This window comes from Oryx dammah, unplaced genomic scaffold (assembly GCF_014754425.2).
Source record: "Oryx dammah isolate SB20612 unplaced genomic scaffold, SCBI_Odam_1.1 HiC_scaffold_5, whole genome shotgun sequence".
Taxonomy (NCBI): domain Eukaryota; kingdom Metazoa; phylum Chordata; class Mammalia; order Artiodactyla; family Bovidae; genus Oryx; species Oryx dammah.
The window spans coordinates 105,007,699-105,079,787 of record NW_024070189.1 but is presented as its reverse complement, the minus strand read 5'-3'; the positions used below and the strand labels follow the sequence as shown (position 1 = coordinate 105,079,787).

Here is a 72,089-nt window from a genome sequence, read left to right as displayed (position 1 = left end):
AGTCTTGAGGCAGAATCTCTTTTCCACCTGGAAACGTGAGTTGTTGCTTCCAGGGCTGTCAACACTGGATGACTGGATGAGGCCCACTAACGTTATTGAAGATATTCGCTTCTCTCCGCTTGAAGTACGCTGGTAGTATGGACCATATCCACACAATACCTTTATGACAACGCATTGATTAGTGTTTGACTGAATCAATGGGCTTCCCTGAGAGCTCAATTGGTAAAGAATCCGCCTGCAATGCAGGAAACCCTGGTTCAATTCCTGGGTTGGGAAGATCTCCTGGAGAAAGGATAGGCTACCCACTCCAGTATTCTGGCCTAGAGAATTCCATGAACTGTATAGTCCGTTGGGTCGCAAAGAATCGGACACGACTGAGCAAATTTCAGTTTCAGTTTGACTGAATAGCTGAGTATATAACCTAGCCAAGTGGATTTATAAAACTACCACATGAGATAATGAGGGTAATCATATGGAGCCCTGCAGGCCATTAATAATTACAGACTTGCCTCTAATCTAGGGGAGAGGAGGAGACATTGGAGGGTTCCATGGGAGGCTTTAAAAGAGGAGCGAGATGGTTAAGTTGAAAGGAACACTCTGGTTACTGTGTTAGGAATATCTCAGAGACATCCTTTGTGCATGAGTCTTTTCACAGTGTATTACATGCAGACTAGGGTGGTGGACACATTCATTCCTTGAAATAACACTGTTCTCAATCACGTATGCATTAGCATTCTTAGAAACACCTTTCGATGTCACCTTACACTAGGGGAAAATGATAAAAAGAAGAGAGAAAAGAGGTGAGCAGACGGCTCTGGCAGCCAGAATGACAAAGTCTCCAGCCCTTGACAGTACAGCTTAGCGGTTTGGTTTCTAGACTCAAAAACACTTCACATTTAAAACGCTTACTTTAACACTGTGATTTAGGACAACTCACAGGTTCCTAATCTATACAGTGAGTGGGATAATCATCAGCTGATAGATAACCGTTTGTCCCCACAAACCTGGGGGTTTGTATAAATTTCTTGACATGACGTACTGTCAGAGCCTGACTGAAAGTGTATGTTCAGTGACTATTACCCATGATGTGAACATACCTGTTACTCTATGACGGTATGAATAAAAATGACTAGAAAGGGTAAGAAAAGCTGATGGTTATGGAAAACCTGAAAGATGAAGAGGTGCACCATGACCAACTTCTCAAGGAATAGCCACAGACACCTTCTTTATTGATACTATCATTTAACTCAGATGAATTATTGTCACAGCTGCATAACTGGACTCTCAAGATCCAGTCTCCCCCTAACTTCAGGCATCCACAATATTTTCCTACCACAGGATCTGTTAGAGTAGGGCCAGGATACAAATAGCTGCTTTTTTTTAGCACCTCCACAGGTATTCCTGATAACCACCTTTGCTAACAAACCACTTTCCTAGTGAAGAAGTGTAATTATGATATTCTCTTCACTTATTTGAGTCTATCCCCATTGCCTACTTAATAAGTTTAAACATATAACATTGGTTAAAAAAAAAAAAAGCCCTTTAAGATCCATCCTCAGACTACATCCTCATTGACAATGAATGGCAGAAATAATATAACTGGATAGGATATTTAAAATTCTCTGGTCTGCTCTTTTTTTTTTAATCAGTAAAGAAACTAAAGACTAGAATATATAAGATTTGCCCAAAGTTACACAGCTAGGAAATTCCAGAAATGAAAGGCAAATCTATGTCTCCAAGAGCATCACCCCTACAAAAACACAAGACTCTCCCCAAAGTATCCACGCATAGCGTCCTCCACATTGCTTGCCACTTCATTCCAGTTTTAAAGATCTTACTGTACATAGCCAAGTTTCATGAAGACTTTGCTGGCAGTTCCATTATTTCTGTGAACTCCAACAAGGATTTGTTCTCATATCCTCGTGGTGCCTCATACACTGCGGCTGCTTATTATGGTTCATAATGAGCATATATGGTTCATTCACCTTTTTTAATCCCCAGTGACTCTGAACATTCATAATTCAAATCTCAGGAGAAAAATATTTGCAAATATATTAAATTTAAATCCTTCATTTTTAAAAACAATTCTCATCTCTAAAAAAATAAAGTGGGTAAAATGCAATATTAGAACCGATAGCAGAACTGTGTGAGAAATAACATGAAGACAGAGGACTTACTTCTACTGACACGAAGACTCAGTCATTTTCATTCAGTATGTATTCATCTCAGAATTGTTTTCACACATGTTTCATAACATACAGGCATACAGTAACATCAGAGGCAATATGATTAACTAATCAAGGCTGATCCCTTTAGAACTGGTCAAAATTTAACTTCACATTAGGTTCAAAAAATACTATACGATTTCTTCCAAATCATGTACCATAGTTTTCTGGAAACACATCTTTTCCAAAAACAGGTTACTGAATCTCCTTGTTTCCATGAAAGGCAGACACTTCTTATAACTATTCTACTCCAACTTAAAACATTTTTTGCCTAAAAGATAATTTCCATGTAACATATTGACCTGTGGAAAGATTCAGATTTGCTACACTGTTAGGTTTCAGTGTTGATGCCTGGATATTAATGCCAATTTTAACTTTTAATACATTGCTAAATTTCCACAAGAGTCTCTCATGAAGACTGAATGCTTACAAGTAGTAGGTAAAGAAAAGAGGTATAGTATGCCTGGGCAGAGGCAGAGAAAACAAAAAATTATTTAAGTCCATCTATGTTGACATTGCTTTGCCAACAAAGGTCCTTCTATTCAAGGCTATGGTTTTTCCAGTAGTCACATATGGATGTGAGATTTGGATTATAAAGAAAGCTGAGCACTGAAGAACTGATGCTTTTGAACTATATATTTATTTATAAATATATAAATTTATTTATTTAAATTGGAGGGTAATTACTTTATATTGAGTTGGTTTTACCATACATTGACATGAATCCACTATAGGTGTACATGTGTTCCCCATCCTGAACTCCTCTCCCACCTCCCTCCCCATCCCATCCCTCTCGGTCATCCCAGTGCACCAGCCCTGAGCACCCTGCCTCATGCTTGAAACCTGGACTGGTGATCTGTTTCACATTTGATAATATACATGTTTCAATGCCATTCTCCCAGATTACCCCACCCTCTCCCTCTCCCACAGAGTCCAAAAGACTGTTCTATGCATCTGTGTCTCTTTTGCTGTCTCACATACAGGGGTATTGTTACCATCTTTCTAAATTCCATATATATGCATTAGTATACTATATTGGTGTTTTTCTTTCTGGCTTACTTCACTCTGTATAATAGGCTCCGGTTTCATCCACCTCATTAGAACTGTTTCAAATGTATTCTTTTTAATGGCTGAGTAATTTTCCATTGTGTATATGTACCACAGCTTTCTTATCCATTCATCTGCTGATGGACATCTAGGTTGCTTCCATGTCTTGGCTATTATAAACAGTGCTGTGATGAACACTGGGGCCCACGTGTCTCTTTCATTTCTGGTTTCCTTGGTGTTTATGCCCAGCAGTGGGATTGCTGGGTCATATTGCAGTTCTATTATAGTTTTTTAAGGAATCTCCACACTGTTCCCCATAGTGGCTGTAGGATAAGACTCTTGAGAGTCCCTTGGACTGCAAGGAGATCAAACATGTCAATCCTAAAGGAAATCAGTCCTGAATATTCATTGGAAGGACTGATGCTGAAGCTGAAACACCAATACTTTGGCCACTTCAGGGGAAGAACTGACTCATTGGATAAGACCCTGATGCTGTGCAAGATTGAAGGCAGGAGAAGAAGGGAACGACAGAGGATGAAATGGTTGGATGGCATCACCAACTCGATGGACATGAGTTTGAGCAAGCTCCAGGAGTTGGTGATGGACAGGGAAGCCTGACGTGCTGCACTCTTTGCATGCCACACTGAGTCGGACATGGCGGAACTGAAGTGAACTGAAGACCTCTACACTCACACCAGATGCAGAAAGCCAGCAACAGACACCTATGCACCAGAAATGAGAAAAGAGGATAGTTTTTTTCTTAAAGACACTGACTGAGAAAGACTGAGGTCTTAGATACAGGAGTAGGTCATGGCAGGGTGCAGGAGTGAGGAATTGAACTAGAAACAAATGTATTATTTACAAATCTACTTGGAGAAAAAGCCATTGCTTCTTACCCGCTCTTGGAGTTCTATAATCAATCAACTACTAATCTGAAACAAAGGCAGAATGAAGACATATTCAGACTTGCAAGGATGTCAGGTTCATCTCTTATGTTTCCTTAGAATGCTTTTGGAGAATATCCTCCAACAAAAACTACAGAGTAAAGCAAGGAAGAATACATGGGATCCAAGAGGCGATGGATCCAATCCAAGCAATTAGTGAAGAGAAGATCTAGTTGGAAGTTCAGTTCAGTCACTCAGTTGTGTCCAACTCTTTGCGACCCCATGGACTGCAGCACACCAGGCTTCCCTGTCCATCACCAACTCTTGGAGCTTGCTCAAACTCATGTCCATCAAGGCAGTGATGCCATCCAACCATCTCATCCTCTGTCGTCCCCTGTAGGCAATTTAGAAAGTAAGTAATCTAAATCAGAGGAGGACCAAGGAGTCCAAATGGAGGACTACAGTGTAAAAGTGAAGTAAGTAGAAAAAATGGCTGATTCATATGACAATACATCTGAAAAAATTAAGGATCTGTGGAAATTAATGTAAGCAAAACATTCAGGTGATTAACTTAGGAAAAACACAATGCTGTATAAAGATAAAAATTTTATTCTAGGTCCCAGTTCTGGATAATATGGAGTAAGTAGACTCCATTCTCTCTCTCTTCCTCTGAATGCTGCTATAAAACCTGGACAAAAAACATGGAATAGCTATTTAAGGACTCTAGAAAATAAATGATAACAGGCATATTTGGGGATAAAGCTAAAACCTGAATATCCCTAGTTTGAAATCTGGCCTTGGACACTAGGGTTTGAACAGAGTTCCACAATAATCCCTCAAGTTCTGAATCAAGATAAGGATCTTAGATCCTTATAGGAAAATGCACCATAATCCTTCTTTTTTTCCTTTGTTCTCTCATGCCTCAGTCCCAGGCAGTTTGGGGGAGGAAAAATATGATTTTTGATATGTTAAGATTGAGATCTCAATTAGACATCCTAGTGGAAACCTTGAGTAAGCTGTTACATACATGAATCTGGATTACACTGTAGATGCCCATGCTGAACATGTAAGACTGGTTGGGAGTCCTCAATCTGTCCTCAGTCTACAGATGGTATTTTAAACCATTCATTTGCATGAATATAAAGAGAAAAGAGAAGAGGTCAGAGGGTAGAATGGTACTCAGCAGTCAGGGAGAGGAGAGAGAACTATCAGAAGATGTTATTACCATGGAACAGTAGGAAGAAAGTAGGAGGAAATAGCAGCCCAGTAATGCAGGAGGAAAACAAAGAAAATTGTGTAGATCTAAAGCCAAGCAAGAGGCTTCCCAGGTGGCTCTAGTGGTAAAGAACTTGCCTGCCAATGCAGGAGATTTAAGAGACACAGGTTCGATCCTTGGGTCAGGGAGATCTCCTGGAGGAGGGCATGGCAACCCCCTCCAGTGTTCTTGCCTGGAGAATTCCCTGGACAGAGGAGCCTGGTGGGTTACAGTCCATAGGGTCACACAGAGTCAGACACAACTGATATGAACTAGCATGCACGCAAAGCCAAGTAAATAGAGTAATCAGCTATGTCAAGGGCTGCTGGTAGGTGATATGAGCACTGTGAACTGATCATCAAGTTCAGCAAAGGGCACTGTCAGCAAAGGGCACCTTATCAAAGCAGTTTCAGTGGGAGAGGTGGGGGCACTTGACTGGAAGGGTTTGAGAGAACAGGGGGTTCTACCTATGGGATGAATGAGGACAAGTTTATTAAAACCCAAATCTTCTCATTAAAACAATTAAAAGGCACAATAAAATATTTTAAAAATCTTCTTAAAAGTATCAAAAAGCTGAAAAGATCATGAAGATTTACCAGGTCAAAACCTAAGTAAAAATGTGATCCTAGAAAGTGACTGATGAAGTAGCTTTCTGCCTGATGGCATTTGAAGATTTGAAAGCTGATTTTTGACAAACTGCTGGGGCAAGGTAAACAGAGCTCAAAAGCCACAGTCAGTTTCATGGGGAGCATCTAAAAGGAAACCCTCCCATTTTAAAGCTGGAAACTGAAAGGGCTACACACTTCAGGGTGAAGGAGAAAACAGAACTGAACATGTGCCCTTCTCTGTAGCATCCAGAGGATTGCAAGGATGTGTGTGCACTTCAGAGTAAGAGGAAAATGAGCCAACCCCTAAGATTTTATGACCACAGGACAGCCTTCATGTGGGTGGGAAGCCAGATTCACCTTCCCTGAGTGTTCTAAAATATCCCAGACCATTAAGTGCTTCGCACAAACAAAAGCGAATCTTCCCTGGAAGAACACGCCTGCAGCTAGGCTTTAGAATTCCTTCAATATAATTGTTTGAAGACAAGGAACAGCATAGCACCAAAAAATAATCAATCAAATAGGGAACTAAGGTGCCATGTTAAACAACCAGCAGAAACAATCTGGAGCAAAGACTCCGGATATTGAAATTATCAGACAAGAATTCTAAAATAACCTGCTTATTTTGAGCCTGGGAAATAAGCCCTTCAACCCCTCCACTAGCATTTCTTCTTCAAAGACCTCTACCTAGAGAAATGTGAACTCTATTTCCGTTATAAAAATATAAATTCTTCAACCAGGCTCCTAGTGACAGACTTAGGTTTCCTAAGTCCAGGGTTATTTTTTGTAGCTTTCTTTTTTCCTTTTTTTTTTAATATTAAACAATAGCTATTGATGACTTCCCTTGAACTATCCACATTTTCAAGGAAAAATAATAAAATAACCTACTTACTATGAAGACAAGTTTGAAACTATCATCTGTGAAAGGGATCACACACAATCTAGCATTTAGAGTAGAATAAAAGATTTACTTTAATTTTGCTATGTAACATTTCATTTTGCTATATAACATTTCTGCAGAGGACAATGCTGCAGTCTGTATATAGTTCCATAAGGTCAAGTTTGCTAACCATGCTTTTTTATATCATATTGACTTTTTGCCCAGTGATTCAAGTTTTTTAAAAAAGCAAGAAAAGATAAAGGGCTAAAACCACATAGAGATGAAGGCCCAAGTGCCAAAAATGTGCCCAAAGTAGTAACTCTTGAACTCCATTCAGAGACGCTCCTTAGACTAAGCTGTTTATCAGGGAATTCAACTGTGATGGAAAACGATGTGTACAAAGTGAAGTGAAGTTGCTCAGTTGTGTCCGACTCTTTGTGACCCAGTGGACTGTAGCCCACCATGCTCCTCTGTCCATGGGATTTTCCAGGCAAGAGTACTGGAGTGGGTTGCCATTTCCTTCTCCAGAGGATCAGTCACCATGCTCCTCTGTCCATGGGATTTTCCAGGCAAGAGTACTAGAGTGGGTTGCCATTTCCTTCTCCAGAGGATCTTCCCGACCCAGGGATCGAACCCAGGTCTCCCACATTGTAAGCAAGGCGCTTTACCATCTGAGCCACCAGGGAAGTCAAAGACTCTTTAAATCTTCACTGAAGTGAAAGATTTTTAAAATCTTCATTGACATTCTCACAAGCATTAAAATCAAGTTATAATTATCTTCTTAAGTAAAGTGAAAGAAGATTTTCAGATAAATTCCTTCAGAAATACACACATCTTATTATCTACATTTTAAGGTCAATCTATGTTTTTAAGTCATACATATATATATATACACACACATATACACATAGATAAGATAGATATACATATATATCAACCCTGATAGTTCAGTTGGTAAAGAATCTGCCTGTAATGCAAGAGACCCTGGTTCAATTCCTGGGTCGGTAAGATCTGCTGGAGAAGGAATAGGCTACCCACTCCAGTATTCTTGGGCTTCCCTTGTGGCTCAGCTGGTAAAGAATCCACCTGCAATGCAGGAGACCTGGCTTCGCTCCCTGGGTTGGGAAGATCCCCTGCAGAAGGGAAAGGCTACCGACTCCAGTATTCTGGCCTGGAGAATTCAGTCCATGTGGTTGCAAAGAGTTGGACGCCGAGCAACTTTCACACACTTCACTCACTCATTTATATATAGACCAATGAGACAGAATCCAGAAAGAACAAAATATGTGTGAAATCTGGTAAAAGGTAAAGATGACACCTTAAATCAGCGGGAGGAAAAGATGGCTTAATTAATAAATAATGTTCTGACATCTGGATAGCTATCCCCCCAAAATTCAAATTGGCCCTATAATCTCACATCTTACGCCAGAATTATTTCAAGGGATCAAATATTTTAAAGTAAAATATAAAGCTGGAAAATAGTGGGTAATTTAAAAAGTAATCTTGGTGTGGATAAGTACTTTTTACTTGTGATTTAGAACTCAGAACCAATAAAAGAAAAGATTAATCAACTTTGTTTAAGAATCAAAAGCTTTGTAAGAAACAAAAACACCACTATCCACAAAGGCAAAGACCAAAACCAAAACTAATAAAGTACATTTGCAACTCATGACAATAGCCTAATTGTCTTGTTATAAGAGTGCCTTTAAATTGATTTCTAGAAACCAACAAGCCTAGAATGAGAAAAACAATGGCTCTTAAGCACACGAAATGATGGCCAATCTAATAAACACATGAAATGATGCCCAACCTAATTCACAGTAAGATAAGGGCACTCTCAGTTATGATTAAGTACCAGGATCTAATGTTTAGCATGGTGACTGAATTAATAAAACTGTATTGTACACTTGAAAGTTGCTATGAGAGTACAACTTCCACGTTCTCGCCATTAACAAGAGCAAAATGCTAACTGTGTGAGGTGAAGGCTGTGCTAACTAACCTTATCGTGGTAAACATTTTGCATATATATGTACATTGAATCATTACATTGTACCCCTTAAACCTACACAATGCTGTAAATTGATTATATCTCAGATTATATTTCAATCAAACTGGAACGAAAACCCATCTTGAAACACCCTTTTGCTCAGACTGGCAAAGATCAAGGAGTTAGCTAATGTTCTGTGCTGCCAAGCTGCGGGGCCCCCACCTCCCATGCCTGTGGACACACGGTACAGCCTCTAAGGAGGGCTAGATGCCACTGGTTGGCTAAGTTAAAAACTGCAGGCACCCTTCGGACCTAACAATCCACTTCAGGGAGTTTTTCCACCAAAAATACTTGCCAGTGCACATAACCAAGGACATTAATTGCAGCATTTCTCTTTCTTTAATAATTAAAGCAGAACATGCTGTTTTTCTTTTTAACAGGAGAAAATACAAGGTTTATTTGCATGTGCCTGAGGAGCTCTCAGTAATAAGTAACTTGCTGAATACTCAGAGGTAAAGGCTTATATATCAACTTAACAAAAGGAGGAGCTTCACTGGGAAAGTATACCAGGTTCTGTTGGGTGCTTTTTTGTAACAGACCATTTTATACCCTGCCTTTTTTCTTAATATATATATTTTATTGAAGTATAGTTGCCTTACAATGTTTCAGGTGCACAGCAAGGTGATTCAGTTATACATAGACACATATATTATTTTTCAAATTATTTTCCATTATAGGTTATTACAAGATATTGACTATAGTTCCCTGCATTACAGTAAACCTTTGTTGCATATCTATTTTTTTAAATTAGAAATCTAGCATTCTATTTATACTAAGTCAAACAAGTGGAATCAAAATGTCATCAAAATATTTGTTAGGCAAAAGTTCATGTTTTCTAAAATACATATATTACACATACTATTTCTATGTTCTTTTTTTATGTTCTTTCTCAAGCCTTAAAGAACATTTAAAAAAAAAAGAAGAGATGGAGAAACTGGAAAACATAAACTAAATGAAATGGGAGTACTGAATATGAATAGAAAAAGTGAAACAAATTAGATAAAAGAAAAAGATCATCATTTTAGTTAGCATCAAATTCAAGTTAATTCCTGACTTCTCCATACTTCAATGTGCTCTTATCACATGCAATGGAATATTTTGCAGCTATTGGAAAGAATCATAATGGAAAGATCTTTGAGATATGTTGCTAAATAAAAGCAAAATGCAGGACAACATATCTAGCACCTGTGTTATAGAAAGTTGACGGTTGTATATGTACAGACTATCTCTGGAAGGACACATCAGTTTAGTTCAGTTCAGTCGCTCAGTTGTGTCCAACTCTTAATGACCCCATGGACTGCGGCATGCCAGGCCTTCCTGTCCATCACCAATAACCAGAGTTTACTCAAACTCATGTCCACTGAGTCAGTGATGCTGTCCAACCTTCTCATCCTCTGTCATCCCCTTCTCCTCTCGCCTTCAGTCTTTTCCAGCATCAGGGTCTTTTCCAACGAATCAGCTCTTCGCATCAGGTGGCCAAAGTACTGGAGCTTCAGCTTCAACATCAGTCCTTCCAATGAATATTTAGGACTGATTTCCTTTAGGATGGACTGGTTGGATCTCCTTGCAGTCCAAGGGACCCTCAAGAGTCTTCTCCAACACCCCAGTTCAAACACATAGAAGCTGGTAACTGCTGTTACTGCTGGGAAGGGAAACTGGAAAGGTGGAAGAATGGGAGACAGGAAGTTACCTTTCACTGTGCAAGTTTCGAATTTGTACCATGTGCTATCAAAAAAGAAAAAAATGAAACTACATTAAACCACTTTAAAAACAGTGATGTTAAAGGAAAACAAAACAAAACAGTGATGTTATCTACTGAAGAACACTCAGAGGATAACACAGTCACAGTCAACACCCGCTCCCTCTCCCACCTCCCCCCACTTCACCGCTTTCTTTCTCCTCCCCAACACTGATTCACCGTGTAACTGGTTGAGTATAGTGAAGTCACTCTGTCGTGTCCGACTCTTTGCGACCCCGTGGACTGTAGCCTACCAGGCTCCCCTGTCCATGGGATTTTCCAGGCAATAGTCCTGGAGTGGATTGCCATTTCCTTCTCCAGGGGATCTTCCCAACCCAGGGATCGAACTCGGGTCTCCCGCATTGTAGACAGATGCTTTACCATCTGCGCCACCAGGGAAGTCTATACCACCAGGTTGAGTACAGGTTTCCCTTAAAATGTAGCCCTGGGGATAGAAGTGCATTTTATAACCCATCAACTAATTGAAGTCATTTTATTTTAAAGAGATGTGTCATATCCCCTACAGGCCTCAGCAAATTATTCCTTGGAAATTGTTAGAACACCTGTTTCCTAATTTAACACACATCTGCTCATCCTACTATGTGCTCAACTTGAGTTGGGTGCTGGGCCAAGTTCTTAACATAAGCTCACAGACTTGTTGGGGAGCTAGATAAAGAGACAATGATAAGTCAATCTGGAGTGCCAAGAGCTACTAGCAGTTCCCTTTTGGCAGGGTAAGGTGATAGATGAGGCTGGACAGGCTACATCGATCTGGTTGTGAAGGGCCTTGAAGGCCTTGCTTTTAAGCAGATGTGACCGTGGTTGGATCTGCAGGATGGACACGTCACATCACTGGTGGCTGGAATGGGAGATGGACTGGAGCCCACCACAAAGGCTGGCGGGAGCCTGGGGAAACTTACCAGGAGGAATCTGGTATAGGACTGCCTGAAAATATTTATAACTCCTTTTTGTATCAGGATGGCTAAAAATGGTAAAATAACATCAGGTAATAATCAGAGTTGTGTCAGAGAGTGACCCTGTACTTTGGTTAAGTAAGGTATGTTGCTGAAATAAATTAACAATTGAACTTTAGGTGGTTAAACAGTTTTTCTAACTTTAGAATTTCCTATTCACTACAGGGAAAAAAGTTGGGAAAAAAAGAAAAGCACAATCTTTTATGCTCTGGTAAAATGTATATATCAGTGGCAACTACCTGTAACTTAGACATTTGAAATGTAAAAACTAAAAACTGGCAGTGGCTTCCTTTGTGTTAAAGTGCCAAAGGTCATCGCACAGGCTGGTCAGGCTATTGAGGTCTTGCCTCTTCCCATACAACCTCATCTTGTTCACATGATTCCCAACTCTGGCTTCATCCACACCTTTTTAAAGGTTCCTAGCCAGTCCGTGATGGGCTTCCCAGGTGGCCCTAGTGGTAGAGAATCTGCCTGCCAATGCAGAAGATGCAAGAGATGCAGGTTTGATCACTTGCTCAGAAGATCCCCGGGAGAAGGGCAGAGCAACCCACCCCAATCTTCTTGCCTGGAGAAGCCCATGGACAGAGGAGCCTGGCGGGCTACAGTTCATACGGTTGCAAACAGCTGGACACTGCTGAAGTGACTTAGCATGCACACAACCAGACCATGATCATTCCTACCTCTGAGCTTTCTTTCCCACTTTTCTCATATGTTCACTCTATCTAGAACACTCAACTTCATTCCATCTGTGGCTCTTGTCATAAAGTAATTCCTCACTGAGGTCTGCTGCAACCATGCAGTCTAAAGCTGGGCCCCTGACTCTTTTTCATACTATCTTTATTTACTCATTCCACATACTATAATTACTTGCTAAATATTAATATTTATATTTCCTTTTATAACACCCATCTTCACTATTTAAGGTTCATGAAAGTGGAAACTATGCATGTATAACCACTGTATACTATGCTTGGCAGAAATTATTAAATGAATGACTATCTCCCCCTTTCTGGTTTTCTGGCCACTAGCATTCCCCTTTCAGAACACCTCTAGAACGGGCATCCCTAGTAATAACTCCCTCATTTGGGCTGGGTGGGAGGACCTGCTGTCGTTATCACAGGCTCCCCTCATGAGATGTCCCAAGGCCATGCTGTCACACCACACTGCCTCTCATCTACACCCACATCAGCCTCTCCCTGACATTTAAAGCTAAGTGGCTCTCTAGGGTGGCCTAGAAGGTACCATAAAGGAAGTGACCCACTGCAGTACACAGCCTGGGTCAATTCTTTGATTCACCCTTTACCAGTTGTGTGACTTCTGACAAGTCTCTAATCCTCTCTTCAACCTTCAAATGGGGATGGTAGAAATGGTCTCACATAACTGTGAGGATTAAGTGGGAATGCTTACAACAGTACCTGGCACCAGGTATGCCCTCAAGCATTAACTGTTACCCCCAGGGACTGATGACACAGCTCTTGATATTCCACAGCCTGAGCACTATGCTTTCTGGGGTCAGGTAGGTTTAGACAGTCAGCACGGGGAGTTAGGACCACATTGCCATAAACAGGTAAACACACTTGGAAGCACCATTTCTAGCCACTCTTCAGTTCAGTTCAGCTCAGTCCTCAGTCATTTCTGTTTGTGACCCCATGAATCGCAGCATGCCAGGCCTCCCTGTCCATCACCAACTCCTGGAGTTCACCCAAACTCTTGTGCATTGAGTTGGTGATGCCATCCAGCCATCTCATCCTCTGTTGTCCCCTTCTCCTCCTGCCCCCAATCCCTCCCAGCATCAGTCTTTTCCAGAGTCAACTCTTTGCATGAGGTGGCCAAAGTATTGGAGTTTCAGCCTCAGCATCAGTCCTTCCAATGAACACCCACTCTTAGTGATATCTAATTAGATCACCAGGCAGCTTGCACATCTTAAACACTGCATAATTTTCTCACTTATTTTCAGAAAGACACATTGATTAGTAATTCTTATGGAAACATTTTTTTCTTTCTGAGGATAGTGATGTGTGGTGTACAGGGTAAGACAAAGAATGAGGAGGGACATGTCCATACAACCAAACCCCGACATGGGCAGAGAACCATCATGAGCACAGTGGAGATGTCCTTGGGTGATGGAAATAGTAGAGCCTTGTATTTTTATTCCCTTCACAAATTGATATAAAAATATCGAAAGTAAAAATAGGATCCAAAATATATTTAGCAGGAGTTGAGGTGGGCACCTTCCCACTGCAGGATAAAGCAGGTAGGAGTGGTTATTTCCAGATTGTCCTGGTGGCTAATCCAGCATGGGCGGGTAGAGCAAAGTACAAAGAGGGTAAGGAAGGGGAAAGAATTAAGACAGCTACAGGCTGTGCACTCTTAGATTACATTCACATGTAGGGAACTAAACATGGTTATTTTCTCAACCAAAGGCATGCATGTAGTTTAGAGCTCTTTGTTCCAAGACTCTGCGGCTGGAAGCCCTGGTCTGCTGCAAGGTCAAGGTGCCATTTTAAGCGCAGTCACTGAATATGGAGAAAGGCAACATCTTGATGAGGTGCTGCTCTCTAGCTAGGCAAACTTACCAGGGAGAACTCAGGTGCAAAATGAATCAGCTGGCGATGAGGAAGTCCTGATGAGAGAATTTGAGTGGGGAAACTTGGAGAAATTATTTTTCCCTCAGGAGCTGGCACTTTCAGTAGCTATTCATGGGAGCCTGGAGACATTGAAGAATATAACAAAAAGTCTACAAGCTAATTCTCTACTCAAACACTTCCCCAGCCAGAGTAGAATTGGTACTTCCAAGGGCAATTCCAAAAATCACTGGGCAATTCCAAAGTGCCCTAGGAAAGCACTGGTATGGGAGATGGGTTCTAGGTCTGCTTCTGTGTCCTTTCCCTAGAGTCCAGGTGAATGGGATGGGTACACTGGCTCAGCACTTCTTCTGCCACATGTCCAGACTCATTATTTTGAGATGGTATAGATGTTGGTGTGCTGGGAAGTGTTTGCACCACCAGGGAGTAGTGAGGGGTGGGCTGGATGTGCTGAGGATGGAGGGTCCCAGTCATCTTCATCTTCCGTCTCAGTGTCTATCAGCAAAACTAGAAAAGCGAGTTGCAGAATGAACTGCTCCATCTAGGAGGCTTGGGTCAAGAAGAGTCCTTGTCACTAATTGCTCAACTCTTTTCGAACGCCATGCAGACTGCCTGGCAGAAGCAAAGGTGGCTGAGGGACTCTAAGTCAGAGTTCTCAAAAATGCACTTTTGGGGTTAAGCCAAAGGTCAGACTGCTGACGAGCAGAGTCAGACTACTTCAGATTTAAAAAGTACAAAATAGCACCCAGCCAACTTTGGCTCCCTTAGTTGAGAAGGTCATACATCACGTGTTAATAATGTGGCAGAATAAAGTCACTGCTAATAGTCAGGTCAGATGAATCATAAATACATCCAAGTCGGCTCAGGCATTTCTAACAGGCCATTTATTTTTGCCTTCACAGACAAGGGAGTGACTAGTCATCTCAGAGGTCTAATTTCATGAAGACCCAAGCCTAACAGGAGCAGTCTCAGGGAAAATGGACTGTCATTGGATGGAGGGCCATCAGACTGCACTAATGCTGGTAGAAGGACAGCTGCTGCAGCTGTCACTGGGATGAGTGGCAGCAGGAACTGCCGGGAGCCAGCGTGAGGAATCCCACCCGTGACAAGGTCATGCGGCAGAGATCTGATGGGCAAGGCGAGTCAGATCTCAGGGTGTCCCCCTGGTATTTCCTGAGCATGTAGCCCCCAAACCAAAAATCTGTCGGCCTTTGTACTCTGCTTTTCCACTCTTCTGACACACTCTGGAAAAAGTCAACTCAGGGCTTTAGTCTTCTGCATTTGAAAGGGATGTTTCAGTTAAACACCCTCTGATAACTCTCTAGCTTGCCTAACAGGTTCCCCCAGACCTCTTAAAGCTTGTGAATTGCTTGCAGCCCCCCAACCGCAGGAGGCACAAAGCTTAAAAACATCTTAAAGATACAGAGCCTTTTCTAAAGAGCTAAAAATCATATTGGTGACGGATTTCACTGTTGACTCAATGATTGCTGCCAGGCCTCCATATTCTTTATCTTTTAGGCACCTGGGAGGATGTTAATCAATGTAAATGGGATATGGAAAAAGATATGTAATAGTTTTGGTGTTAGCAACACTAGATTTTTTTTTTTTTTTTTTTTAGCAACACTAGATTTTTGAGTTACTTTTCTTTTGTTATAAATCACTGTACTCCTTTTACTTGTTATAAATTGCTGTATCTTTGATATGTAAGAATGTAACTTTATTTAGTGCTTTCTGAGTGGCACCAGACTTTGAGAAGAACAACACAAATAAGTCTTCTGGTTGACAAACCCTTATCAGAAAAAAGGCTGTAAAATGTTAATTGGCCCTTTTGGCCGGAAGATGATGTAAATCACCTAAGACTTGTGTATACAACTAGGTATGCAGAGAGAAAAGCCTGGTTTTGATAAGAGTCTGGGCTGCTAACGCTGCATAATTTTGTATTACCCATTGATCTGTATGTACAATCAAAAAGGTATAAAAGGCCTTTCTAGACAATAGAGGCCGGGCCAGTCATTGGAAGGACTAGTTTCCCCCGTGTCTCCTCTTTACTCTATTTTCTGGCTGAATTCCCATCTGGGGCATGGAGGCTCACCATGTCTTACTTGCCCCGGCTTCTAAGATCCACGAGAGGGGGAGCCCAAGGTGGGGCACCCCCCTACTATTCAAGAGGACGCCGGTGGCCTAATGTAGATGGTGCAAGCTCCTTGTCTGGAACTTTATTGGCTTTCCACATAAACCAAGTTATTCAGCCTCTTTTCTCCACTAAATTTTCCTACTACACTATTTCTTCCTAATCTTATATTAATAAATAAGTTTTTTCCTCGCCAACACCGTCCACGCTTCAAATTACTCTGGATCCACTGGGGCTGGACCCCGGCAAGGAACCTTAGCCCAAAGGCAAGCAAACGCCAAGGGGCAACAGCTCTTATTAAAAACAAAAGGAAGAACTCAGCTGAGAATGAATTTCTTGTGAGGGATTCAAGGTAAGGAGGTAACAGAACCAGCGGGACAGAGGGATAGTACTGAAACCAGATCTCTGCAGCAGTGAGCAGTTTTCCAAGTTTATTGTTGAATCTGGGGTTGCCAGCCATGAGAAGCTACGGATGAACATGTATGGGCCCAGGGCACGGTGGATTCCAAGCAACCTCTTGAAATTCTGCTCCACCTGCAGCTCATCCGGGGAGAAAGGATGAGTTGTTGATCACCTAACAGGAGATAGCAACTCAAGTAGGCGGCTTTATTAGGTGGTAGCTGAATTTAAGAGAATTTGGGGCTTTAAAGCTTCCAAGTATGTTCAACCTGAAGTCTTGATTCCACCATCACAAAGAATATCCTCTCCTGTAACTTGGAGCTGAGGTACAGCTTTCATAGGGGCTGGCAGGTCACCCAACTTGATGGAGAGCACTTTCACAGACCAGGAACCTGCCACACAGCTTCCCAAATGACAGCTGACTTGCTCTTCCACCTTCATGCCTTAGCATGCTCCAGCCTGCAGTAGTGTGGGCTTCCCAGTCTTTGTGATGGGGAAGGGGAGATGCCATGAGGGGCTGTGTTTGAAGGCAAATGGATGTTATTTTATCTGTGATTTCTACTGACAGCACTAAAGAATTAAAGATAGTGAGGGAACTGTACCTGCAGGACTAGAGTATCACTCCGACTTCTGGGAGTGGCCCCTGCCAGAGAATGTCACGGTGCTGCTGATCACTCCATGTAATTACTCCACGCTGCTCAGTACTGTCAGAATGGGGTAATCTTTAAATGGTAGAATACCCAGGTGGTGGAGAGGAAATAGCAACTTTTAAGTGCAAAATCAGAAATTCAATGCTCTCTCCATCTTCTATGAACACAGAGTTGATACCTTCAGAAAAGTGGACAACAGGAAGGCAAGGACCAGGATCCAGCAGTTCAATATTCTGGGAGCAACAAATATACTCTAATGCAGTGGATACAGAGGACTGCCCAGCCAAGGGAAAGGGTGGTTAAGAGCACTCTGACAACCTGCCCGAAACTCTAACCTCAACAGTTGCACATCATGAAATGGCAAGTCACAGAAGCAGAGGTGGCCCAGAACACCTCTAGGTTTTAGAATCATCACACCCAAAGTTGAGCATTCCCCTGACTGCCATGTGTAGAGTACTACAATGCAGAACAATTGGAAGAAAATGTCTGCACAGACTGTGTCCCTAATTTAGGGATTATCCAAGGGTGAGAGTCAAGCTGAAGCCCAGAGGAACTGGGTAACTCAGGAATTTAGATCAACCTCTGCCTTCCAGACAGGGGTCCTGTGTTCTGGAAGCTGGGTTTAGTGCAATATCCAGGATCATGGGCTGTGTATGAGGTCAAGTCACCAGTCCTCAAGAGCAAACTGGGTGGTAGTAATTGATGTGATGCTACCAATTAGGAGTTGCTAAATCAAAAAAGGACACACTGTTCAAATGAATTATCCCAGGAGGCAAATACAAGTAAGAAGCCAGTGGACATATGAACCAGGGAAGTCTGACAAAAGGTGGTTTGAAGCAGAAGGCAGGAAGCATAATTTAACTCCTGGGCCACTGCACTTTCTTTACACTGGTGTCAGCAGCAGGGGTTGAGGAAAACAAAGGGTCCCATTAAAGGTAGAAAGCCTCCTACAAGTAAAGTAAAATGCTTTTAGACCATTTTCTTTTTTGTTCCTTTGCTTCTTAACCTTAATTTTTACAATTTTATAACTTCTCTTAATGGTGAACATTAGTTCACCATAGAAATTATTCTATGTTGTTAATGAAAGTCCATTCTGGTTCTGATACTTGGTAATTCAGACTAATTAAATATCACTGCTATTCAACCAAGATACTTCCTGAAGTATGAAGAGTGTTTGCCATTCTTAAGGTTTCAAAACCCATACTAGTGTGAACCTTGATTCTCAGTAAAAACAAAATGACTATCTTCAAGTAAGCTTTCATGGTTATTCTCCTGCATTCAATAATTAATACACTCAGTCTCAAAGCTCTTCCATGTCACTTTTCTCCTATATGATGTCTCTGATGCTGAATGAGGTTTGCAGTCTGGTTAAAAGCTTTCCCACATTTATTACATTTATAGGGTTTCTCTCCTGTGTGAATCCTCTGATGTTGAGTCAGGTGTGTACTTCGGATAAAGGCTTTCCCACAGATTTTACATTTGTAAGGTTTTTCTCTAGTATGAATTCTCTTATGCTGAGTGAGGGCTGAATGGTCACTGAAGGCTTTCTCACATATATTACATGTATAAGGCTTCTCCCCAGTATGAATTCTCTGATGTTGGGCTAGGGCTGATTGGTCCCTGAAGGCTTTCTCACACAAACCACATCTGTAAGGTTTCTCCCCAGTATGAATTTTCCGATGTCGAGCAAAGGATGAATTATCCCTGAACGCTTTCCCACATTCAATACATTTATAAGGTTTCTCTCCGGTATGAATCCTTTGATGTTCAGTAAGGGAAGAGTTCACCCTGAAGGCCTTTCCACATTCATTACATTCAAAAGGCTTCTCTCCAGTGTGAATTCTCTGATGCTGAAGAAAACTTGTACTCTGATTGAAGGCTTTCCCACATTCATTACATTTATAGGGTTTCTCTCCACTATGAATATTCTGGTGTTTGGTAAGATGTGCCCTACACACAAACGCTTTGTCACATATATTACATTTAAAAGGTTTCTCTCCAGTATGTATTCTGTGATGGTGGGCAAGGTGTATGTTTCGGATAAAAGCTTTTCCACATAAGTTGCATTCAAAAGGTTTCTCTCCAGTATGAATTTTCTGATGATAAGTAAGTGAGGAGCTCACTGAGAAGGCCTTGCCACATTCCTTACATTCATATGGCTTCTCACCAGTGTGAATTCTTTGGTGATGGATGAGGTGTGTGCTCTGGTGAAAGGCCTTCCCACATTCTCTACATTCATATCGCTTCTCTTTAATAACAATTTTCTGATTTGCATTAAGTTTTTCACTATGAATCTTCTGATGTTTACTGAGGGTTGAACTCTTAGTGAAGACTTTTCCACACTCACTACATTCAAAGGCTTTTTTGCTAGACTGAAATCCCTGACTTTGAACAAAAGATGAGTTCATGGTGCCATGTTTTCCAGATTCATCACATTTCTGGTCACCAACCACAGACGAAGTTTTCTCATGAGCAAGCATCACTTGCTTCAAGTTTATCTCCTGGCCTCCATGCTGCCATTCCAACAGGTTATCATATTTCCAGCAACTATCTCTAGTGAATCTTTCCTTTATCATCCACTGACCCAATTCTCCTTCAGGAATATCTGTCTTGAGAACAGATTTCTTATTCATAGGTGTAATCACCCAGTCTGAAAGACATTAAAAATAAACATGTCTGTTTTATCATAGTAAAACATCTAGTTGGGATAAGTACATGACCTTGTTTATAATGCTAACAAAGAAGTTGCAATTTTGAAGACTTCTTGAAATGAATATAGAAAAAGGGGAGAAGAGGTGGATAGAAGACATGGCAGGACTGGGTTGATCAAATATACTATGTATGAAGCAGGAAAATTTGGAGATGCCATTCACAAATCATAGGCCTGAGTAAAATATTTATTTTCTTTGTGATTACAGAGAAGTTACCTGAATTTTAAAGTCTCAAAAAACCTATACAGACAGCAATATGCTAACAGATAAGAAAAAAAAATGCATCTTATCTATTTTAGTGATATGGGCTTTAAAATAACCTAGATGTGGCCTTAAGAAACCACTGCAACTAGAGGTCAACATCTGGTAGAAAAAAAGTTCAGCTTTCAGAATAACTACTAAAATCAGCATTTATGTTCTGTAAACTCATTTCAGCATTCAGATGGAAAACAAAAAGTTAGGCTGTGAAACACCGATATCTACTCATAAAGTTAGGACTTTCTGCTGTGGTAAGGGCTTCCCAGGTGGCACTAGTGGTAAAGAACCTGCCTGCCAATGCAGGAGATAGAAGTGACCCCGGTTTGATCCCTGGGTTGGGAAGACACCCTGGAGGAGAAAATGGCAACCCACTCCAGTATTCTTGCCTGGGGAATCCCATGGACAGAGGAGCCTGGTGAGCTGCAGCCCATAGGGTTGCAAAGAGTCAGACACGAACTGAAGTGACTTCACACACATGCATGCTACTGGTGAGGAAGCAACGTCTTCAAACCTATATGAATGTGACACTGATATGAGGAAAATGTACCATGATGATATATATGTCAGCCCAGAAAATTTGGAACAAAGCAGAAAATCTGCCAGGATACATCCGGTATTTCTTGGAGGCAAGGCCCTGAATTTGGGGAAAGGACTATACTAGTCATTAGAAATGCGACTCTGCTAACGGCCATGGTCTCATGAGTTGTCTGATAAGATGATTCCTCTCCCCACAAACAAACTCCGCACTTACTCAACAACATTCTCACTTGGTCTCATGGTAGCCTGATATTAACAAGCAGAATTTGAATGAACATTAGTTTCTGGTACATATTTGTGAACGTCTGTCTTTTAGTTTGTCTATTTAAGACTCTGTACCAAGAAATGCAATGATAAGCACTTGATATTAACATAGATGATGCAAAGATTCCTGGGAAAGCCTATCAAGAACAAGCCTCCCTCAACACTTTTTTCTCCTACTCCCTCCAGAAAATCTATACAGAGCTATAATCATTATCATCATCATCATCTCCTTGTACTTATCTGGATAATAAAGTTAAACAGGTGTACTTCAAGGTAAAATCCTTGTGAGCTTAGAATAACATATCTTCACTCAAAAGAAAGAATGTTTAAACACCTGTTTTGCCAAATCTCAAAATCTTAAGAACTGAATTTTGCTTCTGGACCTGACAGAGTGGCCCTGTGGCAGACCAACATTACTGTAAAAAATAACTGAAAAAAATCTGCACTGAAAAAAGAATCTGTCTAAAGTCATCAGATATCACTTGAGGCCAACATGATAGTCTAACATTTGAGAGAGAAGGAAAATACAGAGAGGCGATCCAGTTTTTTTCCTCACAGAATTTGATGAATTCTTAAGTTTCTCAAGGCAAGAAACTAAGCTAAGTAGAAATTCAGAATTCTCTATAGTCTTATAGTACCGTTGAGCCAAAAATTGGAGTTCAGGACCTTCTCGGGGTGGGATGAGTGGTGGTCACAGTAAACATATAAAGCTCTCAGCTGGGACTCCTGGAGGGTTACAACTCAGTAGCAAAGGCTTCATGAACATTCAACCCAATCTCCAGCTAAAGAGTCCCTGGATGGATTAGGAAGGTTTGCTTTCACTCCAGCTGTCTACCAGAGGGAAGGCAAGCTTTCTCTGGAGGGAAAATAACGTCATCCAGAGCTTATTCACTCCTTCAAACATAACATCAAGGCTATGGTTTTTCTAGTAGTCATGTATGGATGTGAGAGTTGGACTGTGAAGAAAGCTGAGCAACAAAGAATTGATGCTTTTGAACTGTGGTGTTGGAGAAGACTCTTGAGAGTCCCTTGGACTGCGAGGAGATCCAACCAGTCCATTCTGAAGGAGATCAGCCCTGGGATTTCTTTGGAAGGAATGATGCTAAAGCTGAAACTCCAGTACTTTGGCCACCTGATGCGAAGAGTTGACTCACTGGAAAAGACTCTGATGCTGGGAGGGATTGGGGGCAGGAGAAGAAGAGGACGACCGAGGATGAGGTGGCTGGATGGCATCACGGACTCGATGGACGTGAGTCTGAATGAACTCTGGGAGTTGGTGATGGACAGGGAGGCCTGGTGTGCTGCGATTCATGGGGTCGCAAAGAGTTGGACACGACTGAGCGACTGAACTGAACTGAACTGAACTACATAATGTCTAGGATTCAGTCCTAAAGTACCAGGAGTACTAAGAAATTATTGAATCAAGATAAAAAGCAAATAATAGACCGAGATCCTCAGAACTCAGATACCAAAGTTATCAGACATGGGGTTTAAAAATAAGTGTGAATACTATGTTCAATAAAACAGATAAGAATGAGAATTTTAACAGAGAACTGGAACCAAAGAATCAAGTGAAAATTCTAGAACTGAAGAATATAATAATGAAACAAAGAACTCTAGGATGGATTTAACAGTATGTTATCGGACACAGAAGAGAGGAATGTGTGTTGTGCTTAGTTGCTCAGTCATGTCCAACTCTTTGTGACCCCATGGACTGCAGCCCGCCAGGCTCCTCTGTCCATGGGGATTCTCCAGGCAAGAATACTGGAGTGAGTTGCCATGCCCTCCTCCAGGGCATCTTCCCAACCGAGGGATCGAACCCAGGTCTCCCTCATTGCAGGCGGATTCTCTACCATCTGAGCCACCAGGGAAGCCCAGAAGAGCCTATGCACCACAACTAAAGAAGAGCCCACACTCCCTGCAACTAGAGAAAAGCCTGTGCAACAAGGAAGAGCCAGCACAGTCAAAATAAAAATAAATAAATTTAAAAAATCATTTTAAAAATACTATTGCACAAAATAATACTAGCAATGTCTTGAGAGGTTGAACATATATACATAATTAAAATACATAAGAAAAGTTAACACAAAAGATGAAAGAAAATAGAATTATTTCAAGTTATTAGCATTGCCTGGGAATTACTTATTTTGGATAGTAATAAGCTGGTTTTATTTAGTAGACTTAGCAATAAAAGACAGTTAAAGAAGATACAAGCTCTTATGGGGGAATATAGAACAATAAAGATAGTTGATTCAAGAGAAGGCAAAATAGAAGACAAAAAAGAGATTTAAAGCAAGTGAGTAAAATTGAAAATAAGTAATAAAATAGCAGACAGCCAATACTATATATATATTAGCAACTGGTCTAAATTATCCTATTAAAAACTAAGGTTGTGAGACTGTATTTAAAAAAATAAAATCCAACTATAAGCCACTCATGAGAGTATTACCAGAGATATAGACCCAGAAATAAAAAGAAAGAATAGAAAAGGATGTATCAAGCAAGCACTAACCACAAGAAAGCTGGTGTACCTATATACTATCAGACAAGTCTCATTTAATTAGAGAAAACAGACTTTTAAATTGTTCATATTGACTAAAGGTTTGTTCAATTATCTAGGAATATATAACAAATTTATATTTTCATGTAACGCAACTTCAAAATGTATAAAGTAAAAATTGGGACAATAAAAGGAAAAAATAAATCTTAACAATGATAGATATCTTTGCACACCATTCTCAAAAACTCAGAAATCAAACCATTATGAATAGGGGTGATCTGAGCTATGAGATAAACTTGACATAAATGATATACTGAATATTTGGAACCATACCCAGCAATGACAGAATATATATATTTAAGTCCATACATAACATTAACCAAAATGGAGAAGGAAATGGCAACCCACTCCAGTATTCTTGCCTGGGAAATCCCATGGACAGAGGAGCCTAGTGGGCTATAGTCCATGGGCTCGCAGGAGTCAGACACACCTTAAATGATTAAACCACCACCACCAAAGTAGAATAAACACATGTTACAGGACACAGATCATTCAGAATATGTACTCTGAATTCAGTGGAATTACACCAGAAATAAATAGCAAAATACCAAAAAGGTAGTTAGAAAATCCCCAGATATTTTAAACTAGTCCATACATTTTAAAATAACTGAAAAAAAAAGAGGAAATCACAACAAAACTTGAAAACATTGTAAACTAAATGGCAACAGAAACATGAAACCTAACAAAATGCAGCTACAGCATGGTTAGAAAGAAATGTATATCTGTCTATCTATATCAATTATCAATCTCAAGAAATCAGAAAAATATTAAATACAAAAGAGAAAGGAGTAACAAAAATAACAAAAATAAAAACTTAATTAAAAATCGACAGACCTCTAGCAAGACTAACAGAGAAAGAAAGAAGGCACATATTACCACTATCAAGAATGATATAGCAATAGAGACACAGACATAGAGAACAAACTTGTAGACACAATGTGGGAAGGAGAGGGTAGGACAAACTGAGAGAACAGCGTTAAAACATAAACATCCCCATATGTGAAACAGACAGCTGGTGGGAATTTGCTGTATGAAGAAGGGGGCTCAACCAGGTGTTCTGTGACAACCTAGAAGGGTGGGATGGGGTGGGAGGTGGGAGGGAAGCTCAAGAGGAAGGGCACATATGTATACCTATGGCTGATTCATGCTGATATATGGCAAAAACCAACACATCAATGTAAAGCTCCAATTAAAATAAATAAATTTTATTTACTATCCTCCAATTAAAAACAAATAAATTTAACAAAGTAATGATGAAAGTAACATCAAAACAGATTCTAAAGAGATTTATAAGATAATAACATAATGAGGAAACTTTATGCCAATAAATTAACAGACTAAGTTCTAGGAATGTATAGTATACCAAAACAGACACACACACACACACACACACACACAAAAAAAAAAAACAAACAAACACAGAAAATCTGAATGGTCCTATATCTAATAAATAAATTGAATCTTCAATTTAAAACCTCACAGGGGCTTTCCTGGTACTCCAGTGGTTAACAATCCTCCAGCCAATGGAGGGTACACAGGTTTGATCTTGGTCCCAGAAAATCCCATATGCCTTCAAGCAACTAAGCCCATGTACCACAACTGCTGAGCCTATGCTCTAGAGCCTAAGAGCCTCAAGAGAGGCCACCACAATGAGAAGCCCATGCACAATGAAGAACAGTCCCCACTGGCCACAACTAGAAGAAAGCCCACGTACAGCAGTGAAAACCCAGCGCAGCCAAAAACAAAACAAATAGAAATGAAAAAAAAAAAAAAAAACACTCTCATAAAGAAATTTCCAAGCAGATGGCTTACTAGTGAATTCTTCTAATCATTTAACGAAGTCCAGTCTGTATACAAATAGGCCAATGGGACAGATTATATGTATAACAAAGGTAGGTACATTGCATACAATGGGGAAAAAGATAGCCTTTTCAGTAAATGATCCTGGGTCAACTGAAAACCTATATGGAAAATAAGGAAAATAAATCTTCCATAGAGGAAAACACAGATCTCCAAGACTTTAAATGTCTTTAGTAGAACACAAAACACATTAACTAGAAGAGGAGAATACCCTGATTAATTGGATTATCCTAAAAATTTAGAACTTCAGTTTATCAAGTAACACCATTATTTCAGATGTGAAATAATATTTACAATATACCTATATGACAAAGGAGCAAACCTCAAATATGCAACCCTACAATATATCAATGAGGAAAGATCAGACAACTAAATAGAAAATAGGGGAAAGACTTATACAAATTTTACAAAAGAGAATATTAAATGATTAATAAAAAAGTTAAAAGACGATCAACTTCAGTCATAAGTTGAGATACAATGAGATATTCCATACATCTTCTAGAAGGGTGAAAATATTTAATGACAATACTAAGTATATAAGAGGGTATGGAACACTCATATCCTGCTGGCTAGAGTATAAACTGGTATAACCACTTAAAACTATTTGGTTTAAGTATTTTAAACTTGCATACCCATGAACTTAGTACCCCTAGCTATATGCTCAAGAGAAATGTATAATGTATGTTCACTAAAAGATGCACAAGAATGTTCATAATAGTTTCAGTACTACTGATAGCGCCAAGCTAGAAATAAAACAAAGGTGTAGCAATAGTAGAATGTACAAATGGTGGTAGGTTTGCACAGTGAAATGTCATACTTCAATGAGAATGAACCAACTACTGCTGCATATAACAACATGGGTGAATCTCAAACATACACCATGGAAGGTAAGAAGCCAGACACAAAAGAGTAGGCATGTTTGATTCCATTTATTAAACATTTTAAAACAGGCAAAGCAAAGCTATGGTCAGGGTAGTAATTATCTTTAGGACAAAAGAAACAGAGAAGATGGGAGGGGGTTTCTGGTATTCAAGTAACATTCTATTTCTTGATATAGGTGCTGGTTATACTTATACTTTTTATAGTATTTATATTGTAAAAATTATAATTTATGTATTTTCCTATGTTAGAACTACTTCAACAAAAGCCTACTTTAAAAAATCTGGGAGCAGCTTTCAAAAATAATAATAATTCTAAATATAATATTTATAAATATAATAATAATCTGGTTCAATAAAAACAACTGTTAACTTTCCTTTGTAGCAGCTATTAGACAGCTATGCCTATTGAAGCCTTTTCTTGATCGTGATCATAAAAACTTATCACCTATATATAAGAGAAAATTGGCTTTTTCATGTTTTGTGTTACAGGAAAACACTCATCTAATTGTATATCAACAAGGGGTTAAACACACTCTGGTTCTACCACACTGATGAACTGAGATGGGGAAAGACTGGATCCTCAAGTCAGTTCTCACATGGGGGCTGAATTAGGAGCAATACCCATAGCTGCACTGACCCAAATTTAAAAAACAAAGTATGGTTTTAAACAATTAATATATAACTGGAGGGTATCAAGCAAGGCATGCAAGTAGTATGATCCAAACCCTATACAACATAGTCAAGAGGTCACACCCAGAGAGGGACGAGAAACTGACCCAATCTCCTCCAAATAATCAAAAGTTTTAAGACCTTTCACCATCAGGTATATCTGAGAGTGGCAGTGGGTAAAATAAGGAGTATTGGTCAGTTTGTGTGTGTTAGTTGCTTCAGTTGTGTCCAACTCTTTCCAACCCTTGTGGACTATAGCCCAACAGGCTTCTCTGTCCATGGAATTCTCCAGGCAAGAATACTGGAGTAGGTTGCCACTCCCTTCTCCAGGAGATCTTCCCGACATGGGGATCGAACCCAGGTCTCCTGCATTGGAGGCAGATTCTTTACTGTCTGAGCCAAGAGGTAAGCCCAAGGTCAGTTTAGGAAGACTTTATTGCCCCCAGGTCTTTCCCAACTCAGAGGAGCGAGAGAGCTTCTCTCTCCCAACTGAGGAAAACCTCTTAAAAAGAGGTTTTTAAGCAATCAAAGAGAAAATCTGAGAACACAGTGCCTATAAAGGGAGATGAAAGTGTTTTTATATTTAGAGGTAAAATATTTTAATTGTAAAATGTGAATAAGAGCTTACAAATAACACAAGAGTTCTTGGAAATTAAAAAGGATGGCAGAATTTGAAACCTCAACAGAGAATTCCCACCATAAACGATTGGAAAACCAGGGGAAAAAATGAAACAACTATTTTTAGGCAATGGACAAATGACAGGGAAAGACTGATTAAAATATTTTAAAAATCACGATAGATGAAATGGAAGACACCTGTCAAAACTGAAGAAACCTGTCAAAAAGTAGAACAAAAAAATCCATAAAGATGGAAATTTTAATAAAAAGTTAAAATTACAAGACCAGTCCAGGAAGTATCAGGCATACCATCAAGAGCAAATAGAGAAAGCTGAAGGTGGAAATTAAAAAACACTAGAATAAAATGTCTTAGATCCACAAGGCTGAAATTCAGACGGAAGGCTCACCAGTGCTTAATGGATCCAAGCATAGGACCATAACAGAGTCCGTCAAAGAGAAACACTGGAGTAAATGAGGAGATCCTGCAAGCTTTCAGAGAGGAGAAATGGATCACAAACGATGAAGAACCTGAATGATTTTGGATTTCTCAATATCAGACTGAGGACTAGAAAATACTAGAGCAATGTCTTCAGAATCGGAAGGAAAAAAGACATCCAATGCTGAATTCTACCAGTGTTATGGGAGAAAAAAAGACATTGACAGACGCTAGGTTACCAAAAACTTATCCCCATGCATCCTTTCTTTGGAAGCTACTGGAAGATATGTGCCAGAAAAGGAAGAAAGAAGCCAAGGAAAAGGATGACGCGGGACACGTGGGCCAGGAAAGACGGGATTTGCAGCAGGATGACAGCTAAGGCCCTGCGAGAACAGAGCAGGTCAGACTGCTCCAAAAGAGAATTTTCCAGGAAGATGAAATTGTTAGGATGAAAGCTGATCTAAACTTCTTCAGAAGAGACGCAGACAGTGAGGCAAGGTCTGAGATGAAACTAAACTAAATGAACCCTATGAAAGTGCTTAGGAAAGCAAAGGCAAAAGTCAGAGTTCCTACATGGGTCAGCTGCGAATAGCGCTTCAGAACGTAAACACTGACTATTTCTCTGACCAAAAATATACTATACTGGGAGGACAGGGAATGGAAAAGGTAGTAAGATGGATAGTTGGGGAAGCGAGTCTAGTCCTCACTTTTTAGAGAAGCAATTCAGTAAACAATACCTGAAACTGAGGTCAGTAGGTAGCAACATAAACACATTCCTTGAAGACACGGAAGCAAACATACCAAATAATCTGCTGAAAGGAGAGAAAATGGTTATTTCTAAAGAGGGGAGAACGGGGATAAACAGAGACAAGAGGCCATCAGCTTTCATAATGAACACTGTAATTTCATTAAACTAAATGTATTATTGTGATGAAATTTAATACTGAAAATAAAGAAAAAGAACAAACTCCAAAAAAGTCAAAGGAAAGAACTAATGAAGAGCACAATTTAATGAAATAAAGATAAGATAGAAAGTATCAATAAAGTTTAAAATTTATTTATTAAATTTATTTAAAAAGGGAAACTTTGATAAGACTTATACAGGAAAAAATGGAGAAGGAAATGGCACCCCACTCCAGTACTCTTGCCTGGAAAATCCCATGGACAGAGAAGCCTGGTAGGCTATAGTCCATGGGGTCGCTAAGAGTCGGACACGACTGAGCAACTTCCCTTTCACTTTCACCTTCATACATTGGAGAAGGAAATGGCAACCCACTCCAGTGTTCTTGCCTGGAGAATCCCAGGGACAGAGGAGCCTGGTGGGCTGCCATCTATGGGGTCGCACAGAGTCAGACACGACTGAAGTGACTTAGCAGCAGCAGCAGTATACAGGAAAAAAAAAAGACAAAAGTAAATATTATTAGAAAACAGTTACACTTTGATTCAACAAATACATAATGGGACCTGGTGAGCTGAAATACAAGAGCAAACATGATCAAGTCTTTCTCTCATGGATATAAGGGTAGAAAGGATCATTTTAAAAGGACACAGAAAACAGTAAAATAAAGATCATTAAGACTAAGACTGATTAAGAACTTCAGCCAGTAAAGAAAGAGAAAAGATAAGCTATAGACTGGCACACATATTAACTGATAAAGTATTAGATTCCTGAATATCTCCTACAAACAAATAAGATAAACTGTAACAGAAAAGTGGAGGAAGAATATTAATATTTCACAGAACACAAATAATCAATATATGAAAAGATATTCAATTCCACTAGGAAACAAGGAAGCGCCAATTAAAACCACAATGAGATAACATTTCTCAGGAAGTTTGGCAAGTTCATGTTACTCTGGCAAGTAACAGGAACTTGTATCAACTATTAGTATAATCAGGACCAATTAATTTAATCAGCAATCTGGAACTATCTAGTAGAGCTGAAAAAGTATATACTCTTAAACCCAGTATTTCTACACCTATGAATACACCTAAAGAAACTCCCAAACAAGGCCCAAATATTTAAGGAAGCATGTACAAAAATATCTAGGTCAGCAGTATTCAAAAGGCAGCAAAAAGTCTGGAAACAACCTACAGTCTGTCAATAAAACTGATTAAGGTATAGCCATTGAAGAAGTATCAAGTGCAGCTAAAAATAACTAAAGCTACACATCTCAACAAGGATTTTTAAAATGCAAGCTGTGAGACTTCCCTGGAGGTCCAGTGGTTAAGACTTTGAGCTTCCAATGCAGGTGGCTCGGGTTTGAGCCCTGGTGGGAGAACTAAGATCCCCATACCATATGGCTTGGCCAAAAAGTTGTGTTGTTTTTTTTTTTTTAAAAAGCAAGCTGTGGAAAGATAACTGTAGTACAATACATACATATCAAGCTTTAAACCATGCAAAGCTAAACAACATTGCTCAGAGCTATGGATAAATGTGGGCTTCCCAGGTGGCGCCAGTGGTAAAGAATCCTCCTGCCAATGCAGGAAACACAAGAAATGCAGGTTTGATCCCTGGGTTGGGTTTGATCCCCTGGAGTATGAAGTGGCAACCCGCTCCAGTATTCTTGCCTGGAGAATCCATGGACAGAGGAGCCTGGTGGGCTACAGTCCATGGTTTTGCAAAGAGTTGGACACGACTGAAGTGACTTGGCATGCATGCATGGATGGATAAATGTGGTGAAGCGAATAGAGAGCCAGCGCTGGAGCTAGTGTAAAATTCAAGCTAGGGGCTCTCTGGTATGAAAGGAGGAAGATTTGATGAGGAAGGACATAACAAACTTCACAGGTGTAGCTGTGTTCTGTTTCTTAAGCTGGACCATGGAGTGTGGGGGCTGTTTGCCTATTCTTCAGACTGTTCAAAATACACCTGTATTTTTGGGCTTTCCTTGTGGCTCAGCTGGTAAAGAATCTGCCCACAGTGTGGAAGACCTGGGCTTGATCCCCTGCAGAAGGGTAAGGCTACCCACTCCAGTGTTCTGGCCTGGAGAATTCCGTGGACTATGGGGTCGCAAGGAGTTGGACACGACTGAGCAACTTTCACTTTCATGGAGTGTGGGGGCTGTTTACCTATTCTTCAGACTGTTCCAAATAGTACATATTCTGTTCTGTAGACAGGATTACAGTATCAAAATACATCTGTCTGAAGTTAAAAAAAAAAGGAAATGACAATGCTAAGTGTTAAAATAATAGTATGAAAGAGAAATAAGAGCTAATTCTCTACAAAATGTCTCAACAAATTTTAGAGAAAAAAATGCAGATAAAAATGAGAAAGAGGACATAATATAAAATGTTAAAATTATAGACGAAACCATGCACAATTGTAAATGAATACATTTTATAGCTCAAGAAAAGGTAATTTAAAGCTAAGGGCAAAATGTGCAATTGATATAACAAAAAGAAACAAAAGATATAAACAGATTAATAAATAAGGAAAAAATGTTACAAGTTACTAGCAAACTACTTAAATTAAGGGATGGGGCAGTTTTCTTCAGGTTTACTGAGCGAACAATTTCTGTTTAAGCAAAGCTATCTTGGAGAAGGGTGGAAAATGACACAGTTTGAGCGTCATGCTGGTTTAACCCTCATCTTGCCTTGCATATGTTGAAATTAGTTAACCACACAGAAGCTTGTTTTTTTGTAAGTAGAGTTAATCATCTTTGCTTTACAGGTTGTAAGGTTGAAATGGGGCAGCTAACACATCTCCAGAGATCACCCAGCAAGGTGCTGATCCACAAGGGCTCAAAAGTCAGCTCCCTGTGTGGACTAGCTCACAGCCCAGGGAAGAGAAAAGTTTTAAAGGAAACCTACCAGAAGGACTCTTCCTTACTATGAAGAAAATTAAGTGTCTGTCTAAACCAAGAGTGACTGATGCAACAACAGAAAAGTTCTAGATCCTCTCCCTTGAAAAGTCATAGATAAACCTATTATCATTGATCTATATGGTCTTTTAAGTCCTAGCCAGTAATTAAGAGGTGAAACAGAAAGAAGAAAACCTAAAACTAAAAATGACTCACTAAATAAGAAGAATAAGAATTGGAGAGTGACATGAGGGGAATAAATATTTGGAAATGACTACCACTTTCTTACAGCAGCAATTTGCAGTTGAAAAACAAAAGGAAAGAGGTTATATTAAAAAACAAGAAATATCACTTTAACAGGAAATGGAAGGAACTTTATTAGGGTAATTCTTTGGTGGTCCAGGGGTTGGGTCTCTGCCCTTCCACTGCCAGGAGCCTGGGTTTGATCCCTGGTCAGGGAACTAAGATCCCACAAGCCTCATGGTGCAAAAAACAAACAAGCAAACCCCAAAACTATATTGGGAGATATAAAACAAGATTTCTTTCCATGTCTGACTGGCTGACCACTAATCATCCTTCATGAATCAGTTCATGGTTTGGGGTGTCGAGGAAATTCAGAAACAAGAGGTGCTGGGGCAGAGGTTTGTGAAATGCATCTGGGAAGGGCTGGATCATGGTCCCCTGGATTTTCCCGTCATGACTCACGTCTGACTCTAAAATCCCTTCCAGGCATAAAAGTCCTCTTCAATTTCACAACTGCCCCACAGAAGTACAATAAAGAATTTGTGTCAATGATGAATAATGGAAGAATAAAAAGAATAAATGATGTTATTATGCCAGAGTACTGGGATAGTGGATTCATTTCTTTTAATTCCCACCCCATCTTTTTTTGTTATAACACTGCTTGTATAATACAGAGTAAAAGACTGAAAATGCCTTAGTTTGGCTGTAATAAACATACAAACTCAGAATACTACTGAAGCAAGTTAAAAGATTTTGATAACTGAGTTTTGGAGTTAAGACATTTAAATTCTGTAACAGATCAGATCCTAGACATTCTAGGTAGAGTTATTTACTGTAGGATACAAAGTCCTCCCTACTTCACTGGGTTTCTGTGAAAAATCAATAACAAAAGGTTTTTAAAAATATTTTGCAGTTGGCAAAATGCTGGCAGAAAGTGAAAATGTTGTAATGTCTTGGATAACGCAATAGCTCTCTAGAGTATTCACGGATTTGGGGAGAGGCACCCCTGTTCCTGCTCTTGAGCTGCCAGATCAAATGGGTTCCTCAAAACAAGTAACAGTCACTAAACTAGCGTGTTCTCTGTATCCCTAAGCAACAAGTCTTTGCCCCTTACTAGGTGCCAAGCACTTTGCTGGGTATGAGCAAAACAAAACATGCAATAAATCTGGCTATGCTTGTATGGTACTTACAGCCCAGCGCAGCACCAGCAGAAGGTGAAGAATAATAAAATGCTGGGTGTAGGTACATGTGGATGAACAAACATGGAGGTGGTGGAAGAAATCTAGGCTATTTGTCTGGAAGAGCTGCCTCAGTGGGCACACGGTGACTGGCCCTGAGGACCAGAAGCTGCTCAGCTGTGTGTAACCCAGTGCTCTCCCTCCTCCCTGGAGGAGTCTGAGCAGAGACTGCACGCTCGGGTGCTTAGGACACACAAGCAGAGTGCATGGCATCGAGCTGCCCATCTATGCCAAACAAAAAAAGAAGAAAACTCACAGAAAGGATGGTCCAGGGAGGCACAAACTGCCACAAGAAAGGAGTGCCAACGCACACGGGGACAAATGTGGCCACAAAGCATTTAGGTGAATGTGAAGGGAAGATACTGGCTTCTCAGCCCACAGGCCCCAGTGCACACGCCGAGTCGCTCCCAGTGCCTCCCACATGCAGGACGCTTACCAAGACAGAAGCTTCCCAAGGAGTCCTCTGGCATCCACTCTTCCCCTTTTCCCAACTGGGAGAACATATCTGGTTTGGGTCCTAAGAGTCCTGTTTTTGAGGGGGGAAAAAAAAAGGGCCGTATCTGTTCATACCAGAGATAAAATCACTGCAAGGATGAGACCCGGAACTTCCTGGAAAAGGTGACATGATATAGGGGCCCAGGGTAGAGGAGAGTTTCCAGGAGGAGGAAAAGAAGGTTCAGGGGTGACAGAGCCAATCTGTTCCTGTCCTCCTCTCTGCTAGAAGGGAGGGAGGATTTGACTTCTAGTCGCCTTTGAGACATCTGCACTTAAGACTCCAAAGAGCCCTGTACCCAGGACAGAAAGGAGAGGCACAGACATAACATCCTTAGAACAGCTCACTCTCAATCCAAACTGCTGTATGGAACCAATCCAAGGATTCCAAAGAAACCTCCCATTTGAAGATGAGCCTCCAGAGGCTCCCACTTACCCAGGGACACCAGGTTGCTGTAGTTCTCGAGCATGACATCCCTGTACAGGGCCCTCTGGGCAGGACTCAGCTGCACCCACTCATCCTGGGTGAAAAGCACGGCCACATCCTTGAAGGTCACTGATTCCTGTAAGGGCAAACCCATCCCCGTTGACTGGGGGCTTCTCCCTATGTGGCTCTCTGGGAAAGGCTTCGACCAGGAGCTGGCTGAGACCTGCGGGACTGTTAGCACAGAGGGAGCTGGTTTTCTGTGAGAAGGGAAGCATTTCCTCAGGGTCTCTAAGGGTCGAGCTTTTATTAGACTTTGTTTCCCACTCTGAAGAAAAAGACCTTGCGGAAAAGACACTCTTCCTCAGCACTGGGATTTCACAGTAGCTGTTCATTTTGTCCAAAACATTTTCTCCCATCTCCATCAAACTGCCACAGCCCTGCAGTGACGCCTGCAGTATCCCCACCCCCACGACCAAGCATACCCAGGTCTTGGCTTCAGTATTACATCTTCAGCACCCCTCCTCAACTGTTCCCGTATCATCTGTGCAGGGTCATTCAAGCACTGCCTCACTTTACTGAGTTCTGGTGTACTTTCTATTTCCCCCACTGGACTGTTAACTCCAAGAAGCTATGGACTATTTCTACTTCTCCCTTGTCTTGCCGTCACGTCTTCTAGAACATGGCCCATGTACCCAGCACCCACTATACATGTGTTATTCAGCAATTCCTGTTTTTCTTCAGCTGTTCGCCTGCTCACCCTCAATACACACATACCATTCCCATCAAACAGTCTTTCTGAACAATGTGACCTTATTCCCTCTGATCACAACTCATCCCTTCTGTGGAAACTCTGGACAAGAGGCCAAGGGAGCTAGTGTGCACTGAGAAGGAAGAGTTGAGTAGAGGCCCAGAGAAGAAAGTGAAGGGTCCAAGAGAAACGACTTTCAGATTATTCTAGACCTTCCCTGCATGGCTGAAGTACAGCTGCATTTTTGCCTTGATTTGGGTGATACCCAGTATCCTTCCAATACACGCCTGCTTTTGCTTAGTTTGAGTTGGGTTTCTGTTACCTGCACCCAGAGCCTTGCACAAAGTAGGCTGAACCAAGGAACACTTGTTTGACTGAATCCATGAACCAATCTGTCAGGACTGTTGTTCACCTTTGTATCCCAGGCATGGAACATAATATTTGGCACATTTTACACCCCTAACATAGGTCTTTTGAAAGGCAACCAAAAGTATAGCAGCCTGTAAACCCAAGACAATTGTGTGACACCAACAATGAATTTGAGGAAAAGTCTAGGGAAGGGAAATACCACAGTGGACTGGCACCGTGAAGAAAGGTTTCAAAGGAAAACCAGTGCTTGAGATGGGCTCTAAAGGACAAGCTAGAAATTAAGGAGAAGGGTGAACAACCAATAAGCTAGGACTGGGTTGACAGAGGACTTTTAATCAGCGGCTCAACTCTTCCAGTGATTTCTGCCACAGATTCCTTCCCTGGACAGGTTTACATGTGAATGAATTAGAACAAATTCACCAAATTCATCAGAATTTATACACTCAAATGAATACTGTTTCCTTCAAAGTGGAGTCCATATCTTTATTCTAAAAAAGCTAGCACTGCTGAACATTTTTTAATAATTTATTGAAATTGAAAACATGCCATTTGAAAGATTTCACTGGTAACCAACATTCCTCTGAAGTAAAAAGCCAAATACCACTGGGAAAAAAAGTGTTCAGTAAATCCTACCTTCCTAAGAAAGCATTCCAATTTCACTCTTCTATCACTGTGTTAGGCATTGCCTTTACCACTTTAGACCCTTAATTTTAGTTGCTGGTGGAAAGAGGGCAGGTTTCCGCTCTGGACTTCATGTCCAGCTGGGTCATTTATATGACCTTTAGCAAGTTCCTGAGCTCTGACAACCACCAGAATGAACCCAGCAAGGAGGGCAGAAAGCATGGGAAAGGAAGCAAGCGGGTCAGGCTCCTGAGTGAGAGTGGACTGGGAGAAAAGCTTCTGGTCAGGGGAAAGAAACATGCCCACCCTCCTCAACCACTACATCCAAATCTAAGGCCATTTAGAGGGGGAAGCCCACAGTGAACCCTCACTTACCTGGACCATGGCGGGCAGGCACCTGACTGCCATTCCTTCTTCTCTGATGAGCCTTTTTAGAGACAAGCAGAGTAGAAATCCTCAGGCTGGAAACACCTCCTACTGTTCATGAGGAGAGGACTGGGTCAAAAGATATCACACCGCAGTCCAGAGGGGGGCTTTGAGTATTCACACCCTGGGAGTCCTCCAATACCCCAGTGAATTCTCAGTCCCTATTTGCTCCCAATCCTCTCTCCTCTTCAGGGATGTTTCTGCTGGCCTCCACTGTACAGGGAATAGCTCTTCTTGCTGCTACTCCCACTATCCCCCATCAATTTCCACCTAGCAATCTGAGTCAAATTCTCAGTATCTTTCCTTCTGTATCTTAAATACTTTGACTTTTCCTTGAAAAAAGCATCCTCCAGCCCGATTTCACTCCTTTTACACACCCTTTGGCCTTTTGCCCTTAAATTATGCTGAGAGATCTCAAGAAAAGTGTGACTCCTGCCTGGACACCTGCCTAATCCTGGGAGGGGAGTAGAGGAAGTAGGGAAGGAGGGTCGTCTTCTTTCTCCTCAAAAAGAAGCTAAGAAGGCTGCATCTTCACTGTCGAGACGTCTCTGGGGCTATGCTGTTCTCTAGCCTCAGGCCTCTCCTTCTCTGGGACCCGGTTTGGGTGACCTGGAGAGAAAAGGTGGGCGAGAAGCAGTGTATACTTGGGGGTCGGGTGGGGGTGTTGGGCGCAACGAATTTTAATCGTACAACCCACCCACCGACCCTCTGCCTCTCAGCTAGGTCCCTTGGGGAGCTGCTGCAGTGGTTGCGCAGCTGCAGACCCGGCCTCAGCGAGTTCCAGATCCAGGGAGCCGAACCATACGGGAGCATCTACCACCGAGCGTACACGGGATCCCCGGAGTTGGTTCCAAATCACAAGCCAGTGACCCTGACCGTATCTTTCTCCACATGCACCCGCGGATTCGGACCCTAAACCCGAGAGCCCACATTTGGCCTTTTTGTCTTTGGAATCTAACCTTGGCCATACATCCAGGGAAGTTTGGGGCGTCAGTCAGATCAGCGCCCTTCAGAACGGACCACGACCCAGACCGACTTGGTTTTCAACCGCCCTTCCCACCAGGCTCCACCACCCGAAGGCTGCTCCCGCTCTCCCGATACGGCTTTGGCCACCGTGCCTAGTCACCGCTGGGCTGCCCTTCGAGGAGCCTCTGCCAGCGGTGAGATCCGCACCGCCACACCGCAGGCAGAACACAATGAGCTGGTCTGCAGTCGGGGTCGGAACTGCGCTTGCGCGTTGCCGAGGGACCTGCTCCGCCGGATTCTCACAGGTCCAAGAGCTGCCGCGCTTCTGCTTCGCAGACTCCACTTCCCAGAAGGCGTATCGGCAGCAAGCGCCGGCCTCCGCGCTGGGCGGAGAAAGGGACGTTGCGCGCCTGCGCAGGTAGGCACCGCCCCCCCCGCCCCGCCCCGCCTTCGCCCGAGCCAGAGAGGGTTCGGGGCAGAAACTACATTTCCCAGGGCCTCGCCTGGTGGTCACGGTTCCCCAGGCAGGTAGCCCCTCAACGCGCTGATCCTCACGTGCGGATTGGGTTCCGTTCTGGTCAGCATAAGGAAGATGGAGACCAGCGAAAAGTTGACAAAGGGATACGGAAGGTCCTGCCGGGGGAGCGGCGCCTGATCCGACGAGGAGAGCGGAACCGGGACGCGCCTCAAGTTCTCAGTAGGAGACAAGTCGAAAAGGAGCGTTCCCGAGTGGACGACCGCGCGATTACTAGAGAAGGCCGTGTGGCCGTGCTTCGGCCACGGGACGCTAAAGATGCTAACAGTGGGTCCTGGTGTTTGGGCCGGGGCGTGGTTCGGGCGATGAGTGGGACGCGGGAACCAGGTCGACGGAGGTGGGCAGATGACTGAGGCGGCTGCTGTGGTAGTTCAGGACTCAGCGGGTGCTGGCTGGGACCAGAGTGGTTGCCACAGGACAGAGGGCATGGCGCGAGAAACGTCCACGAGGTAGAATAAATTTGGTTCTCCACGTCTTAGCAAGGAGCCTGGATGCCAAGGAGTTTGTATTGTACAATTGGGTGCTGTTTAGAGAGGTGGTATGTATTTTTGTGGACAGTATCTTGCGGAGGTGGGCAAGGATGAGATAAAGTATAGAAAACTTCAACTGGAGATATTTAGTTGCCTTTGAATATGTATTTTCTGGGAGCTCGGGAAGTAAACATGAAAGGGTTTTAAGTTTATGCCTGCCCCCCACCCCGCAAAAAAAAAAAAAAAAAAGTCAATAATTGGACCTGAAATTTGTCAATTAGGGAACTGTGGCCACATCTTAGAAAGAAGTGTTTACTTATGGCATTCTGTTTTAGTTTTTATCGACGATTTCATTCTGTAGACACTTTTGGAGTGTCTACTTGTGTCAGGCACTGTTCTAAGGACCAAAGAAATAGTGACACCGTGGCATGCTGCAGTACATGGGGTAGCAAAGAGACACGACTGAGCGACTGAACAACAGCACTGTTGCAGGTTGAATTCTACTAGAGGTAGGACTCAATAAACACAAAATATTTTATTAGTTAGTGATGACACACTGAAGGACTGATGCTGAAGCCGAAGCTCCAATACTTTGGCCACCTGATGTGGAGAACTAACTCATTGGAATGATGCTGGGAAAGACTGAAAGCAGGAGCAGGGGACCACGGAGGATGAGATGGTTGGATGGCATCACCGACTCAATGGACATGAGTTTGAGTAAGCTCCAGGAATTGGTGATGGACAGGGAAGGCTGGCGTGCTGCACTCCCTGGGGTTGCAAACAGTTGGTCACTACTGAGTGACTGAACTGAACTGATGACACACTTAGACTATTAGGTGTGAAAGTGGGGATTATTTTAAGTAGCATTTTGAGTTCTCTTTGAGGAGGTAACATTTGAGTAGAGATCTGAATGCAGTAGGAAGGAAAACATGTGAATATTGGGAAGGGAACAGAAATGCTGACCAGAGATAGAAGCGTGCTTGGTGAGTCTGTGGTTTAAGAAGGCCAGTATGACAGGAGAGGGCACACTCAACAAAGGAGAGTGGGAGAGGAGATTAGAAGGGACTAGAGGGCTTGAAGGCCATGGTAAAAAGTTTGGGTTTATTCTATACATTATAGGAAACCATCAAAGGGGTTTGAGCAAAAGAGTGGTGTGGCTGAATACATTTTGACAGAATCAATGGTCTGCTTTGGGGAGAAAAGGCTGTGGTGGGGCTAGAGCTAATACAGGGAAAGCAGTTAGAAGGCTATTATAGCAGTGGGGTAATAGAAGGAGGAGAGAGCCTCCTACAATTATATAACCTTCCTACAAGGCATTTGCTTTGAGAGCCCAAGATAATTGAGATAATTAAAGGCTCTGGATGCCATGCTAACAAGTTTGGATATTGTTCATATATATGAAAACGATAATATTTATTTAGCACTAAATATGTGTTGGGCACTAAGCATTTTACATTAGTACTGAATGTAATCCAAAGCTATAAGGTCTGCACTGTTAACAAATAAGAAAATTGAGATAGCAATACATTAAGTGCCTTGCCCAAGGTCTCATGTCTAGGGACCAGAAATCCTGCCCCTGCTGGGAAGAAAGGTGCAGAAGTTTCCTCTTTCCTTGTTGCCCAGGATAGCTGAGCACTGACATATGAGGACCCGAAGCTTCCCAAACTGAAAAAGTGAAACGTTCATTTATCTGACCCATTTCTCCTGCTGTTCCCTCTAAGGGTTAATATTTTACCAATTTGGGGTTATCACATCCATCTTATAGGCGTCAGTACATTTTATTCTTCCCTCTCCTCCTCTGCCTCCCTTTGAGCCTTTAATTTTGCTACTTTGTCATTTTTCATCTATTTTCTGCCTCTCTGCTTCCTTCTTCCCTTCATTTCTATCTTTTGAGATCAGGTGGGGAACAAGAAAAACAAATATATGAAGGGAAAGGAAGAAGCTGGTGTAAGGGAGAGACATTGTTTAAAATCCAAGTTTCTGAGGTTATAATTAATTCAGTGTTTCATTCCCCCTTAGTCCTTGCCTTTTCTTTTTTTTTTTTTTTTTAACTCCGTAGAGGTCCTGTAGCCCACAGAGATCAAAATGATGTAGTTCCAAACACTCAAAAGAGTTCATGGGAAACCTCCACTGCTATCCAGAAATATCTTCTGTACCCATTGTTTCTTGTTTGTCCCTCTCCCAGTGGAAAGTTTCCTTCCTCCTGTTGAAAAAGACCCCTGTGGCCTCTGCCTCTGTCCTAGATCTGATTTCCCCACTTTCAACTGCACATTCCCTCCTCTCTGCACTTTCAGACTCTCCCATGCAGTGATAAACATGCTCAGTTCTTCTGCCTTAAATCATACAAACGCTCCTGGCAGATTGTTTGTTGGCTAAATCAACACCTTTCTCAATCCCCCCTTTGCTTGCCTAAACTCCACTATAGAGGCTGGAAGAGCTAAATATTTTTTTCAGACTCCTTTGCTCCTAGCCTCCAAGCAACACAGCAGCTATGGTCAATGAGATGTAATCAGAAGTCTGCTGAGGGCTTCTGGGAAAACTTTTTCTGATAAAAGGCACAGATGTTGCTGGTGCTACCCACCCCTTCTTCTTGCTTTGAATGCAGATATTTTACCTGAAGTATGGGACCCCTCCTGTGACTTGATGAAAAAGTCACGACACTCAAGGGACTGAATTATTTTGCCTTTGAAACAATGCCAAGCACCTCCAGATTAGTTATGGGAGAAAAAGAAATCCGTTTGCTTGCAAGTCATTGTTATTTGGGCTTTCTGTTATTTGTAGCCAAAAGCTTTCCCTCTCTCAACCACAGTCTCCTAGTTACCTTCCTAAATCTCTCCTTTGTCAATCAAGCTATTAAGTCCTTTTCAACCTTTAACTAACTCTTCAACCCATGAAAAGTTAGAGATTATCAAAAACCAAAGGCCATTTTCTATTTTTACCTTATGGTAGCATTTGAAAATCTATCTCTGTGCTAAAATTGTTTTACTTCTATGCCACCACCTTCTCCTGATTCGTCTGTTTTTTTTTTTTTTGCCTGTTTTTCCTCCTCAGCTTCTACTAATTTGATATCTCTCACTTGTGTGTGCTAAGTCATGTCTGACTCTTTATGACCCCATGGACTGTAGCCCACTAGGTTCCTCAGTCCATGGGGATTCTCCAGGCAAGAATACTGAAGTGGGTTGCCGTGCCCTCCTCCAGGGAATCTTTCCAACCCAGGGATCAAACTCAGGTCTCCCTCATTGCAGGCGGATTCTTTAACAGCAGAGCTACCAGCGAAGCTTCTTGGTTTAGCCTTCCACTTACTGCATTTAAAGACAGTACTCCCAGAATACCCTTTTATTACCACTCTTCTACTTATTCAACTGCCTATCAGTAATCTTCATTTGGATACACTCACTCATAAAATGCCCCCAGACCAAACTCATCATTGCCCCACAAAGTCAGGCAACTTTTTGTGTTAATTATGGCAGCCATCCACCTAAATAAATCTGAGTGCTCACACTTAATTGATTACCACTATACCTAGATTCTGCCTTATCATTGTTGGAATTCTTCCTTTTCTCTCCCATCCCACTGCTAGTTTCTTAGTTTAGCCCTAGGAAAACAAAGACTATCTTTTTCAGTTTGATTTCCTAATCATATTTATCACCTATAAATGAAATTGCTTTAACTACTCTCATAACTATAGATCTATAAAATCTCTCCCTATGACTGTTTTGAAAATTTTATGAGTTGTGAAGATTTTGTTAATAACATCAGATTTTCATGTCTGTTAGTGTTTAGCTTCCTCTCCTTTCCACTTTGATAGTTAAGAGTACAATCCAAAGATGTGTTCGAATCCTATGTACTCTAAGACTATATTTGTTATATTGTTTTCTAAATAATTAGCTTATTAACAATAGTTTAATGACTGTTATTGGAGAATTAAAATAGCATGCTATTGTATTAAGATCTGTACAATTATTCTGTCACCTGGTAGCAACCAGCCAATATTTCAGAGGAGAAAATAAAAGGGTATAGAGAAGGACATGAAACAATCATAGAAGTTGGTAGAGGTACAAAATTTTGACTGAACAGATTCAGGGAAACCAGATTGTGGAATAGGAGCATCTAGATAACATATATAAGATGGTGAAAAATCAAGGATTTTCAAGCATTCATTATATTTATGGGATTGTAGCATTTTAGAGCTTATAGCAATCTTGGAGCCTTCTAATCTAAAAATCCCTCATTTACCAAATAAGGACACTGGGACCTGGTGAAAGTAAGTGACTTGTCCAAGTTAGTAGCAGATCAGGACTACATACCAGGTCTTTGGGCTGTCCAGTTAAGCACTCTCACATTTTCTCTCCAGTGTGAAGTCTCTGATGTCCAAAAGAGAATCTGCAGTATAATACAATATAACTTATCTTCAGCATGAATCCTCACTGCTTAGAACATTAGTTATTTAAACGTTCTGGTATTAAGTTTTACTTTCTGAATCAAGATTTCTCTCCACTTTTATGTGGTTTCTCTGCAGTGGTCTGTATTTTCTGACATGGTATATTATACTTCAACTAAAAAATTACTGGAATCATTACATTTATTAGGTTTCTATATTACATGACTTATCTGATTACCACTGAAGAGTTAATCATGATGAAGGGATTTTCCTCACGTATGAGTTCTCTGATGCCGTGTAAGATTTGTACTCCGACTGAAGGCTTTTCCACATTCATTACACTGATAGGGTTTCTCTCCTGTATGAGTTCTCTGGTGCACTATAAGGGATGAATTCTTAATGAAGGCTTTTCCACACTGATCACATTCATAGGGCTTCTCACCAGTATGAATTCTTTGATGCTCAATAAGGTATGCACTCTGGCTGAAGGCCTTTCCACATTCACTGCATTCATAAGGCTTCTCTCCAGTATGAATAACCTGATGTACAGTAAGGGACGATCGCCCAGTGAAATGTTTTCCACATACCATACACTCATAAGGTTTCTCTCCAGTATGAATTCTTCGATGTTGAGTAAGAGATGAATTCTTACTGAAGGCTTTCCCACACTGATTACATTCAAAAGGTTTTACTCCAGAATGAAGTCTCTGATGCTCTATAAGGTACGTACTTTGGCTAAAGGATTTCCCACATTTGTTACATTTGTAGGGTTTTTCTCCAGTATGATTTCGCTGATGCAGGGTAAGAGCTGAGCTCTTACTAAAGGCTTTTCCACATTCACTACACTCATAGGGTTTTTCTCCAGTATGACTTCTCTGATGTACAGTAAGATGCATACTTTGACTGAAGGCTTTTCCACATTCATTACATTCATAGGGTTTTTCTCCTGTGTGAGTTCTTTGATGCACTGTGAGATTCATACTTTGGGTAAAAGCTTTACCACATTCATTACATTTGTAGGGTTTCTCTCCAGTATGAATCCTTTCATGTTGAATAAGGGATGAATTCTTGCGGAAAGCTTTTCCACACTCTTTACATTGATATGGTTTCTCTCCAGTATGAGTTCTTTGATGAACAGTAAGGTTCATGCTCTGACTGAAGGTTTTCCCACATTCATTACATTTGTAAGGTTTCTCTCCAGTATGAATTCTTTGATGTACAGTAAGTGAGGAACGTTCAATGAAGTGCTTCTCACATACATTACACTTATAGGGTTTCTCCCCCGTATGAATTCTCTGGTGCTTAAGAAGAGACGAACTCTGGCTGAAGGGTTTCCCACACTCGTTACATTCATAGACTTTCTCTCCTGCAAGTATTCTTTGAGTTTTAATTAATTCAGCATTTTGTTGAGTGTCTTTTCCATGTGAATTCCAGTTGTAAGGACTCTTCCCCGCAGGAATAGTTTGTTCTGTATCAATGACTGAACCCTGACTGGAACATCTTTCAAGTTCATTACCTCCACATGTCCTTCGCTCAGTGAGGGTTTCCTTATGGGTACTGTGCACTTGGCCCAAATGTCTATCCTGGTTTTCCTGTTGCCCCTCTAACCAATTATCAGGTCCCCAGGTTTCCCCTAAAGAAGAATGCCAGAGACCTTCCCTTTCCATTATTACCCCATAAGATAAATCTTCAGTAACTTGGGCTTCGTAGTTGACTCTTTTGTTTCAAGTCTTGGTCTTCCAGTCTGAAAAAAAATAAAAATTCAAAATTGTTTCTATACTAGATTGAAAACTGTAGAAGATGGGAATGAGAGAATGCAACTGAGAATAACTATATGGCACATTTGAGAGCTTCCAAAGATGTCCCTATAATTAGGAAGAGAATTGGAAGGGAGGGAAAGAACAGTGAGCCACCGATAACAGGGGAACTAGAAGCAGGGTAAGCAGAGGAAAGAGTGAGCCTATGCAGGACGGACAGATACTGAAATCACCGACTGTTGGACAAAGGAAGATGGAATTAAGGGAAGATATACCGACAAGTTGGGATTAGGAGAGGCAGATCAATAAGCCATAGCACATTTACCAGCAGTTTCTTCTCTTCTGCAGGCTGCCTATAATTCTGGTATTAAATCTTCATAAAACATAGTAGTGTGACATAGTGAAAAGATTGTTTACCCTGGAGGCAGACAAACTTGGGTTTAAACACTGGCTGTTAACACTTAGCATCTTAAGTACTTACTTGTTTCTCTGAATCTGAGTTTCACAGATATAAAATGAGGATGCAAATAATCTCATAAGGACTAAATAAATTAATGTATATAAACTACCCTTAGGGTACATACTTGTCTGGAAGATCAAGTATCAGAACATACTTGAAACTTAAACTCTCAAGGGAGGATGGCACAATCTCAAAGCTCCTCCCTTCTGCCCAAGGAGCCTGTGATTTTCTCACTCTGTTTAGGGAAGAGAATCCTAAAGGGCCCTACCCTTTCCTAAACACCCATTCCTTGAAGATAAGAACTAGTGGTAGAGGCAGGTAGGGAAGAGTCTGTTGAACTGCTTGAAATGGGGCAGGAGGAAAGGCCTTGTAACCACTCAGCCTTTATTTTCACTGCTCCCATTTCTTTCCCCAGATAAAATGGCCTGGAAGCAATGAGAGGCAGAGGACAGAAAACCACAGTCTGAGAATCCACTTGTCAGGTTGATCAAAATTACCAGAGCAGAGGTAACAGTGAACCAAGAGATCAAAGGCCTATGGGCAGGAGGCTTTACTGTGAAAGCAAAAGATATGCATGAACCGGACTTTATCGTTCTAATCTGACCCAGTTACACAGAAGAAGAGAAAAAGTGGAAAGCCAAGCAGGGTCCACCTGTAAAACACACATACCACCAAGTAACCTCAAAGAAGGCCAATCCAGTCAAGTGTGAAATACCAACAAGTGCTACCCAGTAAACAACACAGAGGACATGAGGTATATATTCACACTGTTAGACAAATACAAAGTCCAGAGAGAGAAAACTATTGAAAAGAAACTGACACACAGAAAATAAAAAATTTGGAAACTAGGTAGAAGTTCAAGAAATGTTTAATAAAAGTAGGAGAACAAGGGGGGAGCATAAAAATCAAATGGGAGAGTAAACATTCGAAGACTAAACGGTCTCAAGCATCAGAAGACCAAAAAAAACCCAAAAAACTTACATACTAGAGAAGGTATTTGTAACACATGACTCAGTGACAACACACAGCAAATGGTACAGGTCTCAAGAGACTCAGGGACCTCTGAAGTGGTTTCGCCCCAAGGTGACACTCATAAAACAAGTCTTTGCAGCCTGATCCTTACCTGGGGAGATGCACCCAGAATGTTCTTTTGTCATCAGCTTCAGTTCTCAACCCAGCTGAGAAATCACATTTGGTTTGTAAAGCTGATGTCCTGCTTAGGAAGAAAAACACTACATTTGAGTTCTGAACTGAGCATAAAAATCACTGCCAGCATGTCTTATCGCTTCCTCTTCAGGGCTTCTGAGAGTATGTGGCTTCTGAGATTTCCCATTTTTCCATTCTCTACAGAAAAGACCTTTCACCTTGAGAGGACACCAAGGAACTACCCTAAAATAATGTCCTGTAGTATCAGGATGTCAAGTACAAATTCAAAAATTCCAGAGGCTGTACAAGCTGTCAGTGGTAGGAAAGATGGTAACAGGTAGGGTTTGAGTTACAAGAAGTCCTTACCCAGTGAAACCAGGTTCCTATAGTTTCTCAGCATCACTTTCCCATACAGGTTCCTCTGAGGAGACTCTAGATGGACCTGCTCCTCCCAGGTGAAGTCCACAGACACATCCTTGAATCCTGAAACTATAAATTCCTGCTTAAAAAACAATTATGCCAATAACACCTCTGAGGGAAGTAAAACAAAAATAACAGAAAACAAGCAGCATTAGACAGGATAGGATAAAGAAGAGATCTGTGAGAGAAAATGTTACCTTCCAAAAGAAACTGAACATCTGCAACAAAAACAGACAATATTATGAAACAATCAGGGACAGACATAAGGAGTAACAGGGAAAGACATTGACGGCTGCTCCAGATTAGCAGTGGAGAAGAGTAGATGGTATTCTGATTGTATCCTATTTACCCCACTGATGAAAGGACGGATTCCCCACCCTAAACAGCACAAGATGACCAAATACATGACACACAGCACTGGACAGAAGAGATGGACAGCAGTTTTTAGTCACATATTCTCACAACCTGGGGGAGGACACTCCACACCATGCAAGACCATTTGGTGGTCATACTCAGAAACAGTGAACCAGCATGGGCTGTGGGAGGCAGGCTGTGTACTGACAGGAGGGCGATGTGACCCTTGGCTACCATGGGAAGATATGATTGGCTTGTTTAAACATTTTCGAGCTGGTAGGAAGATAAAAAACCATTAGGCTGAGTATTGGTACAAGCGTACCTGGCCAGACTGACGAGAGCCAGTTGGGTGGGGAGTCCTTCCCACTAGGTGGGAGCATATCCAGTGAGAGCAGGGGAACTCACAGCTAGGTCTCTGGAGCTCCCTAAGGTTCAAAGTTGTAGAGACAGCACATGGAATTTTAGGCTTTACAATAACTGGGTGGAAACTCCAGTTAATGGGGGGAAAGCATGTATAAATAGGATAAATCTAGAACGTGGCTGGTCTGTGAGACAACCAGCAAAACACCCAGCTTGACTTGAAAATGGCATTTCAAACTTACAAGCCAATTTGGGCCTTGTTTTCCATCTCTTAGACGAGGAAATAAAACTCTGTAAGAAATCACTATGTTTGATAAGTGTGATGGTTAATTTCACATGTCAACTTGACTGGGCTAAGGTATGATCTGAGAGTTGGTAAAGCATTATTTCTGGGTATTTCTGTGAGAGTGCTCCCATTTGAACAGGTAGATTGAGTTACCAAAAAGGAGGAAGGCATCATCCAATCCACTGAGGGCCCACACAGAACAAAAAGGCTGAAGAAAGGTGAATTTGCTCTCTCTGCTTGAGCTGAGATAGCCATCTTCTCCAGCCCTTAAACACAACTCTCTTAGTTCTTGAGCCTTCAGACTCAGACCAGGACTTAGACCATCAGTTGCTGGATCTCACACCCCTTGGTTTGGAGTGGGACAGCAGCGCTGGCTTTCCTGGGCCCTCTGCAGTTGCAGATGGAAGGTCACGGGAACGCTTCATCCTCCATAACTGTGTGAGCCAGCTCCTCATAACCTCTCTGTATATCGACATATATCTTAGTGGTTCTCCTTCTCTGGAGAACCCTAACTAACACAAGAGGGAACACTAACTGAGTGGCAGTCACACTAAATGACAACTCGCCTTGTACTCAGTTCTGTACCAAGAGGAGATTCACATGCCTCAGCTCATTTAACCCGAAGGACAACCTGCCAGAGTGACAGAGTTGAAGTCATCATTTTACCAGTGAGGAATCTGAGGATCAAAAAGGTTAGTCCATGCAAGTCATACGGCTTGAACCCAAGGCCATCTAACTCCCCATGTGGTGAGAAGAAGGCCAAGAAAAGATCCCAGCAACTCTCAGCAAGCGTAAGAGTGAGAGAAAGACAGAAAGGGAGATGGAAGGAGACTCAGGACTGAAACTCAGGGGGGGAAAGGGGTTTCAAAGAAGAGGGGCTAGTCAACACTATCAGAAGTCAGGTAGGTCAAATAGCATGATGGTTGAAAAGAACGTCTGATTTGAAAATTAGCTAATTTCAGAAGAATGATGAAGGAAGAAGTCAGCTTACAGTGGATAAAAGAATAAATGGAAGATGAGGAATCAGAAGCAGCCAGATGAAATTACTTCAAACTTTTTGTGAAGATGAGAAAAAAAAAAAAAAGACCATATGAAAAGAAGTAAGGAATAAGTTGTGGAAATAAAGCAATGGAAAAGGTTGCATTTAAGGACAGAGAGCACTGTAATATTTGAATAGGCAAAAGAGAGAAAAGGACTGATGAGTTCAGAGATGGAATGAAACCAATTTCCAAGCAATCTGGATATTTTACATCCTACTGGCTATGAACTCTAGAAAAAGTGTCAACCCTGAGGCACAGAGTTTATTATATTTCTTTCTACCTCATTATTTATTTTCTCCTAGTACTTTTAAATCAACATATCGAAATAACAAAAACATGTTAAAAATTATTGACAAATATTGTTGAGAAAAGTAAAAGTAGCTACTTGTTCAGTTGCCAAGCCATGTTGGACTCTTCTCAAACCCATGGACTGTAACACGTCTGGCTTCCCTGTCCTTCACCATCTCCCAGAGTTTGCCCAAGTTCATGTCCACTGAATCAGTGATACCATCCAACCATCTTATCCTCTGTCACCAAAAGTAGCTACTAGTAGTATATAAATACATGGCAGAAATTCCATTTTATGAAAGGAAAAAAAGAAATGAGAAAAATCATCAGTTTGAAAAATGTTCTAAAGAAAGGGGAAGAAACAAGAAAGCATAATCATGATAAATCATTAACAAAAGAATGACTCAATACATGTATAACAATAAATTTAAATGGATTGGCTTTATCTATTAAAAGAGAAAAGCAGTAAAATTGGCTTAAAATACAATTATATGGCACACACAAGAAACCCTGGAAAATTACATGGATAGAGGAGCCTGGCAGGCTATAGTCCATGGGGCTGCAAAGAGTCAGTCACAACTGAGCAACTAACACATATATACATATAAGAGACACACATAAAATACAAACCAAAAAGTTTTAAAAAGTGGGGATGCTAGAGAAAAGACATGGGCTTCCCAGGTGGCTCAGTGGTAAAGAATCTGCCTGCAATGCCGGAGATACAGGAGATGCAGGTTCAACCTCTGGATCGGGAAGATCCCCTGGAGGAGGGAATGGCAACCTCCTCCAGTATTCTTGCTTAGAGAATCCTATGGACAGAGGAGCCTGGTGGGCTACAGTCCACAGTGTAACAAAGAGTCAGACATGACTGACTGAGCACGCACACACACAGACAAGATACAGCAGGCAAAAGCAAATAAAAAACAGGGATGAGACCATATCAATAACAGATAAGGTAGAATATATGTGGACATAAAATATAAGCCCCTTTGTGAAAAAGGTAATAGCTCATATATATGATACCCTCTTTCTGGGCTTCCCTGGTGGTCCAGTGGTTAAGAATCCACCTATCAATGCAGGGGACACCAGTTCAATCCTTGGTCCGGAAAGATTCTATGCGCCGTGGAGCATCTAAGCCCACAAGCTGTAACTACTGAGCCCAGGCACTGCAGCTACTGAAGTCTGCGTGCCCTAGAGCCTGTGCTCTGCAATGAGAAGCCACCGTAATGAGAAGTCCACTCCCCGCAACTAGACGGTAGACTGTGCTCACCACAACTAGAGAAAGCCACGTGCAGCCACAAAGACCCAATGCAGCCAAAAAATTAAAAAAATAATAATAAAAAAATTCATTAAAAAAAACCAATGCATTAAAAACCAATAATAAATATGATATTCTCTTTCCAAAAAATTAACCTACTTTCAATAAGTTAATAATAAGGCAAAATTAAAAGCCCAACTTTAGACTCTGATGGGTTATATGTTGGTCTTCTCTACCTTCCTAGATTCTTCTCATTCCCTTAAGTGCAGAACCTACTACCCCCTCCACTCCTGCCACAGGCCTCAGAGCTTGTCCCTACTATGAAGCATACTATGGAACCCTGGGTAGATTAGTATGGAAAGCCATTTTTAAAAGCTGCTGCTGCTAAGTCACTTCAGTTGTGTCCGACTCTGTGCGACCCAATAGATGGCAGCCCACCAGGCTCCCCTGTCCCTGGGATTCTCCAGGCAAGTACACCATGTCCTTCTCCAATGCATGAAAGTGAAAAGTGAAAGTGAAGTCGCTCAGTCGTGTCCGACCCTTAGGGACCCCGTGGACTGCAGCCTACCAGGCTCCTCCATCCATGGGATTTTCCTGGCATGAGTACAGGAGTGGGGTGCCATTGCCTTTTCTGTTTAAAAAGCTAAAGTGAAACTTAACTGTATCAGTCATAAAATGTATCTGTTGCTAATCTCTTAAGATGTTTTCTCCCTTTCTCCTTTCCACTTATTATGGGTTTTTTTCTCCCCAGCACTACATTAAGCTCATGGTAAATCATGGTATTTGAAATAAGCAGCTTCATGGGTTTATCTCCTTCATGCAGAGGTTTCCTCAAATATAAAACACAGAGTTTTTTTATATTGTTAGTCTTTATAAAGGCCAAAATCAAATGGAATAAATAGGAATATTTTAATAATGAAAGTATATTTTATAAAGAAGATACAATAGTGATAAAGTTTTAGACACCACAGCAGCACAATGTTTTCAGATGTAATTCTCAGCAACCCAGTGTCTTAATTTTTTTTAACCAAGTCATAACTCTGGTTAAATCACAATCACCATAGCAACAAAAACTGAAACACCTCGGAATACACTTACTAGGAATAAGCAAGATCCTCATGATGAAAGTTAACAAAAGCCATAATGAAAGACCTGAATAAAAGGAAAGGTAATTTTTTTTCCTCAATAGGAAGAATAAATATTGTAAAGATGGTAATCTTCCTCAAATTGATATAGTTAGTAAACCCAAATCAAAACTGCATATTTTTTAATGGTTTTTGTTGAACTTGGTAATAGTTAATAAAATTTGACCCTAAGGATAAATGTATACGAATAGTACAGTAACCAAAGGAGGTTGGGATGTTCTTTATAAACTAACAAAGTAAATTCTAAAACAAATAAAATAGAGTGGTACTACAGTAGAAATAGAGCAACAGAACAGAATTCAGAAAAATAAACTCAAGTGTGTATGTATATGTATCTAAATATGTTAAATGTAAACATTTTATATACATATATAAATTTAGTGTATTATCTAATTTAGTGTAAATTTAGGTAGTATTTCAAATCTTTCAAGAATAAGCAGAGTACTCAATATATTATTTCAATAGGTGTACAACAGTTTGAATGCCATCTCCTCAAATGTGCCAACCCAGTTCTGCCTAACTAAAGCAGACACCATGTCACACTCAGCCAGGCCACCGTACTGTTTGGTGACCACAGCATGTAACAACATCCTCAGTAGTATTTCTTCTTCTTCATTGCTGCCTTCTCTTTCTAGAAGAGAAAATCAAGGAGGAAAGGGCTTTGTCTTTCTTTCACTACTACCTTCCCATCATCCAGAACATGGCTTAGCACATGGTAGGCAGGCACTAAAAATATGTTTAATGAAAGGATGGATGATGAAATGCCTCACCACACATTAAATGAAGTTAGAGTCCAACCTCACATGTGTACAATAAATTCCAGATAGCTCAAGAAACTAAATTTAAAATGATAAAAACCAATAGAAAATATAGGAAAGTATTTCTATAAACTTAGGCTACAGAAAAACTTTCATAGCAATAATTCCAAAGATAAACAAAGGAAAAGAAATGTTAACCGCATAAAACTTTATTTGTAGCCTAAGATTACAAAAAAATTTAAAGCTGAATGACAGGGAACAAGAATGGCGATTTATGGCAAAGGACTAATATCTACTTCTTTAATATATAAACAACTCAACATAAAAATGGACAAAGGACACAAAAAGGCATCTTAAAAGGCTGGAAGAATGTACATCTACAGTCATTTTTGAGAATTTGAGACCTAGAAGTATATCTTATAACCTTTCCACCTTAATTTTTTTTACAACTATATGCTTAATATTTATATTCAGAAAAAGAGGATAAAACTTAAAGGCAAATGCAAGTTATACTTGGGCAATTCACAGTCACATAACTGGTTAATATAGGAAAGATGGAAATATTAGGAAAGATGAAAGAAGGAATACAGCTCTAACACTGCACTGATACATCCTAAATCAATCACTATACTCTTTGAAAGTGTCAAGGTCATCAAAGACAAAGACTGAGAAACTGTTCCAGAGTCAGGGAGACTAAGGAGACAGGACATTTAGATGCCAGGTGAGAACTGGATTAGTTCCTGGATCAGATAAAGGACATTTGTGGCAAAACAGGACTAAGGTCGGCAGATCAGCTAACAGAATTGTATTAGTGTAAGGACATAAAACAGGGTCCTTAACTTTAGGAAACAAATAGTTAAGTATTTAAAAATCAAACCAGTGATTGCCTGGGATGGGAGTTTTGTGTAGGAAGCAGGTGAAACCACTGATTACCTGGGATGGGAGCTGTGGATAGGAAATAGGTGAGGATACTTTCTGGAGTGATGACAATGTTCTATAGCTTGACTGGGACACTGGTGATGTTGGTGCACAAATTTGTCAAAACTCAGTGAACTGTATGCTTTAACTGGGTTATTTTATGTAAATGACACCTGAAAAATAAAGTTGACTTAAAAATCTAGTTAGCACTATTAAACTAAATGGGCTTCCCTGATGGCTCAGCAGTAAAGAATCTGCCCGCAATGCAGGAGTCACTGGAGACACAGGTTTAATCTCTGGGTCAAGAAGATCCCCTGGAGGAGGGCATGGCAACCCAATCCAGTATTCTTCCTTGGAGAACCCTATGAAACCGGGGAGGCTACAGTAGTCCATAGGGTTGCAAAGAGTCAGATATGACTGAAGCAACTTGGCATGCAGCATGCATGCATTTTAACTAAATAAAATAAAATCAAGGCTATTGACAACCAAACTGAAGCCTTCATCAACTAAAATCTTCTGAGTGCTCACCCACCTTAAATCTTCCTCCTTTCCAGAAATTCTCTGATAGTACCTATTTTTGTGAATTATGTTTCCTTTTAAAACTGAGCTTGATAACACTGAGGAGAGAAAGTAGTACAAAGAGAAATCATGACAGTCAACGTTTGTCTTCATGAAGTCTTTAGACTGGCTCCTTTTATAAATAACCAAGTGACATATTCAAGAGACTCCTAACATATGACCTTATGACTAGAGAAAATACCACAAGTCCTTTAGGATGGCAGACAAGGTAAACTATACCTAAACTTAAAAAGTAAAACAAAAAAAACACCTAAGAACTTAAGAGTTTCCTGGGTTAAATCCTCCTGATGTCTTACTTCCTTTTCCAGAGAAGCAACAACTTCAAGTTCTAGCAAAAACTAGTAGGGTCCATTTCAAGCAATCTCTCACAGCAAAACAAGCCTAGGCTCCTTATTCACTTTTTTCCTCTGATTTTTTCTGCTTCTTCTCAGAAAAGCTCTCATCTTGCCAACTCCCTTATTTAAATTCCTCTGACTTCTCCTCTACTCTCAGGCCTACCACCCCACCCAACACACAAACTCCTCCTTCCTGGTACTTGACCCCAACTGTCTCTGATTCCCTCTTACTTCCAGTCCCTTGCTACCTTCACTCCACCTGTAAAACTTGTCACCTACAAATTGGTACTTGCCATCTACCTCTACACACGAGCTGCTCCAACTGCTGACCTTCAACACCCCCTGAAAAGAGTTCAGGGTGGAGATCAGGAAAGAAGCATCTGTCTTCTGGGAAAACTGGCAAAACAGGTCTTTAGATAGTTATTTTCAGGAGACAATATTATTAGCCCAGTTCTTGCATCCTGTCATATCTAGAAAAGCACTAAAATCCTTCATGGTGACATCTGCTCCTTGTGACTAGCAGTAACCTTCTGCAAAAAAAAAAAAAAAAAAAGTGCTTGATTGCATGTACTCCCCCTTCCCCAAAATCACATACATATTAACCATCCCCCCTACGTCTTTGGAGCAGTTTCTAAGAGCTATCTGAAATGCTGCCTTCAGTCCTCATTTTGCCCCAAATAAAACTTAACAATTCTCGTGTTGTGCATTTTTTTTTCAGTTGACAAACTCTAATAAAACACCAAGTATAGTGTCTGGAATAATGCTAAGAATGCCTACAACTGAGCTAGTACTGTCAACATTCCAGGAACCAATGCTGGGCTCTTTTTACTTCATCTCATTTGATCTTTCACCACACCTATGAAGTAGGTATTATTAAGTGAAACAAGTCCAGTGAAATTCTTATCACTGTCAAATGTGTGGCAAACACTCAGTTAACGCTGTTATTTCTGTCATCACCATGAGGAACTAATGCTTAGGGAAGTCAGGCCACTCACCCAAGACAGTGCAGCTGTTAAATAATATTTGGAATTTAAACTTCAGATGCTCTGACTTCACTACAGCAAATCCTCTCCACATATCCCTACTCAACCCTACTTCTGGTCACCACACTGATCTCTTTCTCCTGAACTCTGGAAAACCTGGGTCCTGGAACTCTGACAACCTGGGTACTTAACTGTACTTTTTCTTATTATCATTCAGTTCAGTTCAGTCACTCAGTCGTGTCCGACTCTTTGCGACCCCATGAACTACTATAGCACGCCAGGCCTCTCTGTCCATCACCAACTCCCGGAGTTCACTCAAACTCACGTCCATCAAGTTGGTGATGCCATCCAGCCATCTCATCCTCTGTCGTCCCCTCCTCCTGCCCCCAATCCCTCCCAGCATCAGAGTCTTTTCCAATGAGTCAACTCTTCGCATGACGTGGCCAAAGTACTGGAGTTTCAGTTTCAGCATCATTCCTTCCAAAGAACACCCTGGGCTGATCTCCTTTAGAATGGCCTGGTTGGATCTCCTTGCAGTCCAAGGGACTCTCCAGAGTCTTCTCCAACACCACAGTTCAAAAGCATCAATTCTTTGGTGCTCAGCCTTCTTCACAGTCCAACTCTCACATCCATACATGACCACAGGAAAAACCATAGCCTTGACTAGTCGGACCTTAGTCAGCAAAGTGATGTCTCTGCTTTTGAATATGCTATCTAGGTTGGTCATAACTTTTCTTCCAAGGAGTAAGCGTCTTTTAATTTCTTATTATTGTATACCTGTGCAATCATCATGACTATTCCCTGTAGAAATGTGACCTCTTTTATGTTCCTGGAGAGTCCATAGCCCTATAAGCAAGCACCTATAAGGACCATCTCGCACATGATTTCTGTTCCTTTTTTGACCCCTGAACTGCACCAACAAATTAACAGGCCAAGGCATCCAGCTGAATAAGGAACTGGCAACTGAGACTAGAACTGAGAGACATAGAGGGAGGGTTTTGTGGAAAACATCCGACATTCAGAGATCTCAACTGTTCTGTTTTCTGTGGTGAGGCCTACCTACACTATAGGAGCAAGGAGTAAGAGAGAGGTTTGAGAGAAAGCTGAGCTTACCTGAACTCCCCAAAGTAGAGGCCCAGCAGCCATTGCCTTCTCCTTCCTTCCTGTGGTGTCCTTCCCAGGGGTTGGGCAGGATCCAGAGAAGATGGAGCTGAGGGAAGGAAAAGATGTGAGAAACAAGACTCCTGCCAAAAAAAAAAAAACAAAAAACTGAGAATGGAATATTGCCTGCCACATCAGTAAACAAAGGATATTGTAGTTATCAGGGTTGCATACGCCACCAGTGAGCTGGGGAGCCTGGAGGGGAACTCAGGAAAGAAAGGATACCTGGCATCTAGCAGACATCAGACTTCAGCCCCTCCCCACAGTAAGCCTTGAGGAAACTCAGGGTGTGAAAACACAGGATACCGGCCCCAGGCAGCCCAGGAGCCTATCAAAGGAATGATTTCAGTGAGCCCTGACTCTTGCATCTTCCCATACACAGAAAAGTGCTAAATTCCTTGAGCTATCCAGTTTTCTTTAATTAACAATCATCTTTTGACATTCAGACTACCTGCCCTTTGTTGCAAAACTCCTATATATACCCTGACTCCTCCCCAGCCTCCTCAGAGCAGTTTTCTCAGGGTTACTTGAGATATACGCTGCCTCCCAGGCTTGAGCTTGAGGTCATAAAAATTTCTGCTGAATAAAACATAACTCCCAACTTTTAGGTTGTGAGCTCTTTTTTTGTCTACAATATAATACCTACAGATAAGCCAAATAAGAAGTATATGGTATTTATGTGAAGAATACCATTAAAAAATACCATTTAATTTACTGATTAAACTTATTTAAAGAAAGCTGAACAAAGAGAGACATACCATCTTCCTGGATGTCACAATATCCTGCTGTCACTTCTTTGAAATTAATTTATAAACTTAACACATTCCCAACCAAGTTATACCTAAATAATAATCTTGTGAGGTTAATTACAGAAAAGATGATCTTTTTTAAAAGTTAACTGTGTTATGAAACAATAGCAAGGAAATTTCTGAAAGGGAATAGCAAACTTGCCCTCCAAATATTATAGGACTCCCTGGAGGAGGAAATGGCAAGCCAATCCAGTATTCTTGCCGGGAAAATCCCATGGACAGAGAAGCCTAGCAGGCTAAAGTCCATGGGATCACAAAGAATTGGACATGACGGCCACATACACAAAACTAGAACACAGTGTTACTGCATGGGGAGAATCATTCATTCACCAGATATACTGTTGGCCACCTACCGTGTACCAGGCACCTATTCTTAGGGCAGACAAAATAAACTCTCTACCCTCACGGATGTTATAGTCTAACAGGGGAAAGGGTCAATGGAATAAATTAAAATCCTAGCAACACAAACAGTTCAGGAAACAGTTTATACATAAGAATTCAGGATATGAAAAAATGTGACAGTTCACATCAATGAAGAAAATGTTGTGGTCCGAGCACAGGTTGGAAAAGAATTTCCAGACATGAGACAGAATGAGAGGGAAATAACGTTTATTAGAGTGGGAGACGCTGTTAGAACAGTGGGCCAGCTCAAGGGAGAACCGGCCTTGAACAGCGGTCCTTAGTTCACTTTTATACCCAGGGTGCAAGGTGTGGGATGGGGTCTTGCGGGTCATTTGCTGATGGGATGAGGCACATATACTGGGTGGCTGGGTGGAGGGAGAGTAAGGCAAATACCCTCTCTCTATGAGGGTAGGAGGAGAGACAGGTTATACTGCTCAGGAGGACCTGAAGTCCATTAATATTACAACACGGGGGAGGGAAGGACGATAACGGTCTGGTTTTTCTGTTCCTGCATTCCAAGACCCTCTTTGGTTTTATCTGCTCTTTCGTCCTTGGGTCACCACATTCCCCCCTCTATTTTTTTTTTAATTAATTAATTTTTTATTTTACTCTACAATTCTGTATTGGTTTTGCCATACATTGACATGCCCTCTCTTTATTTTTAGGGCCAATTCTTTGGCCCCTGTTGATACCCTGCTCATATCTAACTATCTACCTATTTCCCTTCTCAGGCGTTTCGGAAACCAGTCTCAAAGGAAAAGGGGTGGTGACCGCTCTGACTTCTTCAGGCTGTCATGGGGCTCTGGGTTCCCTTTGCCTGCTCTCTGCCAGGGTGCATTTACGGAGGGAGAGGAGCGTCCATGGAATGATAAGGCGGCTTGTTTCAGCATTGTCTGGTGTTGGTCAGGGTATCTTCTTCTCATACTATCACTTGGAGATGTGTTGTACTCTAGAAGAAACAAACTTAACCCAGAAGTTGGAGGTGCGTGGCCCAAAGATGAATAGAAGTAGAAACGCTGAGGAGCTAGCCAGGAAAGCCAGGACCAGGCTGGTTCACGACGTTCGAGTTTCTCTGGGTACGAGAAGAGACAAGAATTGGGGCTCAGAGAATCTTTACCTCAAAGCATCTGATTATCTCAAGGCCGGGTCTTTTGAGTTTTTCCCAGAGCACAGAGTGCCTTATTTCTGATCTCCACCCTGAACTCCTTTCAAGGGGTGTTGAAGGCCAGCAGCTTGCAGTGGTCATGATGTAATCTTTTTAGAGGCAGCTGGCAAGTGCCAACTTCCAGTCAGCAGGGTCCCTTCATAGCCACATATTTGACCATGCTTTGGGGGCATTTCATGGCTGTTGTGTCCCGCAGTGCTGGGAAGGCTCATTCTCAAGGCTCAATCCCAAAGATTCCATGGACAGTCCACTCAAGTGTGCTCTTACGGGACCAGACCTTGCAAGTAGCAAAAGTCTCTGGACCATACCTGTCTTACTAGCCTCTTGGTCCAGGAAATGATTCCCTCATGTTGCTTCTTCCCATATCTAGAGTTACATTGTTATAATCATTGATCTCATATGGAACTGCATATCCACATTTTATCACAGGCTCAGTCACACATTTAGTAACGTAAGAAACAATCATCTGAAACAAGCAACATAGAAAATAACAAAGCCAGCAGTTATTAATAAGGTCATAAATAAGAACTGTGTCAAGAACTTTCATTAGATAGAGTCCAGTATAGAGTCCATCTGACCTTTATTCAAAGATTGGTTACTGAGCTAAGCTTTAGAAGCAAACTTAGAGTGTCCTTTTTAATAATTAATTAAACTTTTTAGCAATATAACCGGAGAAGGCAATGGCACCCCACTCCAGTACTCCTGCCTGGGAAATCCCATGGGTGGAGGAGCCTGGTAGGCTGCAGTCCATGGGGTCACGAAGAGTCGGACACAACTGAGCGACTTGACTTTCACTTTTCACTTTCATGCATTGGAGAAGGAAATGGCAACCCACTCCAGTGTTCTTGCCTGGAGAATCCCAGGGACGGGGGAGCCTGGTGGGCTACCATCTATGGGGTCACACAGAGTCAGACACAACTGAAGTGACTTAGCAGCAGCAATATAACATAACAACAAGGAACTATCTCGGAAGTAAACAGACCTTAATCAACAAAACTAGAACTTAATATTAAGTGAAATATAATTTTTTTGTCATTGTGAGGACATTGACCCTGTAGGCAGGGAAGGCTTTAACCCATCAAATAAAAATGAGACTTGTCAGGGAGCCGGGAAAAGCCAAGTGGCCATCTTGGACTTCCCGTAGCCCTGACTCTGATTTACAGCTACTGTTCACCGATTTTTAATCCCCCGATTTAGGAGTAGACTGTTGCCACGTTTTAAGGACATCAGGATAGCAAAAGTCTAACCGTTAGGGCTTATATTTTGTAGAAGCAGAATGAGCTTTGTCTACATGCACTGTAATCTTAAATAATGTTTATTTACTTTACCAAAGTAACAAAAGATTTTTAAAACAAATATAAACCATTTAAAGGCAAAGAAATTGATAATCTGTTATCAAAAACTTCATTCTAGGAAAACTTTGTTTTCGTAACATAGAGAGTAGACTAAATTCCAGTCTGTTCCCAGTTTACCAGATAACAAACAAAATTTGTTTATCGCTTAATCTTAGAAAAGTCTTTTCCATAAATCTTGAAGTAGCAGTATTCTTGCAAAGGCATCAGGGTGAAACCATAGAAGGCATGTTTAAAATCTGATTAAATTGCAATTGACAATGTAGCCTGGTCATTGCTGTGACTTGTAACACTTTAACATGATAACTAGAATTATAACGACATTTTATCAGGACATATCAGATTTTCATGAATTTCACTTAATTTCTAGGATATCTATATTAGTAACATCAACCATACAATATAACCTGAGATGATTCATCACTCTTCTAGCAATACTTCCCAAGTAATTTAACATGTCAAATGAACTCAGGTAGTTTAATATCTCTCTTTGGGAATGTCTCAGGGGCCCTCTGAAGCATCCCAAAGTTAGCTAGAAGTCAAATGATTTAGGAAGTGTTTTCAATAAATATCAAAAGGGTTTATAACACTCAGTCAGATAGGATCATATAAGTCACAATGAAACAACAGTTACTCACTTAGCCAAAGTTAACAAAAGATTTCAAAGGTAAACATAGAACAGATCACTTCAGGGATAAAGAAACTTAAAATCCATTATCAAAGGCAGTTCAACATCTCAAGAAAACAAAACTCTTCCCTTGGGGTCCACTTTTCATAAAATCTTCTTATCACTTTCTGTACCCATTACTTTGTTCTCCCATCCTGAGACAGTCACCAGTAAGTCAGACCTACTTCCTTTTCCCTTCATAAAATGTAATTTCATTCCTCATATCTTCTTTACTGAAAACACACATCCTACTTTCCTTAAGCAACCAAGAACTGACCTTTATATTAGCATTCTATAGATTGATGAACATAAATACCAGTGATTTATGTTTTTAAATTCTAAAAAAAAATTCTAGAGAACATCTCAGGATGGCATCAAACATTATTCAATAAAAGTCCAAAATCACTAGTTTCTCTGTAAGAGGAAGTTAGTGTTCAGTAATGAATGTTTCAGAATCTTATTTTATTTGGAAATGACCTAGCTATTCAATAAACTTCATTCACTTAGTTTAGCACAACCCTAGATATTCAGGTTACCAAAATCTAGAGAGACTGCTGTTTTAGACAGACATTTCTAAAGTATAATTATTCTTAATAGTTTATCTAAAAGCTCATATCTCATTTACATTTTTCAGGTTTTTTTTCCTACAGGTACTTTTCTTGTTGACAAACTTGTAACAGATAAAACAATATAACAATATTTAACTTATAATAAACCTAGGCACAAAGGAAATATGCTTAACGTTAATGACTCTTAGATATGTCTATATCAGATTAGCAAACAAACATTAATACTAGATACTTAATATTGCATATTTCCCAGTTCATATGAATCTGAAATTCATTTAATTTCCCTTGTATTTAGATTTGATTTGTAAGCGCTTACTTTTCTTTAGGCCAATAAATTAAAACTCATTTACAACTTCAGCAATATTATCAAAAAAACCCAAAAGACACACACTGAGACATACATAAATACAGACAGAGATCGCAGTTTTCCGCTTGAGATTTAAAATGTCTCTTTGATTTCCTCCCCCTGCCCCCCTTTTTAAAAAATTCTAATTTGCCCAAGGTTGAGGTCTCAGGTAAAGTGGGCTGTGTATTTCAAGGACATGGAAAGAGTTAACTTCAAGCTTTTCCCTAGGCAGGCCTTTTAATAAGCTAGGTGTTCTTAATTGCATATGCAAAAAGAACCAGTTTTGCAGTTTCCAAGAAAAAATTTCATTTTAACCAGTTTTCTCCAAAGTCTATAGAACATCATGGCCATCCTGCGTCAAAAAGTTATCTTTCCTTTCTGTGCTGCTGCTAAGTCACTTCAGTCGTGTCCGACTCTGTGCGACCCCATAGACAGCAGCCCACCAGGCTCCCGTCCCTGGGATTCTCCAGGCAAGAATACCAGAGGGGGTTGCCATTTTCTTCTCCAATGCATGAAAGTGAAAAGTGAAAGGGAAGTCCTCAGTCGTGTCCGACTCTTCGTGACCCCATGGGCTGCAGCCTACCAGGCTCCTCTGTCCATGGGATTTCCCAGGCAAGAGTACTGGAGTGGGTTGCTTAGTCATAGTTTTATAGCTAAAATATAGACCAAATAGTGCTCAAATTGACTCTGATATCAGGGGCGGATCAGCTGATAAAAATCTTGGATTGTCCCTCTGATGGGAAGTGAGGTCTTTGTCCCATCAGAAGAATCTGAAGGGTTAAGGGAATTTGCAGGAGGAAGCTTGGTCCTTCCCCATCCTGAGAAACAAAGAGTAGTTAGAAGGGAATTCTTTAGGATGTTCAGGAGTGGGGGAAGCTTGGTTCCCTCCCCACCTGAGAGATAAGTGTAGTTAGAAGGGGATTCTTTAGAATGTTAGGAGAGTTTTTGATCCTTCAGGCTTTTGAATATAGGGAAAGACCTGGACCAAAGAGAACCTCAGAATCCTCTCCAAGAGGTCAGGTGGATATGAAAGGTCGAGTAGGGGTCACCTAGGAAATCTGATGGAGACAGAGGGGGACAGGAGACAGGGAGGCAACAGAACATAAGGAAATTCTGAGTCCTTTCCCTGCTTTTGGCAAAAGCTAGTGTGCCATTCAGAGGCCATATTTTTTGGGGGTCCCCCAGTTTGTATTGGAGCCAGGTCTCCCGCAGGGTCAAAATTTTCCAGTTTCTGAGAATGTAGCCAAGGGGTGAGTCTGAGAGAGGATCCCAGGATGTACAGAGATTCCTGGGAGCAACCGGGTGACTCACTGTTTGGCGATTCCCTGAAACATGGAAGCCACTCTTGGGATAGCTCAAAAGCAACACCTAAGCTCCTGTAAATCAATCTGGACTGAAAAGGAAGGAAGTGACAGGCAAGAAGTCTGAGGAATCTGCCTTACAATCCTATTGGGGAGGCGGTGGCCAGGGGACAATGGTCTCCGTTTTCCTTCAATCACTATGTGCCTGACATGGCACACAGAAACTGTCTTGCTGTGGGTGCCCTTGTGGCCTGATCCGTTCCGTGTCCCCCTTATCCTCACACGGGAGTCTTCGTGTGGCAGGCGCCCTAATGGCTTTTAAGTGCCTGACCCGTGCACACAATATTGGTTGGCCTAGTTCTCAGTTGGAAAGAAGACAAAGGAGAGACCCTCACCCGTTCGGGCGGCAGTTACTGGGGCACAGTGGGGCCTTTGGAACACACCAGAGGGTGACCCTGGCCAGAGTTCCTCAGTTGCTTCCACAGCACTTGCCTGTTTGCAGAGGGTCCCTATGAGAAAGAAGAGAGGAGGTGGGGGAAGAGGCCCCAAGGTCCCTGTACAGGCCACCAAAAATGTCGTGGTCCAAGCGCAGGTTGGAAAAGAATTTTCAGACATGAGACAGAATGAGAGGGAAATAAAGTTTATTAGAGTGGGAGACGCTGTCAGAACAGTGGGCCAGCTCAAGGGAGAACCGACCTCAAACAGCGGTCCTTAGTTCACTTTTATACCCAGGGTGCAAGGAGTGGGATGGAGTCTTGCGGGTCATTTACTGGATGGGTGGGGGGATGGAGAGTAAGGCAAATACCTTCTCTCTAGGGGGCAGGAGGGGAGACAGGCTATACTGCTCAGGAGGACCTGAAATCCATTATTAGTTACAACATGGGGGAAGGAAGGACGATAAGGGTCTGGATTTTCTGTTCCTGCATTCTAAGACCCTCCTTGGTGTTATCTGCTCTTTCGTCCTTGGGTCACCACAGAAAGGATGAATGATTCAGTAACTCAGAACAAGAGCTTACCACTTGGAAAGAATAAAAATTTGCACATAAAGTGAAACTAAAGTACTAGAAGAAAATGCAGATGAATATCTTGTGACATATGGACTAAAAGACTCCCTAACAATGATGTCAAAGACCCAAACATGAAGGGGAGGTTTGCACATCTGAACATATAGAAATGCAACATTTCTGCATAGAAATTGAAAATATATTTGTGTATCAGACACACGATTTAAAAACACAATGCAAACTGCATAAAAATACTCACTTGCTTTCAAAATGCAAATAGCTGCACCTTTTTGTTTGCACCTCTCTGAAACTTAGAGAACAGTAACACTCAGACTTAACTGTGTGTCAATAAGGTACCCTTACCTTGCAATGTTTATAAACTACTACTGTTCTAGAGAGAAGAGGACAGAAGGTATCAAAAACTTTACAGTATGATTTAGAAATTTCACTTGAGAAGATTTACGGAATGAGATAAGAATGCAGAGATAAATGTAGCCAGATGGCCTTTATTGTTTATAATACTAAACAAAAAATCAAAAAAAGCCCACAACAACCCTGAGAAAGAACACTAAGGCCTACAGAGAGGATTAAGCGTGGCACAGACATACTTTTCCTCATATTCATTAATAAGCTGACTTAGCTGTTCTTACAAACTAGTGTAAGTAGATGGTTTCAAAATATTAAATTAAAAAAAATTTATTCTGCATCTTAAGTTGTACTACACAGATAAAAATATTTATTAAGAAATCACGGAGCTTAAGATTCGCGCACACGTATTTCATAACTCATTTTTTAAAGTAAATGGAGAAAAGGATACTAATATCCACATATTTGTTTAGAAAGCGTTTCTATGTATATAGAGATGCAGATTTTGACAGTTTTCAAATGATTTTTCCCTTTTTGCTCCTCTGGACCTTCTAGTTGTCCTATAGTGAACTTTATTTTTGGTAAGAGAAAAAACTGCTTTAAAAGAAGAAAAGGATTCCCTCAAGTAGAAATCTGCATAGGATGGCCCTCCCCATTCTTACGGAGAGAGGAGTGAAGCGGGGCCCGCGCCAGCGCCCCAAGGAATCGGAAACCACTGAGGGCGGTCCCGAGATGCGCTTTACACAAAGGGCAGGAGCTGGAGCCCCGAGACCCGCACCTTGGTCGACAATCCCCCGGGATTTTCACGGCGGGTCCCGGGGACAGCTCGCGACGGGGAGGATCCCAGGGTCCGAGCGACTTGCAGAGGCTTCGGCCCCACTTGCCCCTCCGACGCTGGGCCCCTGGGCCGAGCTCTCTGCCCTCGCCGCTCGGGGGACAGGTGGTCGAAGAGCCGCGCGCGACCGCTCGGCTCTTGGTGTTCTCGCCGGCTGGGCTCCCAGGGCGAGAGGAGGCACACCTGGAGTTAAGAGCCCGGCGCTGCGCTGGGTCAGAGCGGTCGCGGCCCATCAGCAGCCCGCCCCACCCCAAGGGGCCGCGCCCGGCTGCGCTGGACGCCTCCCGCCAAGGCCCCGCTCACCCTCCGGAGCGGGCGCTTCCCGCCGCGGCCCCTTCACTCACCCTCTCCCAGAAGGAGCCCAGGCAGCCTGCGGACCGATGACGGCCCTCGCGGCACCGCCGCCCCAGGAAGTCGGACTACATTTCCCACAAAGCTTCGGAGGGGCGTGGCGAGGGCGTAGGAATGCGCGGACGCGGGCCGCAGCCGGGCGGGGCGGTTCCACCGGGAAAGTGGTGGCTCCCAGATTGGCTACTTATCTTGGTGGGCTTGTGGTCTGTCAAGCCAGGAGTCAGCGGCGCGGTGGCCTTAGCCCCGCAACCCTGAAGAAGCCCCCTCATTAGAGCTTCTGGATCCCTAACCCATGGGGAGAAGGGGCAGCCATCCTTTGCTAAGCCTCACTTTTCCTTTTCTGAAATAAAAGGAGCCTAGAGGAGTCCCTTGCAAAGTTGTAGGAAGAAAGGGTAGATTGGAGGTTAACAAACCGGAGGCGTTTTTTCACGAACGGGGAGGGGGGGATGGTTTCGCGATTATTCAAGTGTATTACATTTGTTGTGCCCTTTATTTCTACTACTATTACATTATGATATATAATGAAATAATTATAAAACTCACCATAATGCAGAGTCAGTGGGAACCCTGAGCTTGTTTTCCTGCAACTAGACAGTCCCATCTGGGGATGATGGGAGACTGCCTCCTGAAGTCTGTTACTTGTGCCCAGTCTCCGTAATCTTGTCTCGGTTGCTGTCACTGAACAAAAACCCTACTTTGCGAAGATATGATGTTGGAAAGGGAAGCAGGCTTTTCAGTGCTCCTGTGGCAGTCTCAGGATATTCTGCCTTAACTTTAATCCAGAATGTATGGAGATCTGAAGTTGTCCCAGACATACTTTCAAGACCACAGCCATTTGCAACCTCAAGCAGCTGATCCTCTTCCAACAGACAAAGCTGATTCACAGATGGGTCACTGATCCATTCCTTCCCAGTTCAGGGGTCTTTTGTGATTAGGAAGTAATACTCATCACAAACTCTTCTGAAAGCTGAGATAGGTGATCATGCACCAACTAGGAGAAAGAAGGCCCTGGTTCTGTCTCTTTCAAGATCTGTGTTAACGTTTGAAACATGTCAAAAATCCCAATGTTCATTCATCATCCCCAGCATCCCAGTTTGGCTTTGAATGCGGTCAATTTATCTGCTGACCCTAACACAGCTGTCACGCTCCCCTGAAGTGAGAGTTGGAGTTCGATGAACAGGTTGAATATGTCACACAAGTAAGCAAGTTTTGCGACCCATTCTCTGTCACTGAAATACGCTACCAGTAATGACTGTTTTTCTAAAAGAAATCTCTGAAACAGCTCTTTTAGCTCAAAAATTCTGGCCAGTGATCTGCTTTTAGAAAGTCATCTCATTCTGTATTAGAAAGTCATCTCATTCTGTATTAGAGATGTGTGCTCTGTTTCCATCTCCTCACAGAGCTTTGTGAACAGACATGAGTTAAGGGTGTGTACATTAATGTGGCTGATAATTTTAAAACGTTGTTAAGTTCAGGTGACATTTTTTGGCTAATCAGAATTTCTCTACGGATGACACAGTCCATAGACTCACATTCAGAAGCAACCTCTTTGACTTGAGTCGTGAAACCAGAAAGCCATCCAGTCATGGCAGTCACTCCATCTGTGCACATACCAACACAAAATGACCAGTTCAGTTTCCCTGAAACGTAATCATTCAAAGACTTGAATAGTTCTGCAGCGGTGGTGTTGATTGCGAACGAAAGTGCTCACAACATATCCTCACGCACATCCTCCTGAAAAATAATTCGCACAAAAACAGGCACTGTTGTCTTGTTGTCAACATCAGTAGACTCGTCAACCTGGATCGCACACCATAGTGACTCATTAATCCTCTCTAACAACTGTGCCTCAGTATCCTCTGCTGTTTCATCCATTCATCTAATTATGGTGCTAGCTAAAAGAGGAACACGTGCCACCTTTTGCACTGCAGCCTCTCCTAAAAGTTCATGACAAATGAACTTCAGCAGCAGACGGGATCAACTCTTCACAAACAGTAAAGGACTTCTTAGATTTAGCAATGCCGTTTGCCACTCCAAGTGATCCTCTCAGTACAGACAGAGTTGATGACATGGTGGCTTTCACGAATTGCTTCTGTTCTTCGTGTTCACATTTTTATTTTTCTCTTGAAAAACTCCCAAGACTTGTCTTTTAAAGCGGGGTGCCTGGTCTCACTGTGGTGAAGCAGTTTGGAAGGTTTCACAGCTTCACTGGATAGCCAGTTACTACATACTATACAAAGTAGGCTTGGAGAATGTAACCCACCTGCTGCAACAACACATAAGTAGAACTCTTTTCTTTCTTTCTTTCTTTTTAATGCTGCTTTCCAGCACTGTTTACAATAGCTAGGACACGGAAGCAACCTAGATGTCCGTTGGCAGATGAATGCATAAGGAAGTTGTGGTACATATACACAATGAAATACTACTCAGCTATAAAAAAAAGAACTCATTTGAGTCAGTTCTAATGAGATGGCAGAAACTGGAGCCTATTATACAGAGTGGAGTCAGTCTGAAAGAGAAACGCCAATACTGTATACTAACACATGTATATGGAATTTAGAAAGATGGTAACGACAATCCTATATGCAAGGCAGCAAAAGGCACACAGATGTAAAAATCAGACTTTTGAACTCTGTGAGGGAAGGTAAGGGTGGGATGATTTGAGAGAATAGCCTTGAAATACGTACATTACCACATGTAAAATCGATGACCAGTGCAAGTTTAATGCATGAAGCAAGGCGCTCGAAGTCAGTGTTCTGGGACAACCCAGAGGGATGGGGTGGGGAGGCAGGTTGTGGGCTCAGGATGGAGGGACACATGTGTGCCTTTGGCCGATTCATGTTGATGTATAGCAAAAACCGTCACAATAGTGTAAAGTAATTATCCTTCACTTAAAATTAACTAATATTTTTTAATGTAGAAATACAAGTGCAAAAAAAAAGATGCAACTTTCCTTTTGTTGGAAGTCTTAGAGTCTTCTGCTATCTCATCATTGGGTCTTTTCCCCCTTTTTCAAAGAAGCTCTCCAGTGACATTTGGTTTTTACTCATTTTGGCTAGTGTCGGTTTATGGGCTTACCAAACCTGTGACTGAGACAAGCGTGCAGTGCCAGACAAAGGCACGGATGCAAGCAGTAAATAAGATAATGAGCTGGCCACACATGGCCTAAAACAGGTGTCAGATTCTGAGTTAAAACCTGCCACCAAATGCAGCTTACTTTTCACTTGCCACTCACTGATAGGGTTCTGATGAGTCTGTAGGCAGTTGGTTTATTACGGTCTGAGAGTCATACCTCTCTGCTACTGCTAATCTGTATTCGCAGCCACTCCTCAGTGTTAAGCCACTCATCACTGCCTAGTGTCACCTCAGATCATCCGGCATTAGATTCTCATAAGGAGGGAGCAACCTGGATCCCTCATATGCACAGTTCACAGTAGGCTTTGCATGCCGACGAAAATCGAACGCCACCGGTGATCTGACAGGAGGTAGACCTCGGTAATGCGAGCAATGGAGAGCAGCTGTAAGTACAGATTAAGCCTCACTCACTTGTCCGCTGCTCACCTCTGCTGTGTGGCCTGGTTCCTAACAGGCCACAGACTCTACTGGTCCATGGCCCAGTGGTTGGGGACCCCTGCTGTATAGAAGGGCTTCCCTTGTGGCTCAGTGGGTAAAGAATCTGGTGCAATGCAGGAGACCTGGGTTTGAATATCTTCCTTTCCTGGGTCAAGAAAATCCCCTGGAAAAGAAAATGGCAACCCTCTCCAGTATTTTTGCCTGAGAAATCCCATAGACAGAGGAGCCTTCTATAGAATTCTACAGTATAGAAAGCAGCTGTATAAAATGCAGACAAAATCTCCAGTTTAATTTGTGGGCAGAGTAGTCAGTTAAGCTGGATCTGCCACTGGAATCCAGAGAAGTATATGACCTTTGGGTCAGATCAACATGGTGGCTTAGACTGTAATATTTGGTTTTCTAAAAATAACTGCTAGCTTCATATGCCTCATTCTGTTGATGTGACAAAGACTTAACCCTTTATCAAACTTTAGGAAGGTTCCTCTGAGTCTTCTTTTCTACTAGGCTTCCGCCTTGAGCCCTGTCCTTGGCTTGTGGAGCCCAGTTTGAGCAAGAATACTGCTAATTTAGGTACAATCACCTATTCCTGATATCTGATCAAATCCTTTATACCCTACTCTTAATGTCTAAGTTCTGGGCCTGCTTTTAGCAAGAATTTCCTAAATTTGCTGTGTGCTTTTTGGCGATTTTCCATCCACTGACTCCTTTTACCCTGCTTGTTGGAGCTGTAAATCCTCAGCTGTCTTTGCTGTATTGGGAGTTGAGTTCAATTTTACTGAAACCCCTATTGCAGTACTACTGAATAAAATATGTCTTCACTGTGTTTACCAGTGCTCAACTCTTTCTCTTGAGAGCTGTTTGAACTGTATCATAATATTTGATGTTGAAAGTTCAGCTTCTCCATACACCAGTGCCAAATCAAATCTCAGAGATGAAGTTCTGGGTGAAATAGAAAGGATAGCTTCATTGCTTTGCCAGGCAAAGGGAGACACAGTGGAATGTGTCATGCCCTCAAAACCATGTGTCCCAACATGGGGAAGTTTTGTAGTAATTATTCAAAGAGGGCATGATCAGTCCATGGACATTCTTCCAATGGGTGGATGGTGAGGTGAGTAGAAGTTATCATCAAGCTTCAGGTCCAATTGGTCTGGGGTCTACATCCTTGTGGTCAGTGTATCATCATTAATCATTAACTTCTCCCACCTGGAGGGGATTTCAGTATCTGTGAAATAGCTCAAAGACATTATTGTGTGTAACTGTTGATGGGGAAGCACAAGGCTGCTCGTGACAGTTTGTTTCCCCTGGTCTCACATCCTCTTCCTTCCCTAATTAACAATTGCTTGAATCTGCCCATTGGAACTCAGGGAAGTGAACTTATGAAGGAAGCCTGAATGAAGGTTTTTCCTTATAATCAAAGAAACAGGGGACACAGAAATTCTCTGTGCCCAGGAGACTCACAGGGTATCATACTGAAAAACGTGAAAATCTTCACAGTTCATTTAATCAAGTGAAGGTAACCCAGATGGCAAAAAAGTAAAACTCTACCACTATATATATATATGTATATATGTATTTTTTTTGATTCAAATACCTTGAATCAAACAGTTGCTTCAGAACTACAAAGTCATTGTTACATGGTCTGGTAGAGAAATGGACCTTGATAAAACCCATAACACAGAGTGTGCAGTTTCAAAAAAAAAAAGCACACAGAAAATGTAGAATGGGAAGAGGGAGTAGGAACAAAAGAAATCAACCTTCCTTCAAACCCAATAATCCACTAATATAAAAATTTGGATAAATAAAAAACACATAAGAAGAGGACAGCAATAAATCCAAGTCTATTAGTAATTACTATATTTGCACATGAACTGAACTTCCAGTGGAAAGAAAAATACTGTCAGACTTACATTCTTATAAATCTAAGCTACATGTTAAAATATAAGGATACACAAACTTTGAAAGTGGAAAACTGGCAAAAGATATACCTGGCAAATATTAACCCCCAAAAGTTAATGTGTGCATGTGTGTACTAATGCACGTGTGCACACACACACACACACAGAAATTAAACCAAAAAATATTGCTAGAGGTAGAGAAGGTAACTACATAACAATAAAAGAGTTACTTCATCAGGAAAAGAAAATATTCATAAACTTTCATACCCACTCCAATGTTCTTGCCTGGAGAATCCCAGGGACGGAGGAGCCTGGTGGGCTGCCGTCTATGGGGTCGCACAGAGTAGGACACAACTGGCGTGACTTACCAGCAGCAGCATAAACTTTCATATATTTAATAATGGAGTTTCAAAATAAATACAGCAACAATTGACAGAACAACAAAGAGAACTGACAAATTCACTGAGTTATTTTTAAACAATCTTTTTCAGTAATTGATAGGAAAATCTACCCCCCACACACTCACCAAAATCACTAAAGACATATAATATCCGAAAAGTGAAATTAACCAACTTTGATTTAACTGACGAACATAAAGAATGTTGCATGCCCAAAGTAATGAAAACACATTTTTAATCACACAGTTATGAAAAATGACTTCGAGTTAGTCTACAAAAGTAGTCTCAACACATTTCAAAGAATTGGTTTCATAAATATCACATTCTTTGACAACAATGCAATGAGAGATTTTTTAAAAGACCAGAAACCAGAAAACAAATTTATGGATATCAAAGGGGAAGGACAGTAGGAGGAACTGGGAGATTGGTGTTCACATATATACACCACTGTGTATAAAAGAGATAACTAATGAGGACCTTCTACTCCTCCATCTTGTGATAGCACATAAGAAATTATCTAAATCCAGATCAAATTCAAGGGAAGTTGTGGTGCTCATTGCCCTTATAGGAGTCCACATTTACGAAGAAGCACGGTGGAAAGAGTCGGTTAGTAGCCACCGTGTCTTGGGTCCTCTGGATGACCCGCAGTGTGCCACCCTCCACTCAGTGCTCCGAAGCCACTGGGGTGCTAGAGACCCATGGCTAGGTCTTTCCCAGCCTCCATGTGCTGGCTCCAGGGACTCCCACACATTGCTGCAGCCCACGGCCATACAAAGATGGGCACAACAAAGGACGGAAATGGTATGGACCTAACAGAAGCAGAAGATATTAAGAAGAGGTGACAAGAATGCACAGGAGAAATATACAAAAAAGATCTT

At 41.5% G+C, this 72,089-nt stretch overlaps 2 protein-coding genes across 4 annotated transcripts; both read right to left on the bottom strand.

Annotated features, from left to right (window-relative positions):
- Positions 1-18,590: 18,590 nt before the first annotated feature.
- On the bottom strand, positions 18,591-42,935 carry ZNF454 (zinc finger protein 454). 3 transcript variants are annotated; one of them, XM_040241305.1, is made up of 7 exons: positions 42,857-42,935; positions 38,100-38,566; positions 37,027-37,187; positions 36,528-36,626; positions 34,424-34,550; positions 33,932-34,021; positions 18,591-20,070 (listed from the first exon to the last, which is right to left on the bottom strand). In XM_040241305.1, exons 4-7 carry the CDS (start codon positions 36,558-36,560, stop codon positions 18,737-18,739), a joined length of 1,584 nt encoding a protein of 527 aa, XP_040097239.1. In that variant the 5' UTR covers positions 36,561-36,626; positions 37,027-37,187; positions 38,100-38,566; positions 42,857-42,935; the 3' UTR covers positions 18,591-18,736. The 3 variants fall into 3 exon arrangements, with proteins under 3 accessions (XP_040097239.1, XP_040097238.1, XP_040097240.1); XM_040241304.1 differs by lacking the exon at positions 38,100-38,566 and having other exon boundaries at positions 42,857-42,934; XM_040241306.1 differs by lacking the exons at positions 38,100-38,566; positions 42,857-42,935 and adding an exon at positions 37,538-37,893.
- ZFP2 (ZFP2 zinc finger protein) lies at positions 41,487-65,402 on the bottom strand. Its single transcript, XM_040241308.1, has 4 exons — positions 65,339-65,402; positions 56,131-56,261; positions 46,271-46,363; positions 41,487-44,674 (listed from the first exon to the last, which is right to left on the bottom strand). The coding sequence occupies exon 4, from the start codon at positions 44,595-44,597 to the stop codon at positions 43,203-43,205; it is 1,395 nt and encodes a 464-aa protein (XP_040097242.1). The 5' UTR covers positions 44,598-44,674; positions 46,271-46,363; positions 56,131-56,261; positions 65,339-65,402; the 3' UTR covers positions 41,487-43,202.
- Positions 65,403-72,089: the final 6,687 nt, after the last annotated feature.

What these genes read in the sequence shown, in the direction of transcription:
- ZNF454 (XM_040241305.1), bottom strand. Translation starts at nt 36,560, where the DNA reads ATGGCAGTCAGGTGCCTGCCCGCCATGGTCCAG. An exon ending in CAGCAACCTGGTGTCCCTGG is followed by an intron (nt 34,022 to 34,423) that starts GTAAGTGGGAGC and finishes CCTCAAAAACAG; the next exon opens with GACTCTTAGGACCCAAACCA. An exon ending in CTTGGGAAGCTTCTGTCTTG is followed by an intron (nt 20,071 to 33,931) that starts GTAAGCGTCCTG and finishes AATGTCTTTCAG; the next exon opens with ACTGGGTGATTACACCTATG.
- ZFP2 (XM_040241308.1), bottom strand. Translation starts at nt 44,597, where the DNA reads ATGGAAAGGGAAGGTCTCTGGCATTCTTCTTTAGGGGAAACCTGGGGA.